Below are 60,948 nucleotides of genomic sequence, written 5' to 3' on the forward strand. Positions count from 1 at the left end.
GTTGTGTACGAGTGTTCCAGTTCCTTCCCACCTTCACTAACACTTGATATGGTCAGTATTTTTAATTCTAGTCATTCTATTGAGTGTGTTATTATATACAGTGTTTTTTATTTAACATTATATCATGAGTATTCCCCATGATATTAAATATTCTTTGGAAACACCATTTTGTGTGGATGCATTATATATCATTATATGGGTGAACCATACTTCAGATAAGTTAATTCCCTATTGGTGAACATTTAACTTATCTGTTGTCTTCTCCATAAATAATGCTGTTAAAACATCTTTGGCAGAGTAAGTGGTTATTTCCTTAGGATAAATTACTCAAGTAATTCTTTCTTATGGTAGAAAAATACAGAAGCAGAAAGAAAAAAATCATCCAAAATTTTACCACTGTGAGAAAACCATCTTCAACAATTTGGGGTATAGTCTTCCCACCAACTAGCTAACCAGCTAACCATCTACATTTTTTAGAGTCCATTTTTTTGTTCACTGCGCTAAACTGCATCTCAAAATAAGGTCAATTTTCTTTAAAGCTATGTCCATTTTAAAAAATTAAAAAGGATCATAGTAGAGAATGAACTTTTTTAGGGCTCTTGATACATATTGCCAAGAGCTCATTTCTAGCATTTTGGTGCAAGGAAAAGGGATCCTAGCATTTCATCTATCCAATGGGCAGCTTTGGATGTTCCCAGTGGAAGGGGTCTGAACCTTAAGGATAATCCCCTACCTTAAGGGCAATCCCCTGCAAATCTCTGGGCAGACTCTAGAGACGTTATCTCTACAAATCTCAAATGGAGCCTTAACCCTCTCCAGAAGAAGTAGAATGTACAAAACTAGGAAGCAAAAAACAAGCTTCTTTTTACAGGCACTCTTGTCCCCATGGAATATACATGCATAGTCTATGAAGCATTCTGATGGAATTCTCCCATTTCTGAACTTTGCAATGAATGTACTGCTCCAATATAAAATAAAAAATAAAACTAAAAAACTTTTTTAATTAAAAAAAAAGATAAAACAAATAAACAAACAAAAAATGTACTGCTGGACACACCCTCTCTGGACCCAGGGAGGAATTTCCTAAATGGTAGTTGTGTACTAAAAGCAGAGAGAGGCTCTGAGCTGGACTGTGGAAACAGGCCCTGACAGGCAAATGTCTCATAGCCCGCAGGCTGATGAGCACCTGGGGAAGTCACAAGGGTAGAAACCACCACTCTCAAGAGGGGAAGAAGGGAAGAGAAAAACTCATTTATTTGTTTGTTTGTTTTCAACCAGAGGTTATAGTTATAGGAGCGTACACACAAGCAATCACTTCTTAGAAGCAACACTTAGAAAATGTGCCAATGTTGCCTTTGTACTTCCTGTGTGCCAGGCAGGCAATGGATTAGGTGCTTTATGTGCTTTGACCATTGTAATATTCACAGTGACCCCATGAAGCCATTAGTATTTTTACCCCATTTTTTAAGACAAGGAAATAGAGGCTCAGAGAAGTTAAGTAACTTTCTTGAGGTCACACAGCTCATGTGTGTGACCTGAGACTCTCTGACCAGATCCATATTAGATGGACCCACATAGTCCCATAACCCCCAGTCCTTTCCCTCTCCCTCATACTTGGCAGCTCTCTGAACTGTGCCCCAGTAATACCGCCTCTGCTCTTTTCATCATATTCATACGTGCATCTACAGCTGGTCACACTGGTGCTTGGGAAAGTATATACACCAGGATGTAAGAAATATGAGTGATTCTCCCAGGGCTCCCAGGTGAGGGAGGCAGCATTGTATGATGCAAAGGGCACTGGCCTGGGAATTAGAAGGGCTGAGTCCTATCTCGAGATCTGCCATAACAGCCTAACGACCACAGGTAAGTGATTTAACCTCTCTGGGTCTCTGTCAGTTCCTCCAGCATCATTTCCCCATTTAATCACGAGGCCTCCCTCAGGGGTCCTTGTGGGGACTGGTTGAGACTATGTGTTTCATTATGAAGCCTCTTGAGCCACTCAGCTGCCAGAGCAAACCGCTTGAATGGAATCCAAGGTCTGTCCACTTGCTGGTTGTGGAACTCCAAGTAATTTATCTAACTCGCTGTGCCTCAGTCTCTCCTCTGCAGAATGCACCTACCTCATAGGGTTACTGTAAGGTTCAAAGAGAGGATTCCCGGGACAGAGTAAGTAGTAGATACATGTTATGATTACTATTCATAACATGTAATCTGTACATCCCCATACTTGGGTTGGTTTTTCCTGTTATATAAGCCCCGTTCTGCCCCTCTCACCCATGATGATGGCATGAATTTCACACAGGCCTCTGATTCTCTTCAGAGATCTGCAACAGGGCAAGACATACTTGGTGTTATCTGACAGTGTTTAAACCCAGAGCCAGGAAGACAGTTGACTACTGCCCCCAGCTCCTGGTTCACTGCACAGTGATTGTATCGTGGGCAAGGTGCTCTCCCAGAAATACTCAACACTAGGATGGTGTCTGGAGTGCAGTTCCACTGCGTATGTGTTCCTTTGTGATCTGAAACCAGGGAAGAGCCAGGGCTGCAGGAAGAGTGGGAACAGAAGGGGAAGGCGCTGTACAGACATTACTCGTCTGCTCTTCATTTAAAGACTGAGGAGGGCATGGTATCCTTGCTCCTGTATTTTAATAAAATTGCCCCAATGGCACATTGCCTGAAAACCTGCAAGCGAATCACACTAATTCAGACCAGGTGGACTTTGTAAAAATGTCAGCATTTTCGACTATTTCATTCAATTCAAAATATTTTCTAATTTCCCTTGTGATCTCTTCTTTGACCCACCGGACATTTCCAGAAATCTTTCTTTTATTGATTTCTAGTTTAATTTCACTGTGGTTAGAAAACATACTTTGATTTCAATTCTTTTTTGTTTGCTAAGGTTTACTTTATGGTCCAGATTATAGTGGGGCATATTTCACGTGCACTTGAAGAGAATAGGTATCCACTGTTGGGTGGAATATCCTATGGAGGTCAATTAGGTGAACTTGGTTCATAGTTTTGTTTTGGTCTTCTCTATCTTCACTGTTTTTCTGTCTGCTTTGTCTGCTTATTCTACCTTGCTACTGAGAGAAGAGTCTTGAAATCTCCAACTATAATTGTAGGTTTCTCTATTTCTTCTATCAGTTTGTATTTTAGACGTGTTGAAGCTCTGTTATCGGGTACTACACAGTTAGAATTGTTATGTCTTCTCAATCAAATTATTTCTTACTATTATGCAATGTACCTCCTTATCCCTGGCAATATTTCTTATTTTTGAATCTACCTCAGCATTCTTTTGATTTATCCTTCTCTATCCTTTTACTTTTAAACTATTTGCATCTTTATATTTAAAGTGTGTTTCTTATAGGCAGCATATAGTTGGATCTAGCTTTTTCATTCAATCTGATCATCTCTGCCTTTTACTAGGGGTGGCCTAGACTGTTTATGTATCTAAATATTGCTATGTTGGATTTAAATCTACCGTCGTGCTCATTGTTTTCCATTTGTCACATCTTGTCTTCGTTCCTTTTCTCTCTTTTTCTTCTTTTGAATTACTATTTTTTAATTACTTCATTTTACCTCCACTTAAACTATTTGAATTGAAAGTGTTCCCATACATACTGAAGCCTTTTAACATACAGATTCATTTAATGCATTGTCAACTAGAAGTCCTTTTATTTTAATTGAAAGAAGAGTGGACTTTGGAATCAACCAAACCTGAGTTTGAAATCTGACTCTGCTGCCAACTGGCCATCTGGCCCTTGTCGCCTTAATCTCTATAGGATTCAATTTCTCCATTTGTAAAATGGGATGATCATGACTACTTTTCAGAGTACAAAGAGAATCAAATGAAAAAATTAATTACAGTATCTAGCATGGGCCTAGAACACAATAAATGCTTAATTAATGTTCTTTGCTTCCATTTCATTTGTTTGTTTTCTACACAGCTCTGTTTCTAAAAGAGGTTTGAGCACTCTTAAGGAAGCAAATACCTGGCCTATTTACTACCACTCCTGTATCTCCCTTTGAGCCCAGCGCAGACATTGCTAATCAATCACAGTGTTGTTTTAAATATATATAATAAAAGATTATATTATAAATAAATATAATCTTTCTTTCTTTTCTTTCTCTCCTTTGTTTTAAATGCATAATCTTTCTCAACATTGTGCCAATCAATTGGAGATGGGCCAAAATATAAAACCTATCAACCACCAGAGGACTAGCACATCAACCCTACTTAAAATCTTTTCAATACATTCATAATTTTAATTGGGTTAAATCCCCTCTTCCTCTAACAATTTTTTATCTCTGTTTATTTATTAAGCCCTTTGCTAAGGTATATTGCAAGGGAAAACTTTAGTTAGTTCAGCTCCAGTGATTTCAAATGCTGAATCAATGAGGTTTTTACTTGGCATCTGTGAAACCAGACACCAGAGAAGAGAAGGGGGAGAAAGTAGAGTTGTTGGCCAGAGGTCAGGGGCAGGGCGGCAGGCCAGCTCATCAGACTCCTTTTAGAGCCTGACACAAGCATGTGATGAGGGCGTGGCGTCCCGTGATGGGCACCAACTATTCCTCCTGGGGCCTCGGGTGTCACTTAGCTACAGATGGACAAAGAACAATCTGTCATTTGCTTTGAAAAAAAGCCTTGACCTTGCACCACAGCAAAGCACCGCACAGTCCTCGTTCAGCTGCTTCTCCCCCACCCAGCCCTGAAAATAAAGCCTTCCTGTCAATGTTGCCGGGGCCGTTCGCCATTCCAGAGACTTGCTGGTGTCCAGGGACAGACATGCAGCTTTGTCCCCCAGGATCCTGAGCCTGCTGGGTGGGGACCAGCGTGGTCAGTGGTGCCACGGCTGCCCTCCTCGTAACCGCAGGAGGGCCTGACTTATAACAGGGTCCGTTTCTTGTTATTGAGGAAAACAGCAGAACAACCTCATTGCCTGGAGGGATATTAGGAGAGACCCCTGGAACCACCACTCAACCTGACTCGGCAGGACACCTGTGTCCTCCTCCGAGCTTTCCTTCCTCTCTTCTTACCATTTCTCCTACTATTCCTGTCCTAAAAACCTTCGGAATGAAACCGAGCAGGACCCTGTGGGGGCTCCTGAGCACGGAAACCTTTCCATGTCCTCCATTTCTTGTTGGTAGGTCAAGGGATACATATAACGATATCTCTGAGCTCTTCTGCAGAACAAAAACCCCCAACAAATGGAAGATGCTAACTACTTGATGAAGCCGTCTTCAAAGATCAGGAGACCACCTGAGGCCAGATTAAGGGAGTACAGGCCCTGCACACACCCTGATCGCTATCAGCAACCCCACCCTTGAACCATTGTTATAAAACTCCTCACCAAATTCCCCCAGGTTAAGACACACAGTTTTTGAGGCCTGAGCCCGCTGTGTCCCCCTTTGCCTGGCAAAGCAATAAAGCTATTCTTTTCTACTTCACCCAACACTCTGTCTCCAAGATTCAATTCGGCACCGGTGCACAGAGGCCAAGTTTTCGGCATCAGTAACAGCAAGTAGGGGGTTGAAATTTCTTGAAGTTTCCCACATTACATGTAGAATGCTGTATGCTTTCACCAGTTTGGACCGCTGAGATAAACGGGGAAGAGCGCTTACATCTCATACACCCCTGTGATTGGGCGGATATGACCAGAATCCTTCCAAACGAGGATCCAGAAAGAGTGCCTTCTCTTCCATTTCTCACAGACCGGACATCTTTCTCTGGCATTTATTATTTTACTATTTAGAAGTTGTCTTGGTCCAAATGTGTAAGAATGGCAAAAGATAAATACGTAGATGGATACACACACATGCACATACACACCAAGATTCTTACTCTGAGTTGTTAGTGGTGCTTTTGAAATCTTTCTGCAAAGCAGAGGTGCAACTTAAACCCATGGCCTTTTGAGTTCCTGTTGCCTCAAATACTGCTTCATGTTCATGTCCATCTAGAAACGTCACAGATTTATGCCCACATGACTTAGTCAAAGTAATAATGGTAATGTATAAAGACAATAATAATGGTAACAATAACAAAAACCCAGCCCCTGGACCCAATAGAAGCTGTCACTCTCTAGACCTCCTTTCAGCTTCACCTGAGAAATTCTCTCTGCTCTCCTCTTTCTTCAAAGTTCACTTAAGTGTCTGGGCTTCTGTGAGCCTTTGGTGATTCCCAGGCAAAAATCATCATTCAGGCTCTATGCTTCCATGGCAATTTGCCCCTGAAATTTGTCTTCTGTCACGTGATATTAAAATGAACTATTTTTGCTTCTTCTTCTTGTAAGACCGTGAGGTCTTTAAAGGCAGAGAACAAGTCATTTGTTGTTCCAAGGGCCCAGCACACGTTCTCGATAATACTTAGTTGAACTAAATGGAATTTATTTGAATTGAATTAAACTGGCTCATTAACACAAATTTCAGACATGAATATATTCCAAGGTATATGATATGAAGATTATTTGATAATATGTCTGCAATATCAAAAGACCAAGGAGCAAATATTCTCACGAGCCATGTCCAGGTTTGCAATCCACCTGATCGCATATGCGTACTGTGTGCAAGGCAGTCTCAGCTGGGTGCACAAGACTTATAATTTTGTGTTATAAGAATGTGATAGGGACTTGCCTAGTAGCGCAGTCGTTAAGAATCCGCCTGCCAACGCAGGGGACACAGGTTCGAGTCCTGGTGCGGGAAGATCGCACATGCCACAGAGCAACTAAGCCTGTGCGCCACAATTACTGACCCTGTGCTCTAGAGCCCGCAAGCCACAAGTACTGAGCCCACGTGCCACAACTACTGAAGCCCGCGCGCCTAGAGCCTGTGCTCCACAACAAGATGAAGCCACCGCAATGAGAAGCCCACGCGCTGCAACGAAGAGTAGCCCCCGCTCACTGCAGCTAGAGAAAGCCTGCGCACAGCAACGAAGACCCAACGCAGCCAAAAATAAATAAATTAAATAAATAAATTAAAAAAAAAAAGAATGTGATAGAGTGAGACAATTTTGAAATGATGGCTAAAATATTGTGTGAGATGTTTCGTGTAGATGCCATGTGTTGTTCACAAAGTTGTCTCAAATTAGAACTATAAATTTAACCATAAGTTCGAGACAGTCTAGGAAAAGATTCAAGAATCCCCTCCAGGAGTCCATTCTAGAAGTTTTACCATCCTTAGTGATCAGCCAGTAATCACATCCTTTCGGGGCTTGCCTACGTCATCTCATACTATCTTCCCCACAACCTTATGAGGCAGACAGTATCGACCTCTCACTTCTTAGATGGGCAAACTGAGGTAGGATGCGGGTAAGTCAGGCTCATAGATATTAAGCAGTCTGGCTCCAGAGTCCATGGTCTGTACATTCTAGGTATTATACACAGCTGCCCAGTACACTAATCTACTTCAAGCACACATGTCCTCAGATCTAAGTTAATCCAAATTACTGCATGTTTACCTCTTGATTTCCAGTTGTGTCTTTTGTAGAAAAGAGAAAAAGATATTCAGCACTCCATAATCACACCATGAATATTTGAAGACAGTTCTAAAGTGTTTCTGAGTTTTCTTTCTGCAATTTAAATAATTCCAATTAGCTTAATTTTTCTTTCAGAGATTTTTCCCCCCCTATCTCATAAGTCACCCACATTTTTCAGGCACATTTTATTTTTTTTAGATAGACTTCCAGATTATGAAGACCCAAACTGGATAGGAGTATTTCCCACTTAAGGCCTGACCCAGGCCATATGCGGGAAAAGTATTCAGGAGTTTTGCTTATCTTTTCCTCATTAACATTCCAGTATCATGTTTTTTTGTTTGTCTGTTTTCTCAATAGTTTCTCTATTGCTGACTAATTCTGTACTTGTGACATAGTTGTTAACTTTGAAAATCTCATATTTTTTTTCACTATAGCTCTTGTGAGCCACTTTTCATCTTGTATTTGTGGTATGGGTCATTTTTTAAAAGTGTGTCAAGGCCAATCTAAAAGGGTCACAGGGAGTTTAGTTCTCACTATTTGGGATGTTAGCAACTCGACCTAATTTGGTATCATCCACCAACACAAGACGCTTATTCTCAACTCTATCATGTGGGTCACTGAATAAAGTATTTATATAAACCTCTTTTCCCATAAATATACTTTTCTAGCTTCCAGATTGCCTGGAAGTGCTGAACTGAATTACAGTTTAATCCTTTCCAAGAACTGTAGTTGATTATCTGAGCTTTATGCCGACTTACAAAAAAAAAAAAAAAATCAAGATTCACTTTCAAATTTGAAGAAATACTGATGTTTGGCCACTGCTCAGTTACTGGAAGACAACCAAAGTTGAATTTTTTCTAAATACAAGAGGGACAGCAATGTTCTTTGGAAGCAAAAGCTTGGCCTGTATATACGGAACTCACTGAGAGGGCTCTGCCCCTCATCTTGTTTCTAGACTGACATTCCTTTTAGTTATTGCTAAACAGAGAAAAATTGCAATCTGGTAGCAAGCCAGGGCAACTATAAACTTAAGGACTGGAAGTCTTTAAACACAAGTTTTTATATTGTTTATTTTATATCTTGTGTCCTAGAAAGAAGAAGACAGGCCTTCTTTTATAAAGGAAGTTGCATGGTTTTTTCTTTGCTTTCATGTTTGCAGGGCCAACTGATGCACTGCTCATGCCAATAAACCCCAGACCTGGAGAGCCACCTGGAGAGTTTGGAAAATTCACATGGTCGGCCTCTCCCTAGACTTCCTGAATCTCCATCTTGTAGGTGGTTTTTTTTTTTCTTCCAGTTTTATTGAGATATAATTGACATGCTGTACAATTACCGTATGTAATTGCACAGTACGAGTACAGTACAAGCACTGCACAAGTTTAAGGTGTACAGCATAATGATTTGACTAACATTCATCATGAAATCGTTACCACGGTTTAGTGAACATCCATCATCTCATATAGATACAAAATTCAAGAAATAGAAAACAAATATTTTTTTCCTTGTGATGAGAACACCTAGAAGTTACTCTCAACAAATTTCACATATAACATAATACAGTAGTATATTATCACATCGTACCTGACATTCCTAGCACTTATGTATCTTATAACTGGAAGTTCGTAACTTTCGACCACCTTCACCCCATTCCCCCTCCGCCCACCCCCACCTATCTCCACATTCCGCCTTTGGTAACCACAAATCTGATCTCTTTTTCTATGGGTTTGTTTCTTACTTTTGAAGAATAATTGACCTACAACACTACGTTACTTCCTGGTGTACAACATAGTGATTTGGTATTTCTATACACTTCAAAATAATCACCATGATAAGTCTAGTTACCATCTGTCACCATACAAAGTCTCGGGTTCTCTGGTTGTAGGGCTCGAGGTCCTAGACCTGATGTTGGCCTACTGGCAGGTGGGGCTGGATCTCGACAGTTGGCTGCAGGGCCAGGGGGCCCGGGGCTACTGCTGGCCCACTAGTGGATGGAACTGAGTCCCAGGATCTCTGGATGCAGGGCCTTGGGAGTCCCAGAGCTGATGTCGGGCCACTGGTGGGCAGGGCTGAGGCTTAAGGGCTCCTGGGGCTGGTGCCCTCCCCCACCCCACTGATGGGTGAGGTTGCATCCCAGTGCTAGTACCAGCCCATTGGTGAGTAGGGCTGGGTCCCAGGGTAGCTGGGGGCCTTAGAGGAGCCTAGGGCAGCTGACCTGCTGATGGGTGGGGCTGTGTCCCAGCCCAGCTAGCTGCTTGGCTAGGGGCATCCCAGGACTGATACTGGGCAAGGCTGGGTCCTGGGGCTCATAAGCTAGAGGGAGGATTCTAAAATGGCACTTGCCGCCACCAGTGTCCTTGTGATAGAGTGAGCTCCCCAGAATGACCGCCGCCAGTGTCTTGTGTCCCCAGGGTGAGTCCCAGTTGTCTCCTGCCTCTCTGGGAGGCTCTCCAAGGTCAGCAGGTGGATTTGACCCAGGCTCCTTTCAAATGACTATTTCTGCCTTGGGTTCCAGAGCGTGTGAGATTTTGGATGTGCCCTTTAAGAGTGGAGTCTCTTTACCACAGCCCTCTGGGTCTCCTAAAATTAAGCCCCACTGGTATTCAAAGCCAAACGTTCTGAGGGCTCGTCCTCCCAATGCAGGACCTCCTGGCTAGAGAGCCCAGTGTGGGGTTTGGACCCCTCACTCCTTGGGGAGAACCTCTGCAATTGTGGTCATCCTCCTGTTTGTGGGTCCCCTACCTGCAGGTGTGGGTCTTGACTATACTGTGACTCCACCCCTCCTACCCATCTCATTGTGGCTCCTTTATATTTTCAGTTGTAGAAGATGTCTCTGCCAGCCTTCAGGTTGTTCTCATTGATAGCTGCTCTATAAACAGCTGTCATTTTGGTTGAGCTCAGGGTCTTCCTACTCTGCTGTCTTGGCCACACCCTTGTAGGTGGTACTGAGTTGTGGGGGAAGGATATCTCTATTTTGTAAAACCTCCCCAAATTGGTTAAATCATTTGTAGTTAAATCCCTGTAATGAAATACCAAGCAGCCATTTGAAAAGGGAATAAATCTACATGTGCTTATATGGAAAGGTCTCACATTAGCCACACAGAATGCGCAGTAAGTTCCCATTTGACACGAATTCATCCTGAGTTTTTGATATTTATATATACTTACATACATAACATATACGTATACCGTGTACATTTAGATGCACCACCAGAGGCACCTGTCAATCAGAAAGAATGCCACCTGTAGTACCAGAGCACCTGTGCCCAGTGTAACACCTTGAGATTATGGATTGTAGGGAAGAGAGAGAGGGTCCCAGGGGAGGGACCAGGGAGCCTGGGGCCTCAGGGGGCTGGGAGCAGTGTTTATTTACCAACTGACATGGAAGTATTTCATCATTTTCACACCTGGGTGAGGCTTAGTCCTGCATTTACATTCATAAATCAATCCTGGAGGGATACCTAATAACCTGAAACTAGCAGTCTATCAATCAACATTGGCTGATTTAAGAAGAAAGAGAATTTACTGGGAGTACATTGGGTAGAATCACCAGGAAGGCTTGGAAAACATACAAGAATTAAAGGAGAGTGGACAAGAAGCCATAACCACAGACAAGACCACACTGCCGAACCAGTCCGGTAGCCCCCTGCTGCCACCACGCCTGGTGACTGGAGACTGCCACTGGCACCACTGCCACCTGCAGACTTTGGAATACACTTTGGAAGCACTTAGCACATCATCTTCTGACTGTTTAGACATCACCTTCCCCCTCACTGGAGTGTGAGCCCCTTGAGCATAGGAACAGCATCTAATTAATCTCCCAGTTTCCAGACCCCACCCCAGTCCCTGGCACAGAGTGAGTAGAATGCTGAATGAAACAAATGAGCAAATAGAATTTAATTGCCAGATATTAGACTAATATAGGCAGAGAGAGTGACAGCTGTATCTGGTCGTGTCACTTTAGAACCTCAGAAACGAACAGGTACACACGCTTTCTCACCCTCCATTTCTACCTTATGGCTGGTCAGATGTGGTTTCAATAAAAACACACGGCTTGGGTTTCATGGTGGATTCATTCTGTATCTTTCTCTAAATTGAACATTCTTTTCAGCAGAGATTTGTATAAAACTATGGTGCCATGAAGTGACTATCTTAATTTCAAATGTGAGATCAAGATGAAGTGAATCTAGGGGCCAACTGTACTTGCATCTGTTTTAGAACTTTTGTTTTAATTGCCCACACACATTGAAAGAATATCCAACCACACCTCTGAGCCATTCCTAAGCAAGCAATTAGAAATCAAACTTGCTTCATATCGACCAGGATTCCAGAGAGAAGAAGCAAAAATAAACTCTGTCTTAAGAGCTGCAGTGATTTCCATAATAGCCACATAAAAGCCAGGAGTTGAGAACATATATCAGAATTCGGTCTCCACTGGACCTGCGAACACACTATGTAACTCTTCCAAGTTTCATCTGCTTTTTTCCAGGCCATGAGGAGTTGGAAGATGAAGGATAATAACATGCTAATAACAATCACAATACAAAAATAGTAGGTGGTCTTTATTTATGATTATATACTAGCCACTCACAGAAAAAGACCTGGTACAATTAACTATAAAATGTATAAGCTCAGAGAAATGAAAATTTATGTTCACACAAAAACTTGTACATGAATATTTATCGCAGCTTTATTTGTAATAGCTCTAACTGGAAACAATCCATATGTCCTTTGAAGGATGAATTAAACAAGCTTCGGTACATCCACATCACAGAATACAACTCAGCAATAAAAAGGAGCAAACTATTTTTTTTTAATTTTTATTTTATATTGGAATATAGCTGATTTACAATGTTGTGTTAGTTTCAGGTATACAGCAAAGTGATTCAGTTATACATACACATATATCTATTCTTTTTCAGATTCTTTTCCCGTATAGGTTATTACAGTCTTGAGTAGAGGTCCTGTGCTGTACAGTAGGTCCTTGTGGTTTTTTTTTTTCTGGCCGTGCCGCACTGCATGCGGGATCTTAGTTCCCCGACCAGGGATAGAACCCGTGCCCCCTGCAGTGGAAGCGCAGCGCCCTAACCACTGGACCACCAGGAAATTGCCCTCCTTGTTGATTATTTATTTTATATATAGTAGTGTATATATGTTAACCCCAACCTCCTAATTTATCCCTCCCCCCACCTTTCCCCTTTGGTAACCATAAATTTGTTTTCTAAGTCTGTAACTCTGTTTCTGTTTTATAAATAAGTTCATTTGTATCATTTTTTTAGATTCCACATATAAGTGATATCATATTTGTCTTTCTCTGTATGACTTACTTCATTTAGTATGATAATCTCTAGGTCCACCCATGTTGCTGCAAATGGCATTATTTCATTTTTTATGACTGAGTAATGTTCCATTGTATATATGTACAACATCTTCTTTATCCATTCATCTGTCCATGTCTTGGCTATTGTAAATAGTGCTGCAAAGAACAAACTATTGATACATGTAACATCCTGGATGAATTCCCAGAAAGTTATATTGAGTGAAAAAAATCCAGTGCCAAAAAGTTAGGTACTGTATGATTACATGTATATAGCATTCTTGAAATGAAAAAATTATAGAAATGGAGGAGAGATTAGTGGTTGCCAGGGGTTAAGGAGAGGGTGGGGACAAGAAAGAAGTGTGTGGCTATAAGTGTAACATGAGGGATCCTCATAGCAATGGAATGTTTTGTATCTTGACTGGATCAATATCAATATCCGGTTGTGAAATTGTTCTGTAACTGTGCAAGATGTTACCATTGAGAAAACTGGGTTAAGGGTTCACATGTATTATATCCTACAACTTCATGTAAATCTGCCGTTATTTCAAAATTTAAAAAAATAATTTAAAAAAGAAACAAAAGAAAAGGTATAAGCAACACAAAGTTGTGAAGATAGAAAATAAAAATCTGAGAGACCAAAGCTCTAAGTTCTTATGATTAAGCAGTAAATTTATTTCTGTGCTTCCTTGAAGCAAAAGATAAAGAGGAAACCAAGATAAGTCATATATACTTGTTCTGTGATGAAAGTAATCACAGAAAAGCTTTTCCCCTGGCAGTCAATTCTAGAAGAGAAATGAACTTAAAATAGAACCTTCATGTGGTAATATATATTATATTGAGTAATATATTACCATCTGCCTTGATCTAGAATTTATGACAAGGTACTGTTATTTTTATTATCTGTGCTACTATAATATAGTTCCTTGAGTTGGGTGATGTGTTTACTTGAAGAAACTCAATGCATTTCACATATTATTTCTGTGATAAATCAGAAAAGGGGAAGCACAAATGACCAATATGAAGAGGTATGCATCCTTACTGTTAATAGAAAGTATACATTAGAATGAACATACAATTCCATTTTTCACTACCATAGAATTGGCAAGGATTCAAAGGAATGGTAATGCCCAGGTGAGGGGTGAGCATTCTCATACGCAGATGGAGGTAGCCTTGCTTTGGGGCTAGCCTTCGGCAGGAAATTCAGCAACCGTAAGGTCCTGAGAAGGAGTGTGCTCTTTGATGCAGCAATATCATTTGCAGGGCTTTATCCTAAGGAAAAGAGCAGTAGTTTGAGAGACAAGGTATGTATACAAGAAAATAGGTGACTGGGCAAGGACACTGTGATATACTCATACCACAGAATACCACAGGGCAATTAAAATCATGTTTTAGATGGGTACTGGCTGAGTTCACGATGTACTTCTCTCTGAAGGAGGGAGGCTGCAGACAAGGGTACACTGCACGACCTCATTTTTGTTTGTACATAAATGCACACAAATGACTGAAAGGAGATTCACTTAATTATTAACAATGAGTTATCCTGAGTGATGAGATTATGGGCATTTATTTTTTTCTTTGTGTTTTCTAAGGTTTCTTTTTACACTGAACAAGGATTACTTATGTAAATTAGGCAGATGATATCATTAAAAATTATTTCCAGAAGAAATACAGGTTGATATGGGGCAACCACCAATAGACTTAAGACTTTGATTCTAAATAGCTCCAGTGTTCTGACACTGGCCAGTTGATGGGGGACAAGTGTCCCCCGCAAAGGTCCTAGGCGTGGGTGGCTATTTTTGTGCCAGATTTCAGTGTGATCTGAGCTCTTTGGCCCCAGCGCATTCCCCTTTTGCTCTGCTTAGGCCTCTGGGTTAGACACAGGAGAAGGAAATGAGAACAAATCATTCTGCATAAGGAGGACAAGGGAGGCCAAGGTGCAAAGCAAGTGGTGCAGGACACCAAGCTCCTTAGCATGGCTCGCCTAGATCACCTTGGGCACCACCTCACAGAGAGAAACTCAGAGGCAGAGAACAACTTTATGAACCCACTGCCAGACACAGACTGCTCTGGAGACGTCCTGCAAAAACAAGGGCACAGTTCACCCTGTGCTCTCAGTCCCCTGAAACTGCTTGCTTTCTGCAAACTGAAACTTGTTCAGAGGGGGGAGAGCTCAGTGGCAATGGGCTTGGAGGAGGCACGTTTATTTTTCTTTCTTGGTATGAAAATTAGCTAGAGTTCCCTGGTGGCCTTGTGGTTAGGATTCCAGGCTTTCACTGCCGTGGCCCAGCTTCAGTCCTTGGTCAGAGAACTGAGATCCCACAGGCCACGCAGTGCAGCCAAAAAAAAAAATTAGGTAGAGATCAAAATGACATATGCCAAGTTCTAAGTAGGATGATTTGTATCTATGATGGAACTGAAGCTCAAAACAGAGGTAAAGGGCTTCCCTGGTGGCGCAGTGGTTGGGAGTCCGCCTGCCGATGCAGGGGGCGCGGGTTCGTGCCCCGGTCTGGGAGGATCCCACGTGCCGCGGAGCGGCTGGGCCCGTGGGCCATGGCCGCTGAGCCTGCGTGTCCGGAGCCTGTGCTCCGCAACGGGAGAGGCCACAACGGTGAGAGGCCCGCGTACCGCAAAAAAACAAAAAAAAAAACAAAAAAAAACAAACAGAGGTAAAGATGCAAATGCTGACATGGTTGTACAGGCTGAATCCTAGAAGAGGATGATGATTCAAATGTTATAGGACCCTGCAGCCTGAACAAAGGCGGAATAGAAAGGGTTTTGCAGCCCCTGGAAAAGGTTAAGAAATAAGATACCATCTTTCCCACATGAAGAAGTCCTCATTGCTCCCCTAGCAAACCCCACAGTCCAGCTCAACTGCACAAGGCCCCATCACCACCCGATTTTCAGGTCTGAACCCTGTGAGAACCCCAGGAAGCATCCCCAGATACCCCCACCCCATCTCTGCCTATCCAGACCCCTCACATCTTCCAGAGCCGTCTCTATGCCCATCTCCCAATCCCTTGACCTGAGAGGCTCTCTCCTTTAAGCCCTACTGCATAGTGTTTCTCGATTTCTGACTTCTAGCCTCCTTTTTGTGCACGTGTTTATCTTATTCTTCCGCTTCTGCGCAGAGGGCAACCTGAGCAAAGACCATATGTGGTCCAGCTCTGTGCCCACATATCAGGTGTGACATAAGTATCTGCTGAATATTTTTTAAAATCAACTTTTTACTTTAGAACAGTTTTAAAGAAAAATTGCAAAGATATGATAGAGAATTCCTGTATCCCCACATCCAGTTTCTGATTATTAACATCTTATATTAGTATGGTACATTAAGGAACCCAAATTGATACATTAACTGCAATCCATGCTTTATTAGGATTTCCTTAGTTTCTACATAATATCCTTTTTTTTTGTTTCAGGATACTATCCAGGATACTAGATTAGATTTAGACATCATGTGGCAATTTCTCAGACTTTCCTTGTTTTTTTTTAATTGAGATATAATTCACATACCATAAAATTCACTCTCTTAAAGTGTACAATTCAGTGATAGTCTATTGACAAAGCTGTGTAACCATTAGCACTATCTAATTCCAGGACATTTTCATCACCCCAAAAAGAAATCTTGTTAGCAGTCACTCCCCATTCCCTCCTCCCCTTAGTGTCTGGCAACCACTAATCTACCTTGTCTTTATGGATTTCCCTGTTCTGGACATTTCATATCATTGTGATCATAGAATAGGCTGCCTTTTGTGTCTGGCTTCCTTCACGTAGCATGATGTTTTCAGGCTTCATTCACCTTGTAGCATGAATTAGTACATCATTCCTTTTTATGGTTGTGTAATATTCCATTGCATGGATATACCACATTTTTGTTTATTCATTCATCAATTGTTGGTCATTTGGTTTGTTCCACTATTTTGGCTATTATGAATGATGCTTCTTTGAACATTTGTGTGCAAGTTTTTGTGTAAACATATGTTTTCAGTTCTCTTGGGTATATATCTAAGAATGGAATTGCTAAGTCATATGGTATATGCTTAACTTTTTGAAGAACGGATAAGCAGTTTTCTAAAGTGGCTGCATCATTTTACATTTTCATCAGGAATGTTGTGAAGGTTCTGATTTCTCCACATTCTCATCAACACTTGCTCTTTAACTTTTTGCTCATAGCCATCCTAGTGGGTGTGAAGTGGGATTTCACTGTGGGTTTGATTTGCATTTCCCTAATGACTAATAAAGTTGAGTGTTTTTTCATGTGCTTATTAGCCGTTTGTATATCTTCTTTGGAGTAATGTCTATTCAAAGCTTTTGCCAATTCTTAAATTGGATTATTTAGTTTTTATTGTCAAACTGTAAGAATTCATTATGTATTCTGAATACATGACCTTTATTACATATAGGATTTGCAAATATTTCTTCCCATTCTGTGAATTGTGTTTTCACTTTTTTCTTTATAACAGCTTTATTGATATGTAATTCACATGCCATAAATTCACTATTAAAATGTACAATTCCATTTTTTTTAGTATATTCACAGAGTTGCTATACAATCATCACCCCATTTTCTTGATAGTTTTCTTTGAAGCACAAAAGTTACTAATTTTGATGAAGTCCAATCTATCAATTTTTTTCTTTGGTTGCTTATGTTTTTGGCGTCATTCGTATTTAAGAAACCATTGCCTAACCCAAGATCATGAAGGTTAACACCTATATTTTAGAGTTTTCTAGTTTTAGTCCTTGCATTTAGGTTTATGGACCATTTGAGTTAAAGCTTATATACAGTGTAAGGTAGGAATCCAACTTCATTCTTTTACATGGGAATATCCAGTTGTCCCAACACTGTTCGTTGAGACGACTATTCTTTCCCCATTGAATTGTCCTGGCACACTTGTCGAAAATCAGTTGGCCATAAATGTATGGGTTTATTTCTGGACTCAATTCTATTCCATTGATATAAATGTCTATTCTTATACCAGTACTAAACAGCCTTGATTTCTGTAGCTCTGTAGTAAGTTTGAAATCAGAATGTGTTAGCCCTCCAACTGTTTTTCTCTCCAAGACTGTGTTGGCTATCTGACTATTACATTTTCATATTAACTGTAAGAAAATTAAAGTAAGAAACTTCCAACTGTCTTCTAAAGTGGCTGCATCATTTTGACTCTGCAATGAATAAGAGTTCCTGTTGTTCTGAATCCTCATCAGCATTTGGTATTGTCAGTTTAGCCATTCTAATAAGTGTGTAGTGGTATCTCATTGCTTTTTTAACTTCCATTCCCTAATGATAAATAACATAGAGCATCTCTTCATATGCTTGTTTGTCCTGAGTATATATATTTTTTTGATGAGGTGTCTGTTCATACCTTTTGCCCATTTTTTGACTGGAGTGTTTGTTTTCTTGTTGTTTTTAAGAGTTCTTTGTATATTTTGCATACAAGTCCTCTATCGGATACATGCGTTGCAAATATTTTCCCCCAGCCTGTAGCTTGTCTTTTTGTTCTCTTACTTGAATATTTTGAATTAAAAAAACCCTCTTGGTAAGCTTTAACAATGCACCTGCTTAAAAACCATTAAAGGGTACCCATTCAAGACTGCTGCTTTGTGAATTACAAAAAGGGACTCCACCTGGAAAGTTCCAGAATGAAGTGAAGATATGCATTTGGATCTCATTCCCCATCCACTTCCTTCGCTGGTGCCTTTGTGCAAGACAAAAACTGCACAATCACACTGGAACAACCCACATTGATCTTAAGTGTATCCATGATAGACTTATAGAACCCTCCATGATAGGGCTCTTGCTTATTCTCCAGCCACATCTCATCCTTCTACCCTTCCTCTCTACAGCCTCAAAAGCCTTATCTCAGCAACTTGAAGGAGCTTTGCTTCCAGCCTCAAGACTTTCATATGTTTCTTCTGCCAGTGTGGCGGGCTGACTTTTCAGATGACCCCCAGTGAGCCTTACCTCCTGGTGTCCATGGCCTTGGTGGTCCCCTTCCCCTGTGAGTGGGCTAGACCTTGTGACTTGCTGTGAATAAAGTAGAGCAAAAGTGATGGAATATCACTTCCAACATTAGGTTGTAAGTGACTAACTTCTGTCTTGCCTGCACATTCTCTCTTCCTCTCTCACTTGTTCACGCTAATGAAGCCAACTGACATGTTGCAAGCTCCTTTTGGAGAGACTCGTGTGGCAAAGAACTAAGAAAGGCCTTGGGCCAATAGCTTCCGAGGAGCCGAGGCCTCAGTCCAACAGCCTGTGAGGAACTCAGCCCTGCCAATAACCACCTGAGTCATACTGGAAGCAGATGAGGCCTCTCTTTTGCAATATTCATCATCATTGCAATTAGTTCATTATCTGAGTATTCATTTCCTATCTGTCTTCCCCAAGACTGTCAGTTCCAAGTCAGAGCTGGCTATATTTTTTCCATACTGAATTTCCAGGACCAAACAGGGTGCCTAACACAGAGTAGAAATATAGCAATTGTAGAATGAAAAAATGAATCAACAGTTGAAGGAATTAATAAATGAAGTACACTGAAGCCTCACAGGTCAGAAAGGAGGCAGGAAAAAAAAGCCTGGTGCCCTAGTAAAGACAGTTATAAAAGTCCCACAATTCCCAGGGTTTATTTTTTTAAATATCAAAAAAAAAAAACCCAAAAATCAAACCATGTCAACACGTTCTAGATAAAAATTTGTTATGACAGTGTGCAACCAAATGCTCTATGTAAATAAAAAGTCCAAGAAGGGTTCGTTCATAGTCCAGGATGTTTTTTTCTTTTTTTCCCCCCTTTCTTTTTCTCTCCCCCTTTTTTTTTTTCCTTTTCTTTTTCTTTTCTCCCCGCCTCAGGATTTTGATTTTTAAAAACTTTGCAGTTTTAACAGGAATAACAGGAATTGACCTGGAACATAAAGGATGAGAGTGAAGACAGAGTGCCTGTTGAACAGAAGCTGCCCCACATGATCGACAGGCTGGAGCTGCTGTTCCTCTGCTCTTGATATTAAATCTGGAAAAAAGCATCCAGTTTTTTCCATTAAACAAACTTTTAGCTAAATGCAGAAAGGAGGATTTTTGAAGTTTGGGGATAAACCCGTGGCCACAGAAAGGTAAATTCAGACCAGTTATTTTAGTTGGCGAAACTCCTATAGGACTTTTTAAATGATGATACTATACAATCAGCAGCAATGAAAGGGTTTCATCAGCGGGCCCTAAGCTTCACTGCCTACCAAATAATATCCAACTCACTCCCTGGTGGGGCATGTGGAGGCTCGGCTGACCTTTGTAGCCCGCTTTTCTTCTGCTCCCCCTCACACACCTCCCCCCTCGCACACCCATGGCTCTCGCCTTCCTCGGTCACAGGGCATACCTTTTCATCTCTGTGCCTTTGCACATGGTCTTCCTCTGCCTGGCGGTCCCCCTTTAGTGCCACCCAGTCCCTGCAACACCAGATTCAAATCTCAATGCTCCCGATTCCCCCAGAAGTGAGGGCTCTACTGATCTGTCTCAAAGGGCACTTGGATTTACCTCTTTAATGGCCTCTAACACATTCAATGTTGTATCATTAGCAGGCATGTGTTTTACTGATCCTCTCTACTACTCAGACCAGAGGATATGGTCTCTGTCTTGATGACCTTTTTTCCTTACATTTTCCAGCACAAGGCTTTGAACGGAGCAGGGGCTTGAAACATATGTGTTGTTAAATGAATAAATGAAAAAAATGAATGAAACATATATGCTAAAAGGCTTTTAAATGAGTCAGATGTACTTTATATCCCAATGCCAATAATAATATAGCCATAGAAAGAGTTGTGTTTTTTTTTGTTTTTTGTTTTTTTTTCGATACGCGGGCCTCTCACTGTTGTGGCCTCTCCCGTTGTGGAGCCCAGGCTCTGGAAGCGCAGTCTCAGCGGCCATGGCTCACGGGCGCAGCTGCCCTGCGGCATGTGGGATCTTCCCGGACCGGGGCACGAATCCGTGTCCCCTGCATCGGCAGGCGGACTCTCAACCACTGTGCCACCAGGGAAGCCCCAGAAAGAGATTTAATGTTAAAAATATTTAATTTGCCTTTTTATGAAATTTTGTTTTCAAATGTACCAATTACACTCTCTCATGAAACAAAAAGGAATTTAGAAATGAATAAACAGAATGTTTCTTCACTAGTCCACTAGAACACTGACTAAATGTCCTAATACATTACTCTAAATGGTCATGTAAAAGCCAAGGAAGTAAATAAATAACAAAGCAAACTATTAAATATAGGAAAAGGAGGTTTTCAAAAGCTTTCCGGAATTCTTTAGTCTATTGTTGAACTTTTAACAAAATAATTTGAACAATTTTTAAAGTTTAATAATAAACACTAGTCCTGTATAAAGTGATTAAGTCAAAGTAGTTTACTTCAAATACAGGAATTAATTACAGAGATGGAATGTACAGATTATTTAGGGAATGTTGTTTGAGAGGACAGCGTTCTCATGACTAAGTCCAGTGTATCCTGAATCCTCATGTTATTTCTTTCTCATGACTGAGTCCAGTGTATCCTGAATCCTCATGTTATTTCTTTCTATCATGGAAGACTGTCCCCCAGACTTCATGCTTTCCTCTGTATCGAGGGGGATAAGGGTATGAGGGTTGAACTGACATCGAGGCTCCCCCAGGATGCCAACTCTGTGGAAAGAATTATTGGTATAGCTGAATATTTGCTGAGGCCAAAGACTAAGGTATTGGGTTGGCCAAAAAGTTTGTCTGGGTTTTTCTGTAACATCTTATGGAAAAACCCAAACAAAGTTTTTGGCCAACCCAGTATATGGCTGACTTGTGCATGTGTATAAAACTAAGACTGATACACACACACACACACACACACACACACACACACACACATCTATTTCTTAAATATGGGTTCAAAAACTCGACCCATAGCAAGATTTTGTACTGGTCCTTCCCTTATTTCCCAAAGATGACTCTTCTAACAGGAAAACTTCAGTCTTACAAAGTCTGCTACTCACTTCACCAAATTAGAACTATTTGAAGTCTAGCATAACTTTGTAGTTTTTTCTAGTCTAGATGGGTATACCAAGAGCTGATCTGGAAAGAAAACATGTTGAGAGGAGCAGGGGATGGTAGGAAGACGATGCTTCCAGCTTTGTTCAGCTTTCTGGCAGAGGCACCATGTCTGAGCCCTTGCCCCTCCTGGGTCCCACCTAGGAAGCAACACTCAGCCTTCTCTCCTTCCTCTCTCCTTGGGCCACTTACATTGGCATGTGTACAGAGTCCAGATTTTCCTTGTGCTCTTGCATCCAGACTGGGAATTTCATGCCTGCTTGGCGGTACTTTTTGTCAGAGATATTCTGAGCTTTTTCTCTGAGAGAGGGCAGCAGAGTAGACATGACTGGAGAGCGCATGTTAATGGCTTTTTTCATCGCTGGGCGCTTTGCCATCATTCTCCTGGGGGTGGGGGTGACATTTAGGTCACATCATCTTGTTTTCTAGAAATGTCCTTGAGCTTAGGAGAGTCAAAAGGTCATACCTGAATTGTACAAAAGTCATGCGTTTCTTTTCCCCTCCTGACTCTTCATCCTCACGCTTCCTTCGAGGAATGTTGAACATGTCGGAACGAAAGAGCCTCCCTATTTCTTCCTCAATCTCTGTGAAGTGTTGACGTCGGAAGACAATCCAGGCTACATACGTACAGAAAGTATAAAAGGACTACGACAGAAACAGACGAGAATCGGAACCCACAGTTACGACATGAAAAGCTCCCACCTGTCTATAGAACACTACTGAGCAGACGCAAACCCAGGTGCCCTGCTCTCTCCACATGCCTGAAGGGCTGCGGAAAATTATACATGTACTCACCTTTGCAGAAGGCAAATCAGACCAAAGATTTAAGGAGTGGCACACAGCTTATTAGTATCCTTTGTAGAAAGGATATTCATTAAAAACAGGTGCCTGACAAATGTCTATCGCTTGTTGCTATACTTCATGTTTCATATCAAAGAGCAGAGCCCCTAAACGTAAGTGACTCACCTCAAAGAATTTCCAGTCTTTTTGTGTATTTGATATTTTCCCCCTGAAATATAACAAATCACAACTATAGGTTGGAAAGGGAAGTTCAATATTTCAGTGACCTAGGCAACCCCTTATCTTCAAAAGGCCTTTTGCAGATCATTACCTGTGGTCCCGTATCTATTTAGTCACATAAATGCTATCAAAAGGCATTGATAGGGCTTCCCTGGTGGCGCAGTGGTTGAGAGTCCGCCTGCCGATGCGGGGGACACGGGTTTGTGCCCCGGTCCGGGAAGATCCCACATGCCGCGGAGCGGCTAGGCCCGTGAGCCATGGCTGCTGAGCCTGCGCGTCCAGAGCCTGTGCTCCGCAACGGGAGAGGCCACAACAGTGAGAGGCCCGCGTACCGGGATAAAAAAAAAAAAAAAAGGCATTGATAATGAATGCCAATGTCTTTTTCTTCAGCTTCCTAGGTTACCCAGATCAAAACCTCTAGTGTTTGGTCAAAAGTTAATCAACATATCCTGTGATAAACCATAATGGAAAAGAACATGAAAAAGAATGTATATATATGTATAACTGAATCAATTTGCTATACAGCAGAAATAAATCAACTATTAAAAAAACTAAAAAAAAACCCACTAAAGTGGGGTTCATAAAAAAGCTAATCAATATAAATTCAGGATAAACAAGCCAGCCCTCGCTATATTCTTCCAAATGTTTCTAGTAATGTAAGTGTTAGGGAGATGAGGAGAGTGGAAAGGTGGTGAAGAGGTAACACAAGGTGTTAGTAGGTATGGAAGTAAAGAACTAGAGGCTAAGTCTAAAAGAAAAGAAAAGAAAAAAAAATCTTAAACAATGGTTATGGCTATTGGGTACAGAAAGAATCAGAAACAAAACAGACACAGGTCTACCTATGCCATACAATCAACTGGCTGGGAAGAAAAGTGCGCTCTTCCTTCTGAATGAAGTATGTAGACCGAGCCTTGTCTCTTAAAGGTAGGCAAACGCCCAAGAGTCCTTGCAACACAAATTCAGTGTTAAGGGTACTGGCACGGGCACACTTAGTAAACTTGGCCTCCCTCTCCATTCAGAACACAGGCCATTCTAATTCTGATTGCCAGCCTTGGGAAAGCAGGCATGGCCAGGGGAGGACTTGAGAGCTGAATGACGGGGCTGTGCACCTGCAGTCACTTGATCAGTCTTGGGGGCCAAGGCCAGACCCAGGGCACTCCAAGGTTGATCCTGGGTCTGCTTCTGCTTTTGCTTTGGGTTTCCTTGGAGTAACTGACTCCTAGGAGTGGCCCTGGTATCAGGTTCTCCAGAACTGTCCCGACTCCCATGGTCTGGGGAAGTTGACCCAAACTCCTCAGGACCTCCAGCTTTTTCACAGAGACTTCATGGTCTGTATGGGCCCAAACTAGCCCTCCATTTGGAGGAACCACTGAAGAGGTGGTTCAGCTTTTCCTGGGGTGGGTCCCTCCCCTCTGGCAGATGCTTCATTTCCTCACGTGCAAGTCCTCAACAAAGAATTAAGGCAACAGTAACTACAGTGAACATTTACTAAATATGGACTATGTGCCAAATACTATGCTAAGCCCTTTACATTTATGATCACATTTAATTCTCACAAGATCGCATGATTATTCCCACTGTACACGTGGGGAGACTGATGTTGAGACCGAAGTCCAAAGACATATTTAATTAGGGACAGAGTCTGAAGTAAAAATCAGGCCTGTCAGGTCTCCACATTTGTCCTTGTAACCCAGAATGCTAGGAAAATAAGCTTTTTCTTTAAGATATTTTAGAGATGAAACCATTAAACAACAGAGCCCAGCAGAAACTTTTTAGGACAAGCCTCCTTCTGTGTCACCTAAAGCCTTTACCCAACAAGAGTGCTTCTGTGGTATTCCCGCCCTTCCACTGCCTCTGCCAGCTGAAACCAGAGACCCTGCACACCTGTCAAGCGGAAACCAACCAAACTCTGGTTTTGGGATACTGAGTTGGCCTGTGTCCTTAAGAGAAGGTTTAGAGCAGTATTTATGCTGGCACAACCCAAACCAGCACCATCTTAGCAAGGTTTTGAAATGACAGAGTGATTGACCAGGAAACACACACTTTCTCTCCTTTTCTTTCATTTTTCTTTTTTCAAACATTAGAAGAGAAGGTACCATGAATCTCCTCTCCTTTCCCTCAAGTTGTCACAAAACTGGGACTTCTTTCTCTCTTAAAGTCCAGAGCAAACTGATATAGCTCACAGTGCAGAAATTAAGAACAGAATGTAGTGAGTTTCTTCTGACCATTCTTTTTTTTTTTTTTAATTTCTTTTGACCATTCTGATTTAGCTCTGCATGTAAAACTGAAATGAGTTCAGGAAATGGAGACCGAGAATGAGTACATTTGGGAATGAGCACATTTAAATCTTCCCGTTCACCTCTTGCTGGTGAATCCTGAGTCGTTTTCCTTTTTTTAAAAATTATTTTTATATTTTAATTTTATACATATAAAATAACTATATATTCTATAATTTTAATAAGTACATAATAATTATAAATTGGTTATAAATTTAGAAATGTACTGAGTATAAATAACAAACTTAGGCCCCCCAAGTCCTCTACAAATTGAAACAGGGTTGATAACAGCACAATCCAATAGAAATATAATGCAAGCCACAAATGTAACTTAAAAGTTTCTAGGAGCCACAGTAAAAAGAAACAGGTGATATTAATTTTAATAATATATTGTACCCCAACCCCCCAAATATTATCATTTCAATATGTAATCAATATTTTATTCATTTTTAAACTTTTTGTATAGCGTATATTTTACACTTACAGCACATTTCAACGTGGACCAGCCACATTCCAAGTGCTCAATAGCCACACGTGGCAACTGGCTGCCGTGCTGGTCAGCAAAGACGCTGTACATTTACCCATGAAGGCGGAATCCAAAGGAAAGAGGGGAAAGCCAAGCTGTTGGTAAACCCAGAGATTGTCATTGGCCTGTTATGTGCTTTCTTATTCCTTCTTGCTATATTAGACTCTTAGCTCTAAACCAAAATGAGGAGAGCTTATATTTTTAGTGACTCCTGAAGGGGTGCAAAGCCTAGGGCCAGACCCATGGGGTTCTGGGCTGGAGAGAGAAAAAAACTGTGCTCCCACTTGCCCCCTGCTGCCTTAGGTGAAGTCAGGTTTAAATGATGGTCAAGGCCTGCTCTGTACAAGGGAATAGAAATTTCAAAGGAATGTGTTTGGGAGAGGGAAAAGAGGCCTTGGTGCAAGTGACTGGAGGTGGCAGGGGGAGGGCTTAAAGATGATTTAAACACCTGAGCTTCAAAGAAACGCCTTTCTCCCCATCCTCGTCCCCACAGCCAGCCTCTTTGGTCACCGGTCAGGTGACAGCTGCACTGACCGCAGAGGAGGAGGGTATACCTCCTAGGTAGAGGCGGGGTTGGAGCCAGAATTGGTCATAACCAAAGATCAGATCTAATTCTATGGCTTGTGCCATGAGGAGGTTTTCTTATCTACCATGGAAAACACAGAGAGCTTTTTTTTTTTTTTTTTTTGCGGTACGTGGGCCTCTCACTGTTGTGGCCTCTCCCGCTGTGGAGCATAGGCTCCGGACGCGCAGGCTCAGCGGCCATGGCTCACGGGCCCAGCCGCCCCGTGGCATGTGGGATCCTCCCGGACCGGGGCACGAACCCATGTCCCCTGCATCGGCAGGCAGACTCTCAACCACGGCACCACCAGGGAAGCCCCACACAGAGAGCTTTTACTGAACATGTTCATCAAAATTTTGCCAAAGCTTTTGTAATATCAGGATTTCACAGATGCATTTAGAATAGAAAGGCATGTCCTCTTACTTCTCAAGAAACATGAAAGCACTAAATTAACAGCCCCCAAATTTCTGATTCTACTGAAATCGTTAATTTATCTCCAGGGATAAGGTGTTTTAGTCCAATATTAAGTATGCATACATTAGAGAGAAAAATCAGAAAATACACATGAAAATGTTCTCATGCGAATATCAGCTTGTTCACATTGGGAAGAAGTTAAATAATGATATGTTAAAATCAGGTAATCACTCACAACTGGCAAAAACATTGTCCTTATCTTCTCCTAGATAAAAACAACCAAAAGAGCAATGTAAACTTCATTCAAGGACACAATCAACACCCACCGCCAATTAACAACTTTTACTGGTAAGGACATGCTATAATCTGTTTTCCTCAATATCCTTTGTTCAGCAATTTGACCTGTATAAAATTTGTTATGTGAATGGTGGCTGGTGAGCTCCAAACTGCTATCCAACAAGCAGGAGGAAAGTAGGTGACATTGCCTACAATGGCAAAAAGACCAACATCTCCTGGAAATGAGCTAGTACTAAACTGAGGCAATCACTTACTTGCAAACATGAGCTCCTTTAAAAGTTTGTATAAAAAATATATTGTAATAAAAAGGTACTGCTAAAAGTACAACTTAAGTGGAGGTTCTATATCTAGGAAACTAAAAGATATGATAAAATCTCTAATTATGGGGCTTCCCTGGTGGCACAGTGGTTGAGAATCCGCCTACCAATGCAGGGTACACGGGTTCGAGCCCTGGTCCGGGAAGATCCCACATGCCGTGAAGCAACTAAGCCCGTGCACCGCAACTACTGAGCCTGAGCTCTAGAGTCCGTGAGCCACAACTACTGAGCCTGTGTGCTGCAACTACTGAAGCCCGCGTGCCTAGATCCCGTGCTCTGCAACGAGAAGCCACAGCAATGAGAAGCCCGCGCACCACAACAAAGAGTAGCCCCCGCTCGCCACAACTAGAGGAAGCCTGCGCTCAGCAACGAAGACCCAACACGGCCAAAAATAAATAAATTTATTTTTTAAAAATCTCTAATTACGATACATTTACAGTTTGTTTTTCATCCCCAAATTAGTTTGCAATGCCTATGTTCTTTTAAAAATTGAATAATATGGGCAATAAATTTAAAAAATTTTTTTAGAGTAGGTGTTTTTTTAACCTTGTTGTGGACTGAATGGTTGTATCTCCCCCTACCACCCTAATGCATATGTTGAAGCCCTTAAACCCCCCAATGTGGTGGTGCTTAGAGGCAGGGACTTTGGGAGATAATTGGGTTTAGATGAGGTCATGAAGGTGGGGCCCCATAATGGGATTTTTGTCCTTTTAAGAAGAGGAAGCGAGACTAGGGTTCTCTCTCTCCACCATGGGGGACACAGTAAGAAGGCAGCTATCTGCAAGCCAGGAAGAGGACCCTCACCAGAACCTGACAATGCTGGCATCCTGGCCTCAGACTTCCAATTTCTATCATTTAAGCCATCCAATCTGTGACAATTTGTTATGGTAGCCTGAGCTGACTGATACAAAACTTAAATTCTAGTTTTCTTAATTAGAAGTGACGCTTTAAAGAGAGAAGAAATTAACGTTGAGAAAAGGTGATTTTTACAAGTGATTAAATAGGAAAATTTATAAAGCTATTATTTTACTATAATACCTTTCTTAAAAGTTCTGTCAAGAAAAGAAAACACCACTTCTTCCTAATTAAGGGAGTCTGTGGCAAGCTGAGTCTCTACCAACAGCTCTAGGGACCCAGAAAGGCCTTCTGTATTTGGGCCACAGGAATGTTTTTTGATGCTTAACTATCAATCCCCAATTTTAAATCTCTCTCTATTCCTTCTTTTACTACACCTCACAAGAAAGTTCTGACCAGGCCAAAGGGAAGCCCTCAAGCCAGTCACCCACCCGAGGAGTCCCATGTCTGGCAGGAATGAGCCTGCTTTAGTGTCCCCGCTGCCCTCAGACATTGGCTGGAGACAGTCCATGGGAAGAGTGGCCTCAGCACAAATCTGGTGGTGGATTCAGAGTGCAGCAGCAGGGGCCGCTGGTCAATTACACCCTGCACTGTAGCAGATCTGAGTGGCACGTTTTCATGGCTGCTGCACTGGAAGACAGCACTAAACCTGTCAACTCCATAAAAGAACTGAACATAGCCGTGAAAACTCTCAAGAGCAGAAATGATGTAGTAGAATAAAGAATGAATGTTGCTGGAGATGTATTAAGAGGGCATTCCCAAATCATGGTAAACCACACAAAGTGAATCACAGAGATGGTAGACATGGGAAGCAGACTGAGTATAGCTACCACTGTGGACAAGAGGGGTGCAAGAGAAGAGAAATGGCCAACAATGCCAAAATATAACCAAAAAACAAAGACAATGAGCCTGAACTGAAAATACATTGATATAAACATTAATAAATATCAAGTCCCTATTTGAGAGAAATCTCACATGCATTTTTGTTTTTAAACTTTATAGACCAATGTATGTCCTTATAAATAGCCAAGAAGAGTGGAGAGGACATATGCTTTTGCCCCTTAGACCCTGGAGAAGCCTGGAGAGAACCTATTCCAACTAAACAATGAAGTTCTTAAACCAATACAGTCTCTGTCCCACCTGATGTTTCTCTTTGTAGGTGGAAGGAAAAGGTTTCCAGGCTCAGAAAAACTGAAAAAAGAAAAAATTGAACCACATGGAATTGTTATAAAGTTCACTACATGAAAGGGTAGAAATCCACACTCACATGAAAGACATTAAAATGCAGATAGAGTAAAATGTTTAGTAAAGGTTAATGGTAATGATAAAAAATAAAGTAAAATAAATTGGAAAAACAAGGTGAGAACAGCAAAGTATAATATAGAATTTCATTAAGCGTTTTAGATTCTCAAACTATAACAAAGCAGTGGGGACAAATCATACAACCTTAAGAGAGAACAGGAAAACAGTAAATATCATAGTCTAGGTCTCAAAAGATGCAACAACTTGTTTGATAATGCAAGGCACTTTTTTTTTTTTTTTGGCTGTGTTGGGTCTTTGTTGCTGCGCATGGGCTTTCTCTAGTTTCAGCGAGTGGGGGATACTCTTTGTTGCAGTGCACCGGCTTCTCATTGCGGTGGCTTCTCTTGTTGCAGAGCACGGGCTCTAGGCGCACGGGCTTCAGTAGTTGTGGCACACGGGCTCAGTAGTTCTGGCTCGCGGGCTCTAGAGTGCAGGCTCAATAGTTGTGCTGCACAGGCTTAGCTGCTGCGTGGCATGTGGGATCTTCCTGGACCAGGGATCGAACTCGTATCCCCTGTATTGGCAGGTGGATTCTTAACCACTGTGCCACGAGGGAAGTCCTCCATAATGCAAGGCACTTTTTAAATCGCCCATAGTCCCTTTACTCTAACAAATTATCTGTTTTTCCATTTATTTTCTTGTCCATAGTAACATCTATTCTTGAACAGGACTTTCAAAATTTAAACATATACATCATATTTAAATATGCATTCTCTTTGACCCGGGAATTCTACTGTAAAAAATTTATCTTTAGGACAAACTAGACAAGTACATCAAATATAGGTATAAGAAAGTTCACTGCAGTGTTATTCCTAATATTTAAAAAGGAAATATTCCAACTGTTCATCAATAAGTTAAACATATTTGGAATACCAGGAAGCCATTAAAGGTGATGTTGTAGAGTTATATTTACTACCAAATTCCACAGATTAATAGCAATAACAGTAATAACAACAAAAAAGGAATAATAATAACTAACTTTACTGAATACATAGTATGTGCCAAGGATGGGTCTCAGTGTTTTCTATGTATTATATCATGTAATTTTCACAGCTGGTCTATTAAGTAAGTATGTTATTGGGTACATTTTACAGGTGTAATGTTGTAGAATAATAAATTCTATTTATTTATGTAAAATTGTGTGTCTGGGTGTGCATATAGAGATGTCTGAAAGGATAATAAATGAACTGTTGACAACAGATTTACCCTTTCCTTTTTATGTATTGATTAATTATTGTACACGACTATGCATTAATTTTATAAAAAGAAAGAACAAAACTATTTTTGAACATATAGGGAAACAAGGAGTTATTTTCTCGACATGATAAATAATTCATCACTTAAACTAAGGGTCAATACAATAAGTAAATAGCATGTGCTAGCTTATTCTCTTTTATAACAGAAAAAAATAAGGTTGACTTCAGTCACTTCTTTAATGGTATTAGATACAGGAAATGCTACTACTATAGCTAATTAAAAATTTTAAATATGACTCTAGGAAAAAATGAAATTAAAAACTACCTTTTACAGATGATATGATTATATACCTAGAAAATCCTAGGAGATAAATTAAAATTTTACATAGGCAGGAAATGTGTTTAACATATGTGTCATTGGTTATGACATAAACTGATAAAAGCAAATGCATTCTTATATATTTTTGTCATCAAAAATATATTACCAAACATGCATCAACAGGGAAATAATCAGTTAATGATAATAAGTCCGTAATATCCATCGTTTAAGAACTATTCCATTTTTAAAAAAGAATATGGTAGATCTATGTGGGGATCTCTCTTCTGGGGAGAGATTGATATTGAAGGATGGTGGAGGAAGTAGGAGACTTTAACTTTTAAAAAAGAATATGGTAGATCTATGTGTACTAATCTTCAAAAATATCCAAGATTTATAAGTGAAAAAAGCACATTTCAAAATGACAACATAGCATTAATCTGATGTATTTAACAACAATGTAAGTGCATACGTATAATTGGATAGAAAACCAAGAGGACATACATCGGGCCAGAAGTAACAGTACTTACTTCTGGGGAGAGATTGATATTGAAGGATGGTGGAGGAAGTAGGAGACTTTAACTTTTAACTCTACAATACTAACTATAAACTATATACATAACTATTTAAATTTTTTACCCTTAGGATATGTTCATGAAGTACTTATACAATTAAAAACAAATAAATAAACCCAAACTTCACATTGGTATTTAAAAAATTGATTACGTGAATATATAAGTGCTAATCTAATTTAGGACCACACAAATTTCTTTAACTATTACTATGTAAAACTTTAATGGACAAAATAAAGAACAATATGAATAAATGGAGAATACAACTTACAGCTGTTTGAGAGGATTCAATATAGCAAAGATGACACTATTTCCTAAGCTAAAGTATAGGTCTTAATACAATAAACAATAAAAGGTTCTTGGTAGATATTGCTTAGAACTTGATTAATAGTGAAATTGATCTCAAATAGGCAAGATCACCAAATATAAGGTTTCTGGAGGTAATAGGAGTGAGTACTTGTTTTCAGCTAAATCACCTCCTTTCCAGCCCAGCTCACTGCCTGCACTCCCTGAGGTCCACTGCTCCTCGCCTTTCCTGCTTTGGGTGCCCAATCTCTGTCTATACCTCTATTGCAACAGTCACTGGTCTCCTTACCTGATGACTCCTCCAATAGACTGTATGCTCCTTGAAAGGAGAGACCATTTTCCTTGTACCCTGGCACTTAGCACCACGATTACCACAGAGCAATAATGTTTGTTGAATAAAGCAAAGCAAAATACAAGCTGTATAGTTCTGATGTTTAAAAGAGAAAAACTAATCAAAAAAATTCAATAGGAATTCCCTAAAATGGGTTAAAATATTAGAAAAATTCAACATCTAATAAACAAGAAATGTTACAGTGGAAAATATCACTAATAAATATTACAGGAAAGTTGGCTATTAGTAAAGAAAAAATATCTTAGATTCATAGCTCATCTGATCAGATATAACAAATTTCAAATGGATCAAAGCTTTTTTTTTTTAATCCTTTTTTTTTTTTTTTTTCGGTACGCGGGGCTCTCACTGTTGTGGCCTCTCCTGCTGTGGAGCCCAAGCTCCAGACGCGCAGGCTCAGTGGCCATGGCTCATGGGCCCAGCCACTCCGCAGCTTGTGGGATCTTCCCAGACCGGGGCGCGAACCCGTGTCCCCTGCATCGGCAGGCGGACTCTCAACCACTGTGCCACCAGGGAAGCCCTTTAATCCTATTTTTAAAAACTAAGAAAGAAAGGTGAGGAGTTTAGCCTGGAAATGAACAGAATGAACCCAGGAATGCAAGAACTTGTATGACTATTGAATAGCATCAGAAACAAGGTGGAAATGTTCAAATAAATAAAAACTTAAAACATTTTCATAATGTGTAAAAACGTAAATATCAAAATGAAAGCAACAAACTAGAAAAAACAAGTAACCAATCCTTGCTATATGAAATATAAATTATACTAATTCCCAGTTTCCACTTGATAGATGGTTAAAACTAGAGGAGGAACAGGCAATAAATTATTGTACACAAAAAAAGAACACAAACTCTGTAGTCATGAAAAATATTCAGTCAAATAAAATATCCTTAAGATTTTTATATACCTTTAAGCTATTAAAAATACTAAACTAATAAAAACAAGTATGCTTATTGCTTATGGTGATAAAGAATGTTTTAACCTTTTTAAAGGACAATCTGGCAATATGTAACAAGAGCTATAAAATTGTTCATGCCTTCCAGATAAGTGCATTCTGGGTAATAAGCCATAAGTAAACAGCCCAAATGAACAAAGTTATTTATATAAAGATATTCAATGCAAAAACATTAGAAAGCAGAAAAACTGAAACCACACAGATGTACACAAGAGGAATGGTTAAGCAAACTGGTATATTATACAACAGAATGACTACAGTTGTTATTCAAAGTGGTAGGTGAGATTATATAAGCAGAATAATAGAAAAAGGTACACAGAAAAAATGTGGAACACAAAAAAGTATGTACAATACAAATATTTGTATTTTGAAAATGTGGGGGAATGTGGAGAGAGAGAAATCATGTATTGGGTTCTTTTCCAATAAAGTTTTTAAAAAATGTAAAAGGTCTGGCCATGACCATGGCATGGATCTTGAGCCTGTTGTGAAACTACTACTTAAGAGAAGGAGATTTTGGCTTAAGGATTGGAGTTTTCTCTCCTGTGACCCCGAACTTTCCTGTGATAAGACACTTTAAAATTTTAGTTATAGTAGTGTATGAACTGTTATCCTAAGGTAAAAATTGCCTTCCCACAAACAGGGTCATCTTACAACTCCCACCTTACACAATTATACCCACAACTGTTGCTGCAAAACAAGCAGCAGAAGGGAAGGGGACACACCCAATACCCGCTTCAACACTGGCCCATCACTTGGCCTCCTGCCCAAGGCAGCCAAGTGGCCCTTGTCGGACAGCAAGAAGCCTTCCTGGCAGAAAGCAAGATTTCATTGAACTGATATAACCTGAGAGAAATTTATACCCAAATAGTAGAAGGTTGTTAAAACATCTGCCACACCTGAAACTAACACGATATTGTAAATCAACTTTAATTTGAAAAAAGAAAAAATATATCAGCCAAGGTTCTGGGATTCTTCCTATACTCATTTGGCTCTCTCAAACAAGATGTCACATGTGTTTGGGACAGAGTCTCAGCTGAGGCCAGTGATTCTGTACAACAAAAAAGGAACCTTTCTCAGGGGCACCAAAAGTCAAAGCTGAGGGTTGTAAGGATGTGGATCTACACACAAGTGAAGATCTAACAAAATCCTAAGTGGGGACTTACTTTCCGCAGCACATGTGATGCTTATCAGGCATTCCCAAGCCCAGGACGAGGACACAGTACTCCTGTGCCAAGTATTTCTGTGCTGCTTCTAACTTACTGATAATCAATTCCATCTCTTTTTTCTCTACAAGGCCCCTGAAAAGAAAAACAATAATCTGGATTAATGTTGGCAAATGTCTATATTAATTAGTAAAAAGTCAGAAGTATAAACTATTTTGAAAGAAACCTGAGTCAACACACCTCACTTATCATTGCATTTATTTTATTTGAGCTGTGGCAGAGAAAGTTCCTCAAAGCCCTTTGATATTTATCATTGTAATCAGCATCTCAAGTTTATGCTGAATATTCACTTTTTTAATAGATTCTTTATAAATTGTATATGTATCCTCAATTTTATACACAGGAAGTCCTAATTTATATAGAACAGCTCAACTAACAAATTCCCTATACTAGTTTCTGTGGCAGTTAGCAGCCAATTTTCCTGCTGTTTTGCTAAAACAGCCATGGAGACTCTTTCCCACCTTAGCTTCCCCTGGGTTTCTGATGTTATTACTAAGTTCGGGGGCTCCATGTTTGAACTACTCGATGTTTGTCCACCCTCAGTTCTGTGTTTGCTAAGGTGGCATCTGTGGAATACCACTCTGGGAACTCTGGCATCAATTACAATCACCTTGCTTCCCTGTGAAAACACAGCCCCAGTTCCAATTGAATTGCAAATGTACTTTCTAAAAGGCAACCTGTTTTTAGGTTACAGCATGTCTGAAGCCTAATTTTAGACATTTTTGCTGTACAGTACAGTAGGAAACATTGCCGACAATACATTCCAATGATTGCTATTGAAAAATGAAGTGTCACTAACTTTGTCCCTGCCTTTTTATTTTCAGAAAGATAAAAGCCAAACGAAATGCACTCTAAACAAGAAAGACAACCTGCCCCTTCTGATGTTAACCACTAGACTGACTGCATGAGGATAAGCTGTGGGGAAAGGTGGTGGGTTTAAGGATAAAACGGATGTTTCAAAGCACAAAACATTATCACTGTGGTGAGAAGGCCTGTGAGTAATTGGAATAAAATGAGTTTCTGGAATAGATAAGGTGGGTTCCAACTTTAAATGCCCAAATATCATATAAACCCAACACACACACCCACGAGCACCCCGGTGACCATCACTGTGCCTGCCTCCCTGTTGCCTTCCCTCATCCTCACCCCTGCTTTGCCAGACCTGCCTATAGTTAATCTCTTCTTCTGCTGTTGAAAACAAAGCAAACCAAACAACAACGAAGAAATGCTTTGAAACGTTTCCGCCAATGGTTCTCAAGTTTTAATATATGTAAGAATTGCCTGGGGTATTTGCTAAAAGTGCAAACTCCCAAGGGCAACCCCTCTTCCAGATTTTGGTTCAGTAGGTCTGGGTAGAGCCTGGCATTTAAAATAAACACAGGGGTCTTCCCTGGTGGTGCAGTGGTTGAGAGTCCGCCTGCCGATGCAGGGGACACGGGTTCGTGCCCCGGTCCGGGAAGATCCCACATGCCGCGGAGTGGCTGGGCCCGTGAGCCATGGCCGCTGAGCCTGCGCGTCCGGAGCCTGTGCTCCGCAACGGGAGAGGCCACAACAGTGAGAGGCCCGCGTACCGCAAAGAAGAAAAAATAAATAAATAAATAAATAAATAATAAACCCAGGTATAACCCTTTGGAAAAATTTTTAGTAATAATTTCAAGTGCCATACAATTGGTCATAAACTTTGATCCAATAATCTCTCCTGGAAATTTATTCTTTGTAAAAGATCATCCAAAGTTAGGGGAGAAATCTAATGCATGAAGATATTCAATGCCATTATTATTTATCTATTTGACTATCAGAAAAACTGGAGACTCCCAAAATATATAAAATAGAGGGATACTAGGAGTAGTAATACAGGCTGTAGTAATAGAGCCAAGTACTATTTAAGGATTTGACATTAACCTAACATATGAGTGCCCCTGTGGGACTGAAGCCAGGCACCAAAGTCTGTACCCTTAACCACTATACTACATTGCTTCTTAATAGGTAGGTCAATAAGTTATTAACATGCAGTAGCCTGATGGAAAGTTATGCCACCATTAAAAATTATGATTACAACGATTGTAATAACTTGAAAATACTTATGATGTTTAAAACTGCATACATAATTGTACCTTTGTTCAGAAGCTGTAAGTCCTAATTACAAATGGATAAACTCAGGGACAGAGAGCCGAGTTCATTGGTAAGGGATGTGGGGACACCACACAGTGGTTTAGGCAGAGACTTTGGAGTTAGAGACCTGGATTCTAGCCTCAGCTCCATCACTAACTTGGCATGTACAACAGCCATTTAACCTCTCTGAGCCTTAGTTTCATCATCCGTTAAATGGGGATAAGGTTTTTCTTCTGGAATTAGGGCATTTAGTCATCTAAGACCATCAAAGTGTATCTTTAATATCCTTCTGTAACTCTTCCTGCTCTCCTCTCACAGGTTATAGGCTTTCCTTCCAAGGGCCAACCACTAGGCTAAGATAATATGCATTAACTCATATAATCTGGACAATAACTGTAAAGTGAATGCTACTATTATCCCTATGTTATACCCCACTATTTTGATGGAAATTAATTTTTTTCTTAAAGTTATTTATATCCAGATATCTCAATGTAATTTACATTTGTTTCTATTATAATAAATAAACCAACTGACTACTAGAAGCTTGAAAATGAAAAGTTGTTATGCTTTTTTTAGAATCACACCACAGAACCATTAATTTTAAGGCTTGGATTTTTCTTTGTCATTCTGTAACTGATTCCTTCCATGAAAATCTACCATATATCACTGGGTTCTAATAATTTTTAGTATATTTTATTTTATTATTTTTTAATAATTTTTTAAATTTATTTATGGCTGCATTGTGTCTTCGTTGCTGAGCGCAGGCTTTCTCTAGTTGTGGCGAGCAGGGGCTACTCTTCGTTGCGGTGCACAGGCTTCTCATTGCGGTGGCTTCTTTTGTTGCGGAGCATGGGCTCTAGGTGCGTGGGCTTCAGTAGTTGTGGCACGCGGGCTTAGCTGCCCCGCAGCGTGTGGGATCTTCCCAGACCAGGGCTCAAACTCATGTCCCCTGCATTGGCAGGCAGATTCTTAACCACTGTGCCACCAGGGAAGCCCTTTAGTATATTTTAAAAATAACTAAGAAACCTTTCTTCTGTTATCTATTTCTATAAATTAAGAAATTAAACAATGTCTTTGCTTTTTTAAAAAAATTTTATTGGAGTATAGTTGCCTTACAATATTGTGTTAGTTTCTACTGTTCAGCAAAGTGAATCAGCTATACATATACTCATATCCCCTCTTTTTTGGATTTCCTTCCCATTTATGTCACCACAGAACACTGAGTAGAGTTCCCTGAGCTATACAGTAGGTTCTCATTAGTTATCTATTTTATACATAGTATCAAGAGTGTATGTATGTCAATTCCAATCTCCCAATTCATCCCGCCCCCCCCCCAACGTCTCTGCTTGATTAGCAACAATCCACAGAATTAGAAAAAAACATACAAAATATAAGCTAATATGCTATCAAAATCTAATAAATTTCTTCTTTGGAAATAGTTAAGACTCCTCAAACCTTCTGAGCCCACAGCTGGCTTGAGCCCATTTGCTTGCTACCACGGAAACACTTCATGTTCTCTGGCTGCTCTGCTAGATGTTGCATATTATAATGGCTTTACTGTAGTAGTAGTGTTTGAATTATTTATTTGGTTCTTTACAAAAGTGCTATCCCAAGACATTTATCTATCCACAAAATTTTTCAAACTGCTTGTTTATATGCAAGGATTTTGCATTTTGAAAACATTCTACAACAACAAATTGATGACTCTATCCAGCATTCCTAACAGCAAAATCACTGGGTCGGTTCCACATATACTGGGGAGGGCAGCCTGGGCACTGGGAAAGTTCCATGGCTTGCAAAGGTCACCAAGCCTGAGAGGCATTGTTCTGCTCTGGACTCTGAGTTCCCAGATTCTTGCCCTGTATAGCTCCGAGCCACCTCCACCTAAAGTGATTAAATTCTTCACATGTAGCCTAAGAAGTCGTTTTCTTCTATGATATGTAATATCATTTTGGTCATATCTGTTAATTTTTTAAATTCTTAGTTTTTTTCATTAGATGCTTACAAAGCCTTTAGCAAGAACTTTGTAAGCAAGACAAACACAGAAACAATATCTCTATCTGCACTGTCCAATATGGTAGCTGTGAGCCACATGTAGCTACTGAGCACTGACTGTGGCTAGTCTAAATTGAGGTATATTGTATTTGTAAAATAGACACCATTTCAAACACTTACTACAAAAATGTAAAGTATTTCATCAATAACTTCCTAGTATTGACTACAGGTTGCAATGATAATATTTTTGAGTCATTGGGTTAAATAAGATATCTTGTTAAAATTAATTTCACATGTATCTTTACATTTTAAAAATATGGCATCAGAAAAGTTTAAATTACATATATGGCTCTCACATATTGGGCATACTCCTCTATTGGGCAGTGCTGGTCTATATTATTTGCAATATTTAGTTAACAGAATACCCATCTGAATTATTCAGTGAGCCTTAGAACTGGTGAACCCCTCCCTGTAAAATGTTTTAGCATACTCCAAGATTTTTAAATTTCCATCATCTCTTTACCCTAGACAAAAGTTAGTTTTAATACTGGCAGTGATCAAGCTTTAAAGTGCACTACAGGGAATTCCCTGGCAGTCCAGTGGTTAGGACTCGGTGCTTTCACTGCCAGGGCTCCGGGTTCGATCCCAGGTCGGGGAACTAACATCCCGGAAGCTGCGTGGCGTGGCCAAAAATAAATAAATCAATCAATAAAAATAAAGTACACTACAAAATTCTACTTACACCACACAGCTTTTGGGTTTCTTTTCCTGTGAGATTTTTTCCAAGTAATAATATAAATAGTACAACAATGCCATGAGGAAATCGTCAAGATTCTTATTCCTATGGGGAGATTAAAAGAAAATAATGAAAACATATTTCAAACATAAAGCTTGTCATAAAAAAATATATGGGCACACAAGAATAAGTAGAAACACATGTTACCATACCCATCACACAACTAATTTACCATTTAAAATTCTATCTACTATAACTGTTGAAGATATAAGAAACCTGATTTTCATAAACAAAATTTTTTGAGAGGTCACAACTGAATTATAGTTTTGCTTACCAATTAGTTTTCATTTTTAAAGTGTTTTTATAATACAGGTAATTTTTTGTTGTTGTTTAAAAAATGTACACAAATGTGGGCTTTCCTGGTGGCACAGTGGTTGAGAGTCCGCCTGCCGATGCAAGGGACACGGGTTCGTGCCCCGGTCCGGGAAGATCCCACATGCCGCGGAGCGGCTGAGCCCGTGAGCCATGGCCGCTGAGCCTGCGCGTCCAGAGCCTGTGCTCCTCAACGGGAGAGGCCACAACAGTGAGAGGCCCACGTACCGCAAAAAAAAAAAAAAAAAAAAGTACACAAATGTAACAAGTAAAAAGACTCTCCCCTCACTCCTTTGTCACTATCCTACTCCTTAGTGGTAGCCACTGTTAAGAGTTTGGCATGAATCCGTCCTAAACCTTCTAGAGCATAGGCAATCACATATAAGGTCCTCCCCCACCAGCACACATACATATGCATGAATATATGCCTTACTTTTTTTTTTTTTGGTAACAAATGGGATAATGCGGTATATACAAGTCTTTGCAACTTGCTTCTGTCACTTACCTGTGTAACATGGACCTCTTTCCATGATACCATGTATAGATTTTCCTCACTTTTTTAAACAGGTGGATAAAGTATGCTATAGCTCATAATTTATTTAACTAATCCTCTACTGATGGATATTTGGGTTTTTAAAAAACATTATAGACATTGCTGCAGTAATTATTCTTATAGCCACATCTCTGAGTAACTTCCTAGAAGTGAAATTGCTAGGACATAGAATATCTGCACATTAAAGTTTCATAAGTTTTGCTCTCCAAAAAGACTGCATCGATTTACAATCCTATCTCATCTGTTTTAAAACTAGAAGGCTTTGTTTTCTTTCTAAATATTCTTACAAGATTTTTGCTGCTTCCTTTCTAACCCCAAATGGAAATTCTTACTCTGGCATGCATTCCTTAACCATACCTTGAGAGCAGGATGAAGATGAGCATTGCAGACTTTTTTTTCACAGTATTGATAACTACCTGTCCTAGGTTGGGTTCTCCCAGAAACACACCATGAGACAGATTTGCAAGTAAGTAGTTTACTAGGAAGTGATCACAAGAAACATCAGTAGGGGAGTGGGGAGGTGAGATGGAAAGGGGATGTTAACAAGTTCGTTATCACTGTGGACCAATGTAGTTCAGTACCATGAGGGACTCTAGGAGACAGCGTAGAAAACTTAGAGTTATCCTGACAGATGGAAGCTGGGATATTTATCTACCAACTCTCCCTCCAGCATATCACTGATTGGAGGCTGCTTCTCGGGCACTGACTTCCTAGTGCCCCAAGCTTGTCCTGTAGCCCTGCAGGCAGGCTGAGTGTGCTCCTGCCATAGAATAAAGCTTCAGGCAGAGAATCTCAGGTGTTTGCCAGATGCGGCCTTTACTGAATGCTGAGGGAGTCTGTGAGCGCTGCCCACAGCATAGGATACCCAACTCCCACTGAGCACTTACAAGTGCAGCTGCCAGGAGAAGCACCTTCCACGTACAGCCACGTGGAGACACCATTTCTTCCAATTTTGTATCCAAGGAAACTGAGGCTCGGGAAGATCCCAAAGCTCCCCCAGAGTCACACACCTAGTACTTGTTGGGGCTGCCAAACCTAACTAGTGGAGAAAACTGATCTTCAGTAAATGAGTATACCCTTTAACCAATACATACATAGCGCAGTCTCAATGGGCCTCTGACGACGTGCTCACCATACTCCTTGCCCTGGACTTTATTTGGGGCTCCTGTAACTTCTGGCTTCCTCTCTTTGGTCTCAGTCTTGGAAACTGAATCCTGAGAGAATGGCTTGCATAGAGCCAGCCCTTTCTCCAAAGATCAGATTTGTCATCCCTTATCAGATGGGATGATTTCAAAATAAAGGATAAAAGATCTAAAACGTCTCACCAGCATTACATACCTCAGAAATGTTGTAAAAGAACAGATATGCTGCATCTCAGTATCTTGTAGCAAAAGCAAAGCAACATCTGAAAGGAGAGAAGATGGACAATTGAAAGAGGGACAAAGAGCTGCCTTAGAGGTTGACACCAGGTAATACATGTAAGGATGATGAAGCAGTTACTCACATTTAGCATCGAGGAGTGTAACATTGCCCTGCTGACTTCGTTTCTCTAAGCCTTTGGGTGACTTGTCGTCTCTTAAAGCAAACCTTTTATCTGTCAACCTGTTTTGGGGATATAACAGTCTATAGTAGTGCTTTGAAAGGTTTTAGTTGTATTTTATCTACCCTGAGGCACATGGGGTGTTTACTCTAAAGTAAGGAGACCCTGAGTGTCATGTGTGGGTTTCATTTAATGTAGGATCATTTTGGAATACATTTTATTAAACATTATATTTACTATGCTAGGGGTAGGAGGAATGCACACTGCCTTACATAAAAGGTAAATACCAATTTGATCCAAAATAGATCATTTAAATCATCTATTTTTGGCATAGCTATCATTTTCAGATTTTTTTTTAAAGAAGCTGAAAATTTGCTAATAGCCGAATTATCACAGGGATACATCATTGGGATGATTGTAACTCCCACCATAACTGTGAAATAGTGCATGTTCCTTCCTTGATGGCTATTTGCATTTCAACCTAGGATGACGGGAATGATATTTTCTTAGAGTCTGCAGAGGCTTAAGCCATTCTGCTGAGAGGTGCTATCAGCAACACTGCCACGGTGCTAAGTTAAGCTACCTGTCTGAAGCTGGACCATCAATTTCAGCAAAGTGAACTGCTTTGCCTTTCTTTCCTCTTTCTCTGAGTTCTACTGCAGGTGTAAAACTGTAATAGAAACGAGAAAATTAGGAACTGAACCTTTTCCCGGGGGAAACTAATCAGAGCATGACCATAGCTCATGGAACCTGAGGACCAGCACATATTGTGAGTGTCCTGGAGAGAATCTGAGGCACAGCTGTACTTAATTCATTTATTTACATGTGGTACAATCATCTAGAAAAAGATGAAAAGATCAGACTTTACGTATCACTAGCCCCCTGAATACCACCATACACAAAACATTTCCATCTGAAAATGCTGCAGTAACTTCAGAAGAAACAGAAAGCTCGTGATCAGTTTGGAAGGATTTTTTGATTTACTGAGTACTTGTTATGTGCTTCTAAGCATGACCTCATTCAATCTTCACAGCAACTCTATTAGGAAAATATTACTATTATTACAATTTTTACATATGAGAAAGATTGAACCTTAGAAAGATATTAAGTAACTGGACCAAGATCACTTAACAAGTGCCAAAGCCAGGACCGGGCACAGGTTCTCTAGCCGCAGAGCCATGTGTTTACCCGCCAGGCAGTCCTGCCCCCCGAGCAGCCACCTCGTTATCACTGCTGTGGACTCTTCTAGAAGCTTGAGGATCTTGAAGAAGGTTTCAGGACCCTTTACTTAACTCAGGGTTGCTTTGACTCTATAGTTTTTGTACAAGAATTACCAAGCAGTAATGGGCCTAACCAACAATGGACCACAATTAAGCAACAAATAAATGTGTACTGAGGCCATACTCTGTGTCAGGCATTGCTATAACGTTGAAAATAAGTGGTGTCTGATTACAGTCAATGCACAGACTCTCAGGATTATCAGCAAATGCTTAATAGGAAAACAGAGAAAAGCATTTTGAAGACTAGCAGGATGTGGTTCCTGCCTCATAGAGAGTTCATTTTCTAGAACTGTGGTGTCTACCAAATACATTGGTTTGGTGACCATTGTGGATTATGACGTTTATTTTTCTGCCTGAAACAATGCCATGTTGATAACACCACCCAGAAGCTTAATCTCTGCCCACAGTTACATGTCTCTCTGTCAAGTTTAAGCATAGATATAGTAAGTAGACGCACTTTTCCCCAGATTTTAGTCATTCCCTAATCATGCATATATACTCTTTATCATCTCTTTGTCAACACAACAGTTTTGAAACAACTTCCTTTAAAATTTTTCTGGGATTGGTTACCCACAAAGTCATCATTTTAGAGAAATACCTCCCATGGGAATGATAAAGTTAACCAGTTTGGTACTTTCTTCTTCCAGGAGTTTTTGCCAACATCCTGGCAATATTCAGGTTGTAGACTAGGTTAGAATCTAAAAGCATGTACACGATATCACCTCAAGGGAATGATTTTTTGTACTGTTCTTTCTTTTCAGACCACTGGCACCAAGTTGGTTAGTGGATGTAGAAATTTCTAAACTTTTCATTGTTTCTTGTCCTCTTCTTATCACTGGTCTCCAAGGATTGGGTATTTAGAGGGAAGGTGTGCTGAAATACTGAGGAGGTGGCAGGAAAAAAGAAATGAAAGGATACCAAATGGTGATGGTGGGTACCTCCAAAGAGAGATGGGGCAGAGAGGAGGCGTAGTGATGAAGAGAGCTATCTTCCACAGCTGTATACTTCTGTATTATTTCAGGTTATTTTAATAACAAGAATGTATTGATTTATTATCTGCGTTCCTAAAAAAAAGTTGATAGAGGTATAGAGGAAGAAACAGTACATTGTTGATACATTCTATTGACAGGCCATTTAGATAGCCTTTAACAAAATCCTCAGTTCCCCCAAACATTCAGACATTTTCTAAGAGCTCTTTGAAGTCCATTCTACTTGCTGGATATCTAATGTGTGGCATTAATAGAATCACCCTAAACAAGAACACAAAGTTGTTTTCAGTTTTCTCTTGGACCGTCACAACATTCTGGCCACTTACAAGCCATTGGCTCTTAACTTTCCTAATAGGCTAAAGAAAACTCAGGTCACCAGCCCTTCCCAGGGTTTCTCTTCCCTAGAAGATGAGAGAATATAGATAGAAACACCCAATTTCAGTTAGTGTCAAATGAAATTGCTTCCCTCCTAACCTTGCCTCAGTCCCATCCCTATAATTCAACATTTTTTGCCCTATTAGTTAGTTTGCCTGAGTTGATTTGAGACAAGAGAGCCTTAAGATAAGGAAAGGATACATTTGGATCAGGTCTATGAACTAAGTCAAATGAACTTAGAATTATAAAATCATAAGATCATAGAATTTGGGGCTTAGAAGACATCTAAAAGATCATCTGGTACGTGGCTATCATTTTACTGATGGAGAACTAAGGCTCAGAGAGGCTGACCATGTCTCAGTATTTGAAACTTGCGGCAGGTAGTGCCTGCTCTTAGGCAGTAGTCTGGCATTTACTGCGAAACCTCTAGTCCTTATTCTCTGACCTCTGGACACGTCTTCCCACACTTGCCTGAGTGGCTTTTCACTTGACTGAAGTCATTCTCCGGATCAGATGGTGAGACGGATGTCTCTTTGTGAGTGTCCTGCCATAGCTCTAAAAGCAGCCTATGCTCACAGTGCATTTGGAATCACTAAGAAGCATCACTAGTAACAATTAAACATTGTCCTTTGAACTGCACCTCTGATTGGCTCCCAAACCACAGTCTGACCTAGAGCTGTACCTCCTCCCGGTCTCCGTAGTCTCCCTCTCAATCTGGCAACACATTTAGAATCACAGACCACACTGTGTTGATGTGATTTCCTAATGTCACAGCACAGTCACATCATTTCCCTTTGCCCTGAAATAAATGAGAAAAAGCAGTCATATTTTCTCCTAGAACCCACCACTAAAATGCGGAGGGCTGGACCACTCCTGGCTTCCACACCAGTTAGAGCTCTTCAGTGGTTACTAGAGTCTTTGGTTAGGCTGTGTTGAAAAACAAGAGAAGTTCGAGGCTTCTGGAGGTGTAGTTTCCTTGGCTGTATGTCCTCAGGGGAGTCCACGACCTTGGCAAACACTCAGACAGGCGGCTGGTTCTCTCCCAGCTGGGAGTAGGGGGCACTTGCAACATGAATGGCTAGGACTACAGACACTGTGTCAGAGAGAAGCATGCCTTGTTGGTTGGCCCATTACTTCCCCATTTAAAACCTTTCAATCCCCCCCCACCCCCGACCCCACGTGGCCTCTGAATAAAGTTTAAATTCGTCAGCACGGTCTGTAAGACCTTTCACGATCTTGCCCTGGTTTAAAACTTCTACTTCCTCTCTTAACACTCGCCTGGAGCTCTACACCCAGCGTACTGACCACTTGCAGTCTCAAATGTGTCTGGGGCTCTGCACGTGCTGTTCCTTCTGCCTAGAACGCACTCTCCTACTCCACAACCAGAGCTCCCTTTGCCTTGCCAACACCTTCTCCTCCTCAGGTCTTAGCGCCTCTCCTGGGAAGCGCTCCCTGTCTCTCCTGTCCACTGGCTTCAGGAAATGCCCCCAATTAGGTACTGGGTCAGGGCATTTGGGTGAATGCAGGTTTCCGGAGCCCCGGCCCAGCCCAGTGTGGCAGTGGTGGCAGTTACTGAGGAGGGAGCTGGAAAGGGAGCAGCAATCTCGGGGGAATGAGTCAGGGTCGGTAGCACTGCTACCAGAAGATTCTCCTCCCAGTAATAGCCTGGGAGGGTCTGGTTTACTTTCAGTAAGGAGAGCGGCATAGATATATCTTCCTGCACCTTCAAATTCCCAAGCTTTCCTGTCTCTATTACTTCCTTCCCACCATACTCAGCGGAAACTCTGCTTCTACCTTTTCCAAGCTAATCTGCGCTCTTGATCCCATTCCCACTTTCCTTCTCTTCTCTTCCATCTCTTCTTTCTACCCAAACAAACTCAAAATTTTCCTACCTTTATAACAAAAGCAACAAAAGTCCCTTCCCTTAGCACTGGATCCCCTAAAGGCTACTGTCGCTTTCCTTTTTCACTGGTAAACTTACTGATGAGAAACTAGCAAAAATAGAGTACTCTTTATCTCAGATTCTTCTCTAGCTACTGTAATCTGATTTCTACTCCACTACCTTCCTGAAATGGCTTCTCACCTAAGTCCCCAGCGACCCCTAAATCCAAAGGCTTCTTTTTGCCCCATCCTGAGCTCTCTTTAGCATCTGACATTACTGACCACACCCCACTCAAATTCCCTTTCTTATTTTGCCTTTGAAGGCCTTTGTGTGTCTCAGGGCTTTCCTCCTGACCCTTCTAATCATGCTTTCTCTTCAGTTAGCTCCTCTTTCTTTGCCTGTCTGCTATTTCTGAGGGCCACGTGAAGATACCTTTCAAAACCTTAAGACATGCACACCGATTAAGAGACATATCAAACCAACTGTAATGTATGGAAATCGTGTGGATCCTGACTGGAACAAACTTTTAAAATATTAAACAATAGGAGACATCTGGATACAAACTGCATATGTGACAATGTTAAGAAATTACCTTTTGTATTTTTAGGCTAGTAAATAGTAATTTAGTTATATTTTTTAATAGAGTGCCTATTTTTTTTGAGATATGTACTGAAATACTTATAGATGAAATGATATCTGGAATTTACTTCAAAATAATCAAGGGGTGGAGAAGATGAGGGTATAGATGATACAAAGTTGACCTTAATTTGGTGACTGTTGATGCTATGCTATGGGTATGTGAGGGTTCATTATCCCATTCTCCCTACTTCTGTTTATGTTTGAAATCTTCCAATATAAAAAGTTTTAAATATTTATATTTAGTTAAAATTTTTAAAATAACACTATAAGAGAAAAAAAAGCTGGCCACAAAGTCAGACGTACAATGATTTCAGGTACTGGAATTATCAGTCACAGAATGTAAAATAAATATAATCAGTATGTTGAACACAAAAAAATAAAAATAAGGTGGTAAGCCTTAACACTGGTGCACCGGTGGTCTTTGGGGGCAGAACTGTGGCAGAACTCCCCACTTTCTACTTTGTACATTTATATACTTGTTTTTCAACAAGTATGTGCAACTTTGTAATGAGGAAAAAAGATACGGAAATGGAGAGTAAGTTAAAAATGTATGTGTGTGTATACATACATAAAAGAAGATTTGGAAAGCTATACAATAACTGTTACCACGTTAACAGTCATACTCTTTATGTGGGATTGTAAAGTTTTTTTGGTTGTTTTTGCTTAATGGTATTTTCTGGTTTTTAAAAATAATATGATATTTTAAAACTTATTTCATAATTTTTAGAAGTAGGTATTTCCTAGGCTTCTGGCCTCAGTCAGTTCACTTTCCACTGTAATTCTGCACCGGTCCCTCTCAGGAAAACCAAACCTCTGCTTACTGAATTCTTGACCTGGACATCTCACAGGCAGGTCCAGTCAGCCTGTGGAACGCGCAGATACAGAGGGCCGACTGTACTATGTCATTTTATATAAGGGACTTGAGCATCTGCACATTTTGGGACCCGCAGGGGGCGGGGGTGTCTTAGAACCAATCCCCTGCAGATACCAAGGGCTGACTATATCTCAAATTCTGCACACTGAAAAAGTAACCTTGTTACCTTTCACCCCTCCATAAACATACCGGATCTGCCACCTTCCTTGTCTCAATAGACAATGCTGTCACCCACTCAGTGACCCAGACGTTCTTGCCTCCTTCCTCCCTTTGTCTCACAGCCAATCTTACCAGCTACTTCCCCCGGCACACAAGGCCGGATTTATCTGAGTTGCCTCTAGCATGACTCTTTGACTCTGTTCTCCTGCAAGTCTCCATCTCCCCCTTAGAGTAATGCATAATTGTCTTGTCTCTCGAGTTCTAATCTTGCCCCTCCACGTTACTATGGGAGAGGGCTTTCTAGAGCACAGATGCAATGCCATGACACATGCTCGTAAAGGTTTGTGGAGTGACACCAAACAGAACTGGTGTGAGAACAGTGACTGAACAAGCCTCTGCCTCTGCAGCTTCCATTCTTACCACTGTCTCCTCTCCACCTTCTCTGCCTCAGCCCTGTCTCATCACCACGAATTGGGGTGACATAGTGTCCGCAGCATTGTCTCTGAAAAAAAAGAGCATGTTCCAGCTCATGAGTCCTCTCTGACTTCAGACCTACATTTTAATGTGTGATGGGACATGCTTAGACTTTAAAAGGGAATCAGTATCTACATTTCCAACAAAGCCAAACATTAACTTTGGCCTAAAACATACAAAAGTCTGCTTTTCTTTTCCTTAGCATCACCCCTAGCAGCTGGACTCCCAAGGTAATCCTAATACTCGGGTTTGCCACACAGTTGCTTAAACACAAAGCAGCTCCACTATGAAAAGTTTGCCCCCATCTATTCTTCATGGTAGTCCTTTCCCCATCTTTAACTACACCCAATTTGTGTACTTGATACGGTCTGGTGTTTGGGGGGTTTTATTTTTACACTGTTTAAATTGAGGTATAGCTTCCATTTATGCAGTAAAGCACGTAAATCTTAAGTGGACAGCTTGATGAATTTTTTTTTTAACATCTTTATTGGAGTATAATTGCTTTACAATGGTGTGTTAGTTTCTGCTTTATAACAAAGTGGATCAGTTATACATATACATGTTCCCATATCTCTTGCATCTCCCTCCCTCCCACCCTCCCTACCCCACCCCTCTAGGTGGTCACAAACCACCTAGCTGATCTCCCTGTGCTATGCGGCTGCTTCCCACTAGCTATCTATTTTACGTTTGGTAGTGTGTATATGTCCATGCCACTCTCTCACTTTGTCACAGCTCACCCTTCCCCCTCCCCCTGATGAATTTTCTACTATGTATATACCCATGTAACCACCACCCAAATCAATATATAGACCATTTCCAGCACCTCAGAAGGTTCTCTTGTACTTTCCCCTGCCAGTTGACAACCCGCAAAAAGTAACCACTATTCTGACCTCTATCAATACAGTTCTTTTCTTTTGTCTGTTACTGTAAACTTTTATATAAATAAAATCATACAATATTTACATTTTTGTGTCTGGCCTTTTTCATTCAACATTATGTCACACAATCTACCTTTTAAATCATACCATCCCATGTATATTCTCCAAAATCAAGTGGGGAATATACATGGGAAATCAATCAAGCCATTTTAAAGAATAATTTGGTAACGAACCAAAAGAAACTTTAGTTTATGAATGTTTTATGAATAATAAAGTCAGTGTGAAACTGATATCTGTAAATTCGTTAGTAGGATCATACAGGAAAAAGTGCCACTTGGGGTGGGTTATTATTAGATTAGCACTGAAAAATTAGTTTGAAAAATACTACAAAATAACTTCATTTATAAAGATCAGTACGTAAAAAGTATGGTGCAATTTTTATCATAAGAAGAGAGGATTGAGATGGCCTTTATATATATATGAAGACTGAGAAAAGAAAATATTTGCACTGAAAATTTGCACCCACACTTTACCGTGTATATTTTGAATCCTGTGATTATCCTGTCTGTCTAATCTCAGAGCTATCTTGCTGTCTTTGTCACTCTCACATTCACTAAGTATGATGTTTCAGGAGTTACTCGACTGAATCTTCTGTGACATATCTGAGAAGAAAAATTGAACTCACTGCTGTGGAAATGACAGATTACTCAAACACTGAAATAAATATTCCATGAAATGTAAACTTTTGATTTTGACTTTAATATAATGGTTAGCCTTTAAATTATTCATGTTTAAGTGCTATTAAATATTTAATTATATTTATAATGTAACTATAAATTACATCTGCACAGCCAACTCCTTTTCTGACCTTCAGCCCCATTTGACCAACAGCCTAACAGATGTGTCCACGTCATAGCAACCTCAAACACATCACCAGTTTTGCCTCTTTTATTCTGTATATGGGGGAAGGGCAATCCCAGCCAACAAATCACCCAAGCCAGACACCTGGGAGCCAACCTAAGCACCTACTTCTCCCTCTCCCTTCACTTTCAGGCACTATATGGTATCAATCAATTCTATCCAAACATCCTGCCAATTTCATCTCTTGCATATTTCTTAGTCCTGCACCCTTTTCTCTCTGACTCTGTTTCTTACCTGGATAACTATTTATAAGCCTCCTACAATTAGCCTTCTAATTGGCCCTGTGCCTCTAGTCTTCCTCTGCTTGAATCTATTTGGTTGATTGTACTTGTTCAATAAACATTTGGTGAGTGCCTACTCTGTGAAGTTCTGCAGATGGCTCCAGGGACATGAAGATGACTAAGACAGTTCCGGCCACTGAGGTCTTGCGGTCTATCAGAGGGAGACAGTGTATAAAGTGGAAAGGACTTGGATAAATCTTGGTTCAAAATGTCAGTTCTGCTACTTACTGGCTGGATGACTTTGGTTCAGTGGCTTAATCTCCCTGAGCCTTGTTTCTTCATCTATGAAATGGAGATATTAGTGCTCACTTTCCATGGCTGTTTTAAGACTCAGAAAAATAAGCAAATGTCTGCGATATAACAGGTGCACAGCAGATAGTGGCTAGTTTTGTTAGTTTAGTGATACACTTTTAATAGAGTCAGTATTTTCTCAATGGAGAATTAAAATTAGTTTTTCTAACCTAATAATTTTACTTTGTAAAATTTACGGTCTACTGCAGCAGGTATAATATATGGTCCCATTAATGTAAAACTCTGTTTCTATAACTCAAAAAGGCAATTTTATAAAGTAGTTAAGAATATGGACTGTTAACCAAGTAGACCTAGATTTAAAACATCTTAATCACCTCTGAGCTGTGTGATTTGGCCAAGTCACTTAGTTTCCTTCTAACTTCTTAACCCTTTGACATCAGTTTCTTCATCTGTAAAAGTGGATTAACACGCAGCTGTTTCAAAGGGTTGGTAAACTGATTAGCACGGTGTCTGATACAGAGGAGCAGCTGATAAATGTCATAAGAAGGGGATATCAGGAAGGCTGCCAAAACGGTTATCTCTAGATGCTGCGATTGCAGCAGATATTTATTTTATTCTTTATACTCTTCTGTGCTGCTTGAATTTTTTTATCCCAAACACACGTAATTTTCGTAAAAGCTATAATAAAGTTTTGTTAAAATTTACCTTCTGAATTCAAGAGTTCTGGTTTCATCTTTCCAGTACCACATCCCTAATCGTAATCCCAACTGCTGTAAAATGAAATGATTGCAGCAAAGATAAAGGTTCAGTTTACAATCCACATGTCACAATGAACTTTTAACAATAATTCTCACTAGTTGCTATTTAACTCTATTCAATAAAGGTGTAGAGTCTTAAACTGTTTTTTTTTTTAACTTGAAGCCAGGATTTTATCTTTTTTGATTGTTTTTGGGTGTAGTTTCACTAGAAAGGAAGGAAGGGAGGAAAGTAGGGGAGAAAGGAAGGAAGGGAAAGAAGAGAGGAAGGCTAGGAGCCTGTGTCATCTCACCATAGTAATTTACTGATTAACTGGGACTCAGACCACAATAAACTGGTGCCCAAGGCAGCCCCAATCTTTCAGAGGAGTTAGACAGCAACTCTAATTCTGACCCCACCCTTCGGAGGAAGTGGGCGAAGTACCAGGTTATCCTTTCCAAGCCATGGTAGCGACCAGCCTCCAGCCTCTCCTCTGGGGATCCCACCCAGGGCAGGACCGCTTCCTCCGCAGGCCGGCTATTTATTTTTCAGCCAACCAATTAGAGGTGGTGCGGTGGAACTTTCCTATACCTAGATATCTGTGGGGGGGAGCCGGAATTCAATTCTGACCGTTTGCCGAACGCACCTCCATCGTCTGGTTTTTGTAGACAACTAAGCCCAGGTCTCCTCGAGTGAGGTTCGCCCCAGGCTAAGGCGGCGCCCCTGCCTGGGGAGGGCGGAGAGCAGGGCCTTGGCCGAGGGAATGGAGGGCGTCGCGGCACCGCCACCGAGCCCCCGTCGGGCGCCGCGGGCGGGAGGGGGTCGGCTTTCCACCCGCCGCAGGCTGGGGGCGGCCCAGGTGCACTTACATCCGGCTAGTCGGCCTGCGAGTCCAACCGCCGCCTCCTCGAATAAAACTCGGACACACGATACGTGGCCTTCCGCTGGCCGCTTTAGACCGACCGTCGCGGAGGCAACTAACCGCCCGTGAGCGCTGAGAAACCCCGCCGACGTTGGGCGGGGGCGGGACCCTGCTTCCTCCGCGGCGGTGGCGGGTGGGCGTCACTGCTGCCCATGCTGACACCTTTGCCTGCTGTGGCTCCCTAGCGTCTCACAGCAAAGCCGCACCGGGGTTCCTTCTTTAGAAGTCCGTTCTTCGTGCCTTCCCACCGAGAAGTCAACTGCGTCACTGTTTTTTTGTTTTTAATTAGAATAACTTTTTTTTTTGGAGTGGACAGAGCAAGCTCCTATTCCAACTCCCTGCTCCAAAAATCCACTTAGTATGTTATCCTCAGATAGAAGATGTATCAGATATTAAACTAATAAGAACAGATACTACACTTGATCTTAGCCAAAAGGTCTTCAGTTCCTTAGGGAAGCTTCCCCTTTGTTCCAAAGTTTAATAGCACTAAATGAAGTTCAAATCCAGGTTAGAAAAATAAAAACAAATAAAATAAAATAGAAAACATACAGGTTGGGACTAGGTTAATTTAGGGCGGGGCGTGGCAGGAGGGGAGCAAGGGAGGAAATAAGGTTTTCAAAACTGGGTTCTGCTGCATAGCTAGATGTGGAACCCATTTGAAGATATCCAGATGAGGGGTTTACGAGGCTCTTTAAGGAGTAATGTGTGTAACGCATCACCCTGAGTAAGTACTCAAAATTAGTGTCTCTCAAAGCAGAGAAACTTGCTTTGTATCAACGGGTTTTCAACTGATATTTCTGTATTTACACTTTTCAAATCATGTGTCTTGTAATTTCTTCTTGCAACTGAGTTGATATGCAGATTGTTTGGTATTGTTTTCCTTCCATCACTGATGTAAGCAATGCTAGATGACACTACATGACTGGGAATACCTAATATATTCTGCTTTTGTTTTATCCCCACAGCTTAACTAGCGTTAAAGAGATGGTTAGTAAATAGTGATTGTATACTCACATAAACTTTAAAAACATAGCAATAGATATCCCACTGCTTCCCCTTCCCTCCATCCTCCCAGTCTCACTACTTGGTAACACACAATCACTGGTCACAGTGGTATAAAACTGTAATCACCTAGATTCATGTTCCACTCACTTGAGTCCACTGCTGGTAGCTGTTCTGGTTGGCTCAGATATAAGGAAACCCACCTGTACGCTGGCAGTGCTGCTTTCAGGCTGTAGCCTTAGAGGCTGGCTTATTACAAGATGACTCACTTAAAAAGAATTTAGCAAAATATCCCAATCACCAAAAGCTTTTCTCCAAGCAGGGTATTTAACTTTGGGTGGGAAGAGGAGAAATGATAAGTTGAAGCTCCAAAAAGGACTGAGAGAGACTCTCAAGGACTCTGGATGGTACCCATTCCCCACACTTCCAGGCAACTTCTTCAGTTATCTCAGTGAGTGAAGAAATGCTAATAGAAAACCAAAGATCTTTTATACCTTACCATGTTTAACTTTAGGCTATCTAAAATACAAAACTAAGGTAAAAATAAAAGCGTTGAGAACTCAGAACAATGACCTACAAAGAAGTTACATGACAAGTTACGTCACATGTGGTAGAGGGACATAATATTTAAAGGAAAGCCTCGATAACTCTTAAGGAACCATCTTATATTTCTGTATCACTAGGCCCTAACAAAAGAGGGAATAAAAAAATTGTTTTTATGGCTTTAAATCATTATTTATTTTAAAAGTGACCCACTCATTTCTTAGTTTAGATTTTTCACCAGTTAGGTTTTTTGTTAAATGGCATGAGAAACTCACAACCTAAAATGGAAATATGATTTTCTTTAAAAAAAAAACCAAACAATTCATGATGCTATAAAGTAGGGATAAAGGTGCCATCTAAATATTTAATAATTTCAAGTGTCCTGTGAGGGAAAGTTGTTTTTTTTTTTTTTTTTTTGCCTAGTTAAGATAAATTCCTCAAGGTCAAAGAACTCAGAGCATATGACATAGAACTAAGTTGCTGGTCTCAAATTTTAGGCCCAAGATATTAACTGGATATAATGCATGCTTATACTATGAAAAAGTCATAATGGACGTATTTTCAAAGTGTTATAATTCTACTTTTAAAACGAACATGTAAGAAAACAGCAGTGCCAGTATTTGAATTAGCAACTCCATTTTTGATTGCTTATTTCCCCAATCTTCAATTCACAAACATCCCTATCTATACTTAAAGGGGTGGAGGAAAAGAGTCTATGACTTCATTTGTTCTAAGGGAAAGACATTTCAACATTAAGTATTACTCTATTAAATTTTAGAAATACATATACCCTAAAATGTTTCCATCCCAAGAGCTATATCAAGAGTAAAAATGTGTATCTTTCTTTAAAGATCCATAATTTTTCTTCAAGGATTTAAATTCTGTATCTAATTTTAATGCTTAAGGATAGTTCTTCACAACAGTTTTCTCATATCTACTTACACATTATACAGAAGCAATTGAATATTCCTGTTGTTCCTTAATTTAAATATATGGATTCCCTTAGCAATTGTCTTGTGACATATGGATCTGAGATTCTTTAAAATTTCAATTCCAGTGTTCAAAAGCAAGGGAAATATACCCCACAATACAACTTTTATAAACTACATTCAACTTAAAGTAGATGAATACCTTATCATGGGCCCAGTATTTGAGCTTCATAAAAAGAAATCTTTTGATTTCATCTAGATAGCCAGGTTATATTCATGTTTAAAATTGTACATAGGATAAAGAAATTCTTAGCTCTCCTTGACATATTGAATAGGTGATAAATTAAATATCCTATTATGCATGCTAAATTTAAAGATGTAAAGAGCACTAATATCTCCTAATACACAAGTCATGTGCATGAATTTCCATTACACATATCAAATTAATATGATAAAAAATTTAGGGTAAGCTTCTTTTGAAATTTCATACATCTGAAATACTGTAAACAACCTGCTATGTCTTATTTTGACAGGTATATAGATTCATTGCCTCAAAACAGCCATTTTGTTAATCAGACATTCAGATAAGAAAAAATTAAGTCCCCATTCTGATAAATGTACTTTTTCAATCCCTTAGCATTCTATATGTATTGCATTAGCTTTAGTCATGACCACTAGGCCCTAGCATAACATTGCTTTCAAGTTCAAGGGATGCTAATTATTCCTTAAACTGTAATGTAGCCTCATCCTAAGATCAAGTACTTTTTCCATTATCATTTGACTACAGCTGATCTAAAATCTGCTAAGGAGTTCCCAGGAGTTATCGAGTTACCAGTTTCAACTGACCCCTGGAAACACTGAACGGCTACTTCAGTGGCTTTATCTTAGCAATATTCAGATCTAGGTAAACTTGAGAAGACAGAATTAAAAACACTCAAGGCTAGGACTTTTACAAATTACTTTTCAAAATAATGGAAAATGAAGTATCTACATAGATTGATGTTAGTGTTACAGCAGGTTACCAGAGACCAGGCCAAAGAGAATACCATTGGTCATTTTTCTGATACTTTAAAAACTAATCTCTCCCAAACTGAGGTCTAAAATGAGTCATACTAATACCAAATTGCACTTACAGAAAGACTCCATTATACTTTATATACTTTGAAGTTAGAGCAAGGGATAAACACTTTCAATAAAGGACTAATAAAAGGTTAAGAATGAGTGTTATCTTGGTAAAAACTCATGTTAAACGTCACTCTAAGGCTACTAATCACCTGATTCTGTTAGTACCAAGGTAGTTTGTCAAATATTTATACGATGCTATCTTCAGTCAATGAAACACCCTTAACTCCTCCTTGCTGAAAACTTTCCACCCTGGCATGAGCACTGAAAAACCCAAGTTATGTCCAGCTTTCAGAGTGTAAAGAGCAACTACCTTTTTAAAAATGTTTATTTTGAAGCAATTTCCAACTGCCTTTTTATCTCCCCACCCCACCCAAATGAGACCTGCTAAAAAAGGAAAAAAGTATACGTAAAAAGAGTCAGCTCTTCTGTGAGAGGATCATTACTAAAGCTCAATATTTTTAGGCTGCTTTGTTCTCTCGTTTTTATATTATTTCAAAAATTAATCTCTGCATGATATGGAAGTGTCCACTACTAAATTAAAAATTAGCTTCTATAAGTCACTGTTATGAGCAACATGAAGCAAATCTACATCACTTGGAAGAAGATATTAAAATGTCTGTATGATGAAAACACTAGGTTAACTATGCATTTTCCAATCAGCTTTTACTGAATTTCTTCCACATTCTCCTTAAAGAGAATCAATCAGAACAAAGCAGATGTGTCATTCCACTAAAATATGAACCCCCCCCCCACCAAGGATATGGATTTTAAAGCTTAAGCCCAGGATAGTGGATCTCAAAGGGTTGTAATATTCCTATCTGTGACAATCTCAAATCGGAAATACTGGAAAATGGACAAGTTGTATATTGACGAAATACAGGACTATCTTGCAGTTTGTCTTTTAAAAAAGAAATATATTCTAGTCATTTAAGGCAGGTATTGAAAAGGCATTATGATTCTCAAATCAGAAGAAAAAACTATATTATCTTCCTCTAACCTGCAGGTAATTTAACTGCTGAAAACATATTCTTCTTGAATTTGCCATAAGCCCAGAAGTTGAGCTGTTTTACTAGAAAATTAAAGTTAACAAATTTGACTAAATTTGGAGTCAGTATTAAGTGGCTTTAACGTTTGCCTGCTGGATCTTGTTTCAGGCACCTGTATATTGCAGAAAGCAACTTGTTTCATACTATGTTGGGCTATTATCAGAAGACAACACCTGCCCCAGCTTTCGTTTAGAGAAAGAATCTTTCTGTACTTAACCCTGGAACATACCTTGTATTCTGTTGGAATATTCAGGTGGATTTTCACTTGAATACTTAAGCAAAGCCTTAGGAGTTTGGGTATACTGTCAGACCCCAGTCTGGCTTCTGTACTAAAAGGGGGGAAAACGTTTACCCAGATCTTTTCCCCTTAAGTTGCTGGTAATTCAAAGCAGGAACCTCATCAGAAAATTAGGCAACACTGAGTTAGATAAATTTCATCTTCTACTAATATCTTAGTTAAAGACTAACATGGGTAAAACAGTAAGAAGGGAAAATTGAAAACTCCAACACAATAATTTTTAGATCAATTTCAGCTTTACTTTTAAATTTGTACTTATGCATTTGTTTATAAAAAGTATGCCTGTCCTTAACATTACTGCAATGTTCACTTTCCTCTTAAAGTAGTACATAAAAATAAACAATTCAAGCTTCTGTATATTTTATTGTTACCAAGCTTCCACAGAACATGTGTGCAAACTTCAGGTTTCCCATCTCAAAACTCCATGTACAAACTAAGCTAACCAAAAACGCTCAAGTCAGCAAATATGCAAAATGCATTAAAGAGAAGCCTCAAATAATGTTTTTAAAAGCCAAACTTTAGAACTAACCTTTTATAATTAAACTAAGTTGTTGCACCTTTCCTTTCATATGCATACACCGGGCTAAACACTTCCAACAATAGATCTCATACTTGGCACAAGGACATTTCAAAGAAAAAACAAAAACAAAAGGAAAAAGAAAGGAAAAGAGGTTTACGCTGACTCGAGTCCAAGTTTAGTCCACTTCCTCGATGGTCGGTCCCCCGGAGGCTCCTGAAACACCGCTGCCGCCGCCGCCAGGGCCGCCTTGGTAAAGTTTGCTGATGATGGGGTTGCAAACTCTTTCGAGCTCTTTCTGCTTGTGTTCATACTCATCTTTTTCCGCCATCTGGTTTCGGTCAAGCCAGTTGATCACCTCCTGACACTTGTCGAGGACCTTGCTTCTGTCCTGTTCGCTAATCTTGCCCCTCAGTTTCTCGTCTTCCACCGTCTGCTTGATGTTGTAGGTATAGGACTCCACGGCGTTTTTGGCGGCCACTCGGTCGCGATTGGCCTCATCTTCCGACTTGTACCGCTCCGCCTCCTGCACCATCCGGTCAATGTCGTCCTTGCTCAGACGACCCTTGTCGTTGGTAATGGTGATTTTGTTTTCTTTACCGGTGCTCTTGTCGGCGGCGGTGACGTTGAGGATGCCATTGGCGTCAATGTCGAAGGTGACCTCGATCTGGGGGACCCCGCGGGGCGCCGGGGGAATCCCGGTCAGGTCGAACTTGCCTAGCAGGTTATTGTCCTTCGTCATGGCCCGTTCGCCCTCGTACACCTGCACCAGCACGCTGCTCTGGTTGTCTGAGTAGGTGGTGAAGGTCTGCGTCTGCTTGGTGGGGATCGTGGTGTTCCTTTTGATGAGTGGAGTCATGACGCCGCCAGCCGTCTCAATGCCCAGCGACAACGGGGTCACGTCGAGTAGCAGCAAGTCCTGCACGTTCTCTGACTTGTCCCCGATGAGAATGGCCGCCTGCACCGCGGCTCCGTAGGCCACCGCCTCGTCAGGGTTGATGCTCTTGTTCAGCTCCTTGCCATTGAAGAAATCCTGCAGCAGCTTCTGGATCTTGGGGATGCGAGTGGAGCCGCCCACCAGCACGATCTCCTGGATCTGGCCCTTGTCCAGCTTGGCGTCGCGCAGCGCCTTCTCCACCGGCTCGAGGGTCCCGCGGAACAGGTCGGCGTTGAGCTCCTCGAAGCGGGCACGGGTGATGGACGTGTAGAAATCCACGCCTTCGTAGAGCGAGTCGATCTCGATGCTCGCCTGAGTGGACGAGCTCAGGGTGCGCTTGGCTCGCTCGCAGGCGGTGCGGAGTCGCCGCACGGCGCGCTTGTTGGGTGCAATGTCCTTCTTGTACTTGCGCTTGAACTCCTCCGCCAGGTGGCTCACCATGCGGTTATCGAAGTCCTCACCGCCCAGGTGCGTGTCGCCAGCCGTGGACTTCACCTCGAAGATGCCGTCCTCGATGGTCAGGATGGACACGTCGAAGGTGCCTCCGCCCAGGTCGAAGATGAGCACGTTCTTCTCGCCGCCCGCGGAGCCCTTCTTGTCCAGGCCGTAGGCGATGGCCGCCGCCGTGGGCTCGTTGATGATGCGCAGCACGTTGAGGCCCGTAATGGTGCCCGCGTCCTTGGTGGCCTGGCGCTGCGAGTCATTGAAATAGGCCGGGACGGTGATGACCGCGTTCTTCACCTTGCCCCCCAGGTAGGCTTCGGCGATCTCCTTCATCTTAGTGAGGACCATGGAGGAGATCTCCTCCGGGAAGAAGGTCTTGATCTCTCCCTTGTACTCAACCTGCACTTTGGGCTTCCCTCCCTCGCTCACCACCCGGAATGGCCAGTGCTTCATGTCCGACTGCACTGTGGCGTCCTCGAACTTCCGACCGATCAGCCTCTTGGCATCGAAGATGGTGTTTGTGGGGTTCATGGCCACCTGGTTCTTGGCGGCGTCCCCGATAAGGCGCTCGCTGTCGGTGAAGGCCACGTAGCTAGGGGTGGTGCGGTTGCCCTGGTCGTTGGCAATGATCTCCACCTTGCCATGTTGGAAGACCCCCACGCACGAGTAGGTGGTGCCCAGGTCGATGCCGATAGCCGGGCCGCGGGCAGACATTCTGACTGAGACAGGCAAGCGACGTTAGACGACAACACCTAGGGCAGAAAATCCGCGGCCTCAAGTAACGGTCTCCTCGCACCAAGCACAGTGAGCGTAACAACCGTCTCCCTCTCCCTTCGCTCGGCTCCCCACTCTTATAGTCGCCTCCCTGCCGCCTTCAGAGCCAATCCGCTCTCGGGACCGCCCGCCACAGGCTTGCCTGGGCCGGAGTGACCCGCCTGCGGCCCAACAGACTTCTAGATGGGTGAGGGGCGGGACTACGGCCCGCGCGAGGATGCGACGGGCGGACGTTATGCAAGTGAGGCTCCGCCCACGCGCCCCAGGTGGCCAGTTGCCTCCGAGGCTCACTAGCAACCGGCGGCTTGGGGGCTTTAGGCTCGCGCCCCACGCGTTTTCGCGATCTTCGCCTTTCCTAAGGCGGGATTCGTCGACGTCCGTTGGATTGGCAGGACACGCGGCCAATAAGCAGAGCGGACTCCCAAGTAGGGTGGGGAAGGAAGTGCTGGGGCGTGGCGCCGGGAGGAGGCGCGGAAGGGGAGCGCCGAGAGGGGAGCTACTTCGGCCCATCGTTCAGTTCTTAAGGCCTGAAATGCCGTCCAGTGCCTAGTGTGTCCACCAACCTAGCTCGTAGGGGCGGGGTAATTCATTCTGAGTTGGTGGCCAGTAGGAACTAGGGCCAGAGCAGGCATTTTTCTTCCGCCGGCGCGTGGGCGTTGGCTTCGCTTGGCCTGGGCGTGAGGGCCGCTCTTGACCCCTGGGAGGAGCGGGCGTAGGGGGGTTAGACAAAGAGAAATGACGCGGAAGTTCCTAGGCTGGGCCGTCGGCCTCCTGGAATTTAATTTTGCGTGCTTCGCAGCGTCTCAGTGGGTGTGAACGCTGGATAAAAACTGCCTGGCGGGCGGGGACAGCAGGAGCCCGGGAGACCGCCCGGAGAGGCCGACCGTTTTTCGGCGCCGCGCGCGAGGCGGCCTGCAGAGTGGGAGACGAGATAGGTTGCAACTCGTCTTCCCCAAAGTGTAAACTTTCTCGACCTCGCTTTCCGTTTTCCCAGCTTGTCCTGCGACTTAAGCTTCCTAGTATCACCTCCCTGTT

At 41.2% G+C, this 60,948-nt stretch overlaps 2 protein-coding genes across 2 annotated transcripts; both read right to left on the reverse strand.

Moving 5' to 3' along the window:
* Positions 1-21,217: 21,217 nt before the first annotated feature.
* Positions 21,218-52,599, reverse strand: PPP1R36 (protein phosphatase 1 regulatory subunit 36; the record flags this gene model as incomplete). The annotated part of the gene is given in 12 exon segments (XM_079913814.1): positions 21,218-21,298; positions 21,300-21,447; positions 22,036-22,227; positions 22,310-22,488; positions 22,810-22,852; positions 34,270-34,404; positions 39,179-39,277; positions 41,436-41,502; positions 41,602-41,699; positions 42,221-42,307; positions 51,347-51,411; positions 52,023-52,599. Coding segments are annotated over 12 exon segments (1,200 nt in total). The 5' UTR covers positions 52,029-52,599.
* Positions 52,600-57,470: 4,871 nt separating this feature from the next.
* On the reverse strand, positions 57,471-60,121 carry HSPA2 (heat shock protein family A (Hsp70) member 2). Its single transcript, XM_079913351.1, has one exon. The coding sequence runs from the start codon at positions 59,851-59,853 to the stop codon at positions 57,937-57,939; it is 1,917 nt and encodes a 638-aa protein (XP_079769477.1). The 5' UTR covers positions 59,854-60,121; the 3' UTR covers positions 57,471-57,936.
* Positions 60,122-60,948: the final 827 nt, after the last annotated feature.

The sequence above is a fragment of the Stenella coeruleoalba genome, assembly GCF_951394435.1.
Source record: "Stenella coeruleoalba genome assembly, chromosome: 2".
NCBI lineage: Eukaryota > Metazoa > Chordata > Mammalia > Artiodactyla > Delphinidae > Stenella > Stenella coeruleoalba.

What these genes read in the sequence shown, in the direction of transcription:
- HSPA2 (XM_079913351.1), bottom strand. Translation starts at nt 59,853, where the DNA reads ATGTCTGCCCGCGGCCCGGCTATCGGCATCGACCTGGGCACCACCTAC.